This window comes from Delphinus delphis, chromosome 17, assembly GCF_949987515.2.
Source record: "Delphinus delphis chromosome 17, mDelDel1.2, whole genome shotgun sequence".
Taxonomy (NCBI): domain Eukaryota; kingdom Metazoa; phylum Chordata; class Mammalia; order Artiodactyla; family Delphinidae; genus Delphinus; species Delphinus delphis.
The window spans coordinates 47,165,994-47,238,082 of record NC_082699.1 but is presented as its reverse complement, the minus strand read 5'-3'; the positions used below and the strand labels follow the sequence as shown (position 1 = coordinate 47,238,082).

Here is a 72,089-nt window from a genome sequence, read left to right as displayed (position 1 = left end):
TCATGGAAAATTATAGAACCGAAATCATTGATGAAAGATGAGTAAGAGTCCCTTGCCCACGATCGTGGCAAGTACATTCTACATGCATCCTGTTTTATTTGTGCATATATGTATACAGCTGGAAGCTGGCATCCTTTGTAGTGCTTGAGGGCAAGCCCTGGTCTGTGTTAGACCAGAAGAGTTACACTTCGAGTTACATTTCCTTTATTCTGAGTCACAGCATGCTACATGCTTTCTACTTGGGTAGTCTTGCATTTCCTGTCAAATCTTCTTCCTTTTTCTTAAGTTACCCAAAGCTGTGTACTTTCTTTCCCTCTTCATTATGCCCTGTGTACAGAGGTTTTGAAATCAGCATCCTCTGAACAGACTCTGCATTGTAAGAATTCCTTAGAAAATTCTTCACCGTGGACATCTGTGTTTGAAAATGGTCAAGATTAAAGACGTTTCTGGACAGTTCAGATGAGTCTTTGCAGCCTGTGTCTCTTTCCAGGCACAAAACACTGTCTGTTTTATGACAAAAGAAAGCCAAAGTAAGCAGGATATTTGGAATTACATCTTAAAACATTTAGGTTTACAAGATACATCCAGGTCTCCTGTCTCCATCCACAGATATCCAACCCCATCAGCTAAAACGTGGATTCTGGTTACTTTTTTCTCCAGCTCCCCTGATATGATTGCTTTGTTGATATAAAGTCAGACCATTGCAATGGAAATTGAAATAAGCCAGTAATATTAATCTCCTCCCTCACCTATCAGAGTTTTTATCAAATGACAAAGCAAGCTGAATGCAGTTTTACAACTCTCAAATCTGTCCAATAGAGGATGCTAAACAGTGACAAAATGGGAATTGACTGGTGACAGGTGAGAGAAAGAGATCAAGAGGTTTGGATACAAAACACGAAATGGGTAAATGTCCAAAGAAAAAACAAAAGTTAATGGAATAGGGTACTTCCGTGGTGGTGCAATGGTTAAGAATCCGCCTGCCAATGCAGGGGACACGGGTTCAAACCCTGGTCCGGGAAGATCCTACATGCCGCAGAGCAACTAATCTCGTGCGCCACAACTACTGAGCCTGCGCTCTAGAGCCAGTGCTCTGCAACAAGAGAAGCCACCACAATGAGAAGCCCGCGCACCACAACACAGAGTAGCCCCCGTTCGCCGCAACTACAGAAAGCCGGTGTGCAGCAACAGACCCAACGCAGCCAAAAATTAATTAATTAATTAATTTTTTAAAAAGTTAATGAATAATTCATTGTCAATTATGGCATAAAAGTTAGTGGTCATAGGACTTGCTACCCACTGTGTAGAATTTAAGTCTAGGCAAACTCCCTTCCCATGTTCCTTACCATGATTTGAAAATAACCCTTTGGCAACATTAATAATACTTTGGCAGTATTATCAGAATCATCAGAATTACAGAATTATCAATGTTATCAGAAACATCCTCTTACCACTTTCCCTTCTAACTCTTGGCTAGATTAATGATTCCTATTTTTATGGACACTGCCCCCCCCCATTTATTTATGGATTCTGTGGAAAGCATGTTTGAAATTTATAGGTGACCCAAAGCTGGAAGAGATAGCTCAAGTTGTCTGCACTAAAGCCAGATGGGAAAGATCAGCTTTGCAGCAGTTTCTGAGAAAAAGATCAGGGAGGATAGATCTGGGGGTGAGGGGAGCAGGGCGGAATTAGCCACTGGCTAAGTGAAAACCCAAAGAATTGTTATACAGAGGAAAGTCATCTGACACTGAATAATGAGAGAGAATAAAAAGTCTCCCTTATTCATTAAACAGATATAAAAGTCTACTCACCCCATCCATATACAAATTTCCTTTGGATCTTAAATTCACAGATTAGATGCTGCCACTAGTTGTGTGTGACTCCCATGCCAGGGGTGATAAGAAATACCCTGGAGCTTGACCTCCTCAGGGTTTCATTGTGAAATCTCTTCATTAGGTAACTGGAGTCTTTGGCACAGACCTTAATTTTTAAGTGATCGCTCCCTCGAGCATCACAGGAAATTTGTACTCGTGTCCTAGTCCTTGCTACCACTTCCGTTTAGGTAGAATTCTTCTGAGAGCAGGGTCACATCCTCAGCATCTGCTTGGTATGTCTCCAGGAGCTTCAGCTTCTTGGTAATCCTTTATTAAGTGTCTGATGACATGTCAAGGTTGTGTTTGGAATGTCAGATTCTTGGGCTACCTCCCAGTCCCCTTGCCTCCCCAGCCCATATTCATGCACGTAGACAAAGGCAAAGTCCTGAATTTCTGCTCTGATTATAATTTTATGGCTCCATATTTCACAATTATCAAGGCCAGGATGATGTAGCTACTATAAACAAAGGTAATCTCAGTGGCATTATAACCACTATAAGAAACAAATCCATTGACAGACATACACTGTCTTGCATGGCGAAGAACTTGCTGGAGTACTGTATTCTCTTCTAGGCAACATGTTTAAGAGGAACATGGGCAAATACAGCACAGGAATGTTTCTAAGTAGAATGAGTATGAGTGTAAGGGGGTTTAGAAACCATCTCAAAGAAGCAACAGTTGAAAAAATCTGAGCATGGTGGCTTAAGAGGAGACAAGATGAAAAAATCTGAAGGGCTGTCACAAAAGGGAGAGAAGAGCCTTGGTCTATTGCACTAATAGGGTGGTGTAAACTTCTCTGAGAGTCATTGCTACGTTCCAGGAAGTGCGAAGAGTGGAAGTGATCATTGAGGATGTTGCTTGCGTTGCAACAGACATCCCCGTGTCCTGGCTGTGGGTAGGCAGGAACAGAGGTGCTGTCAGAACGTGCAGTGGGGGAATTCCCTGGTGGTCCAGTGGATGGAACTCCCAGCTTTCACTGGTGAGGGCCCGGGTTCAATCGCTGGTCAGGAACTAAGATCCCACAAGCCTCGTAGTGGTAAAAAAAAAAAAAAAAAAAAAAAAGTACGTGCAGTGGTACCTCTGTGAGGCCTCCTCTTTGGGGATGGTTCACATAGGGCAACTTCAGTTGATTCTGGAAGACCAAGACTACATTCCGGAAATAGGCATGTGGACAAAGCATCCCCCTACCCCCCAACCTCTCCACCAAATTAGGCTTTCAGAACTGTCTAGCTAGAGAGCCAGCCCTTACTTCTTCTGGTCTGCTATTTGCTTTACCTTTCCACTCTATTTTTAAAGTATAGGACTTTATTAGACTGCGGTTTTGAAACTCACCTACATTTTAAAAGCTATTCCTTTCCAGTTCAAGGACAGATAGACTTTGGATTTCAGGACACATGCTGGGCAATACAGATTTATTAATTGAATAACTAAATATAGACTAGCATTCTTCCAGAGGCAGAAACATGAAATGACCCTGTTGTGTGTTCCCTTTCAAGGGTAAGAGCATTCTTTCCTGAGTCCTCCCTGTAGACTTCCTTCCAGTCTCACTGGCCGGGATTGTCTCACATGCTTGTTGCCTAAAACAAATCTCTTTGGCAAGAGAAATTAGCTCTGTGGGGCTAAAAAGAGACTGTGCCTCCCCTGCAGAGCATGGCTTCTTGGAGGACAATGAACAACATTTGGGTTCTATTAGCAAAAGAAAGAAGGGTGAGTGGCAGGCATAGCCGGTTGACTATTGGGTAGGCACCTGAGTGTATCTGCCACAAGATAAGATAAACTGAAACCCTCAAAGTGACAATCTTGCCATTTCCCCCTTCCTGTCAACCTCAGGAAAGTCCTTGATTTATTTATCCAACCAACCATCAGTCATTTCAGTTCTGGATATCTTTTGGAAATGGGAGATTCCTGGGTGACAGGCTTAGGGCAAAGCACCAGAGGAAGTAAACCCTTAAGTTCAGAGGATGTATCACCAAGTTCCATTCATCGATATTAACCCATGATACCTACTCTCTTCTTGTACTGGTACTTTCCTAGTATACAAAGGCCAATCAGAGAACGAGCTCTAATTTTAGGGGAATAGCACCATCTCAGTGTGGTTGCAATGGAATGTTCCTGAGAAGATCCATTTTTATGAGTGTCTTATGCTAAGTCCAAGAAGCTTGCACACATTTTTCTGCTTACTCAGTGTCTTGTCTGTAATGTTTGCTTCCCCCCTCCACAGTAATTCTAATCGCAAAGGAATGTGCCTTTTCCTTCTGGGGTGATCATCTGGGGGGCCCCACTTTCCAAAGAGCCTGTGTAAGCCTGGGAAATGCCACTGACAAGCGAAGGTTTTCTGGTCAGTCATTCTTCCATGGGCATTTTACTGTCTCTTGATAATGTCTCAGGTGAAACTTAGGTTCTCCCCTGATGCTCATGTTCTTTCCTAGGCTCATTACAGTCTCCACGTTCCTGAAGGATCGGTCCATTGGTAGAAACTCAGTTATTAGACACTGGTTTCCAAATTACTATTAATGATTGCTATCATGCCTCTATTATAATAATCACTATTGTACTTTAGCTCACTAGTTGGTTGTTTCCACACCAGTCTTTTTTTCCACTGATGCGGTCGTTATTTCCACGCCAAAGAAGAAAGTATGAGTCCTTGTGATGTTTTCTCCATTTACAGAGTTCTCCACCAATTTATCTATTTGAAAGAGGTATAAGATGATTGCTCCATTCCTTCTTCTGCTCTGCTTGCTGTAGTTCAGTGCATCAGTAAAAATGATATGTATATGCAGTTTATAAGTTTATAAGTTAATAGTTCTCAGTAAAACACCTGCCTAATTGATCATCACCTTTCATAAAATATCTTTTAAATGTATGTAGATAGAAACTTTGAGTTTTAATTAGATCAAAAACTTTCATGGTAAGTACTTAGAGAGGATAACACACATATGGCAATTAACCTTTTATGTCCTTCAGTGCTGTCTAATTTTTTTATAGCCATATTTTTGGTTCCCCCAAAGATTTCCAAAATGGCAAGGATTGTATCTGACATGTCTTTGTATCTTTGACAATACTTAAAGCAATGTGTGGGGACACATAATAGATGTTAAATAATGTGCATTATATTGAACTGAAATTCTAGCCTTGCCTTCCTATGATTCCAGAGTAGCCAAAACAGATGGGATGAGGATCAATCTCTTCTGAAATCTGTCAACAAAATAAAGTTAAAAATTCGGCTCAACAATGAGAAAACAAATACCCCTATCAAAAAATGGGCAAAAGACCTGAGCAGATACCTCAGCAAAGAAGATTTATAGATAACAAATGAGTGTATGAAGAGATATTCACATCATACGTCATCAGAGAATTGCAAATTAAAACAACAGTAAGGTACCACTACATACCTATTAGAATGGTCAAAATCCAGAACACTGACAACACCGAACGTGGAGCAACAGGAACTCTCATTCATTGCTGATGGGAATGCAAAACAGTACAGTCACTTTGGAAGACAATGTGGTTGTTTCTTACAAAACTAAACATATTCTTACCACATGAGCCAGCAATTATGCTCTTTTGTGTTTACATGAGTTTAAATGAGTTGAAAACTTACGTCCACACAAAAACCTGCACATAGGTATTTATAGCAGCTTTATTCATAATTTCCAAACCTTAGAAGCAGCCAAAATGCTCTTCAGTACGTGACTCCAAGTAAATGACATTCTAGAAAAGGCAAAACTATGGAAACAGTAAAAAGATCAGTGGTTTCCAGGAGTGGCAGGGTCAGAGGAGGAGGGAAGGATGAATAGGCAGGGCACAGAGGATCTGGTGGGCAGTGAAATTATTCTGTATGATAGTATAATGATGGACACACGACATTATTTATTTGTCAAAACCCATAGAATATACAACACCAGGAGTGAACCCTAATATGAGGTGTGGATTTTGGGCGACAATGGTGTGCCCATGTAGGTTCTTCTATTGTAACAGATGTACCAATCTGGTGAGTGATGGTGATAATGGGAAAGCCTATGCCTGCGTTGGGCAGGCGGTATATGGGAAACCTCTATACCTTCTGTTCAACTTTGCCGTGAACTTAAAACTGCTCTAAAAAAAGTCTGTTGTTTTTTTTTTTTTTTAATTGGGTATGATTGTGTAGAGTAGTATTGTGTTGAATAAGGTCTCCATGAATTTATGGCTCTGGGTCATTTTTTGAACAAAGTCTTCCTAGAATTGCCATTTCCCCCTTTGCAGAAATCACTTTGAATGTGCAAAGCAGATCTGTATGGAGTGGCATTTCTCTAAGTATGTACAAAACAGTACAGGAACTCAGGGCATAGCCAAAAGCTTTAAACCTGTCATCTAAAGGTTCTGTATCTGTTTCATTTTTTCTCACCAGGCCTCAGATTGGGAAAAGCTTTCAGCTTACCAGTTATTATTCTGTTCTACCATCATTCCCCCATGTTTATAGCAGAATCTTCAAGCATTTCACACTGAAGGTTGAAGTCCCTGAAGGCATAAACCACATTTCCTCAGCCAGCTGGTTACTGCTGTCTTCCCTGCTGACTCCTGACCATCAGTGATCCCCAGATGTGCCCACTCTGCACAAACCCTACCATGTCCTCTTACTTTGCAACTCATTTTGCAGTATAAACAAGCTCAAATTCAGTCGTATTGGGTGGAATGATGTAACTCTAGTTGAGATCATCAGAGGTCTGATATATACATTCTTATAATATTTCAATAAACATTCATTGAGCATCATTTTTGTGATAGACACTTTGTGTTGGGGGTTCTGTATCACCCCCAAGGAGCTGATTCTTATATCAGTTAAGATGCTTTCAGCAGCAGGTAACAGAGAATTGTGTGGCGTAAACAATAAGGAAATTTCTTTTCTCTATTAACATGAAGTTCAGAGGGAAGGCTGTTCCATGTGACAACACATGATCAAGGATTCGGATTTTTTCCATTTTTCTGTTCTGCCACTCTTAGGGTTTTGGCTTTGTCCTCATGTCATCACCCACCCCGGGGGGAGAGTCAGTCCACGTGTCCCTGCTGCATGCAACAATGTTGAGAGGAAGAAAAGGACCATCTCTCATGATGTCTCCTTTTTAGGAGGAAGAGAAACTTTCCCAGCAGCCCCCAACCCTTTTACATCTCATTGGCCAGAAGGGGGTCACAAACTCAACCCTAAAATAATCCTTAACTAGGGAAAGGTGATAACCACAATAGACTTCAGCAAATCAAGAAGACTCCCCACGTAGACTAGAATTGCTACGTGAGTCAACTGGGGTAGTTGGTAATGAAAACAGATGGGGGAATGAATGTTGAGTTGGTAACCAACAGCTCTGGTTGAGGACACAGGTATGTATAACAGGATGCTAAAGATGACTGTTCCCTTTTCCTCAGAACTTTGGATGAAGCCCGAGTAGAGGACATATCCCCGCACATTCTACGGGGAGATGCTAGAAATGCCTGTAGTACAACACTTGACCCCTCAGCAGGCCTAGCCTCATACTCACCCCCTTCAGACTATGTACCCTTTGTGTACTCATGGCTCTGGTTGCCTTTGCTCAAAATAATATTTTTGAGATCCATCTATTATTACAAAATCAGTAGTTTGTTTCTTCTTATCACTGAGCAAAATTCCATGGTTTGTTTATCCATTTATCAGAGATTATACCCCATCAGCATTTACAGTTTAGGATGAGTGAGTGAGTGCATCAGCTCCTTTCCAGAGAGCAGGATTTGGCCCCAGGGGCTAGAGCTCTGGGGTGTTCCCACTACAGAGGGATGACCCCCAAGGCCAGGAATGTGCTGAGAGCAGACGACACTGTGCCAGCGAGCTGCTTCCACCAGTGGAGGGGGACCAGATGCAAGCCCCAGGGAACTCCTGAGGATTCCCTAAGAAGGTGAGAAAGTACAGATTTCCCTCTCCTTATAACTTGTCACCAGGGCTCATTTTGTTCTGAGATTTTTGGGCAAGAATCCAAGTTATACCATGGGCTGCTGCAATGGAATTTTTCCCCTCCTGCCTGACAAAGTCCTGGAAAACAGAAGGCAGAGGGAGACAGGGAGGTTCCCCTACCGTCTCAACCCAGCAAGACACATTATTAGCAAACTCTTGGCCTTGAAGTTAGGAGTCAAGTCCAGTATATCTATTTCAATTCCAATTTTCTGTTGGTGTTACAGTAATCCTAGACCTCAGCACGTCCAGAGCTATGAGCTAAACATTTAATTCCTTCGTATATTTAACTCATGTGGTTATGAGTCACTGTTAATACATTCAACAGATATGCCGGTCTCCAAGCTGAATATACAAAGTCAGGGTTTTAACTGTTTTTCTTAGTGATTTACTCATGTCTGCATACCAGCCATCCAGCTTGGCTGATCAAAGCCATCTTGAAATATTTAACTTAGAATTCAGTATAGGACTAAAACATGTCAACTATTTCTAAGATCTCTATCCAGAGACACAGATCACGCATCAAAGTCAAGTTCCAAACCAAGTTACAGTAGGAAGTAAAATCAACTATGTATTTTATACATTAATATTAAACATGGAATAAATGAAAATTTACATCATGTAGGAAATTTTCATGCATATAGAAGTAAGTATATTGTGTCTTTTACAAAATTGAAAAAAAAAAGGAATATTTATCTGGTGAGCAATAATTTTCTTTCTTTCTTTCTTTCGGCCACACCACGCAGCTTGTGGGATATCTTAGTTCCCTGACCAGGGATCGAACCTGGGCCCCCGGCAGTGGAAGCTCGGAGTCCTAACCACCGGTCTGCCGGAGAATTCCGGGACTGAAGCCTTAACCTGTTTCTGTCTCCAGACAGCCGGTGTCAGAATTGAATTAACTGCTTGGTGGTGTGGAAAATACACCCACGTTGGAACAGATTTTCTATAACCTGCTTTTATTTTTCACCAGTGCTACTTCCTGGACTTCTTTTCCTATGAATATTTAGAGTTACTCCTTGTTCTTTTTTTTTTTTTTTAAGGGATTTTTTTTTTTTTTTTTTTTTTGCGGTACGCCGGCCTCTTACTGCTGTGGCCTCTCCCGTTGCGGAGCACAGGCTCCAGACGCGCAGGCTCAGCAGCCGTGGCTCACAAGCCTAGCCACTCCGCGGCATATGGGATCCTCCCGGACCGGGGCACGAACCCGCGTCCCCTGCATTGGCAGGCAGACTCTCAACCACTGTGCCACCAGGGAAGCCCCCTCCTTGTTCTTTATAATATTTTCACAGTATTCCATTCAATGGAATGAATTATATAACTAGTTGCATATTTGTAGACACTTGTTTCTGTTATAAATGATGCATCAATCAATATCATTGAATAATATTCTAGTATAAAGCTTATCCCTATCTGAATTTACCTTGATGGTTTATTCAGTTACTTGCTTATAGTCTGACACCCCCTGGGATATGAGCCCCATGAAAGCAGGGGCTTGTCTCTTGTTCCTCATTATATTGCTAGCACCCAGGAGAGTTAATATTATTTGTTGTTATTACTGGGAGCACTTGGACATTTCTAGATCCCTTCCACGAGGCATGAAAGCCGAGGGGAACGTGGTGACAGGTAGCTACTTCTGCTCTCTCCCTGCCTAGTTCTCTCACTTAGCCACTTAGAACTCTTTTCTGCCTAAGCAGTGCCCTTTTGGAGATTTGCTTCTCTGAAACCTTCTAAGTTTCCAGTCTGAAAATTAGGAACCAGTTCAGGTCTCTGGAATTCCACCCCCCACCCAGCTTCTTTCCTTTTTACAACTTATCTGGCTGCATGGGGTAGGTGGGGAGCCAGGACACGTTCAGTCACTCACATCCCTAGACCCCTTTGCTCCTGATGGAATCCAATGGATTATTTCCCATCTGTGTATCTTCTTTGGTGATGTGTCTATTAAGGTCTTTTGCCCATTTTGTAAATTGGGTTGTTTGTTCTTTTGAGTTTTAAGGGTTCTTTATATATTTTGGATGACAGTCTTTTATCAGATGTATCTTTTGCAAATATTTTCTCTTAGTCTGTGGCTTGTCTTCTAATCCTCTTGACTGTCTTTCATGGGGCAGAAATTTTTAATTTTAATGAAATCCAGCTTATTAGTTATTTCTTTCATGGATCATGCCTTTAGTGTTATATCTAAGTCATCTCCAAACTCAAGGTCATCTAGGTTTTCTCCTATGTTATCTTCTAGGACTTTTTTGTGTTTTACATTTAGGTCTATGATCCATTTTCATTTCTGTGAAGGGCGTAAGTTCTATGTCTAGGTTCCTTTTTTTTTTTTTTTTGCATGTGGCTATCCAGCTGTTCCAGCACCATTTGTTGAAGTATGTGAATTTTTTCAATCTTTACTTTGACCTAGCCAACCCTGATTAGCAACACAGGGTTTCAAGAAAGCAAAACCTGTCTTTTTCCATTTGATTTACCGAAATCTCTATGGCTCGTCTGAGCGGTTCCTCGTTTAGTTTTACCGCCTTCATTTTCAAGACTGCATGCTAAATTTTTGTCTTTGGAGGTCTCTAATAAATGATACCTCCGTCTGAAAGCAACTGAGAGACTGATACAGAAGTCAGACAGATGTAGATAAAAATCCTACTTTTGTTAACATTAAACACCTACCGGAGAATGTGGCTTATTGTGAGAGCCACGTGGGCTCGCGTGTGCTCCTTGCCTCCTGACCCTCCAAAGTTTAGACCTCAGAATGGGTCACCCAAAGGAAAACTGGAGCTTCCAGAACAGACTCATTTGCCTGAGTGTGCATGATGGAGGCTTGATGTGGGGTTTTCTTAGAGGTTCCCAAGCTTACACCCACTCCTATCACCCCCCAAACACCCCCCCACATTTAATAGTTATCCATTTTAAACTGGAATGCCAAGAGCATCCTTTGCTTTCCTTCATGAATAGGCTTTTACAACCAGGAAATGATGCTGTTTCCAAATCCAAAGTGATATGGAATAAGTGTCTTAGCAAAATATTTTAAAAAACAAAGTTGTATTGTTGTCATGGACCCCTGTTCTTTGTATGAGACACATAATGTTAACTGCTTGGTGTATCTGGAGTCCTGTTCCAGGAGGAGTTTGCCTGCAGCCTGGGGTCCGGACAATGGCTGCCTTTGGGACCTCACCTCCACCGCCCGGAAATGCTAAGGAGGGACGGTAGCACCTGACTCTTGGGAGGAACACAATCCAACTTGGACACCAGCCTCTAGTTTTGCAGAAACCATAAAACTGAACCAAAACATACAAACAAAATAGCTACTGGGAGTTCCTGAGTTCAGGTTTACACTGTGTATGTAATCTTGCCAAAATATAACTTACCTTTTCTTCTTGGCTTGTTTCTCGAGCTGAACGGCAGACCCAGCAGTGGCAGGCTCTCATGGCCCACAGCTGGGCCTTGTCTTTGGCTGATATATATAGTACTCCTATTGGCACATTTAGTGAATCTTTGGTTTAAGCGTCAGGTGGTTAAGCAGGTTATTTTTGCTCCTGGCAAACATGTTAAGAGGAGAAGTTGACTCACCTGGTCTGGAGGGAAAAGACCATGTCAATTGCTAAAATCAAGACCTAATCCCTTAGCAGTTTAGGCAGCAGGAAGGTACAGACAAGAAACTTATTCCCTTCACAGTCCAGCCTGAATCTGGAACTACTAAGCCAGCTGGGAACGGTTGAGCAAAACTAGGTGGTCCCAAGAGGACCTAGCCAGGCTGCTAGGACAGAGCCAGCCATAAATAGCCAACTTCTTTCTCAGATCCGTGGGCCCCAATCGCTCAGCCCAGGACTCAGGAGCCTGGGCCAACTGCATGGCTCTAAGGGGTGGGTGACTACACGGGGGGAGTCGCTAGAGAAAAGCAGGGGTCTGCCTTCTTCAGAAAGCCACAAACGCCTTAGACTCTCCCTGACTTTCAGATCCCAGACTCTAGCATTCACTTTTGACCAGCTTCTCAACCTGAAATTCATGAACACAGAAACAAGTTGTATGTTGAATTACCTACTGCTGGAGCACTTGAGGTGGTGGTGGTCTGTGTGTAGCGGGGTGGGAGGGTGGAGGGGTGGTGGATAGAAAGGATTTGACATTGTGGTTGTTCAGCTGAATTCAGCCTACTGCAGCCTCTCTTCCTTTCCTCGTGTCCCCCCGTATCACACTCTGTGGGGCTGGTCCTCTGGTCCTCTGTCTCCCAGTGCTGGATCAAGTCAGCAGGCCTAAGCTTTATTTGTGGGGATGGGAGTAGAGTCTGGGGAAGGGACATTCTCAAAGCCCATATGCTGATTGCCACCTAAAGGTTGTTTCAGGGGCAGAGAGAAGCACAGGAGGGAGGAAGCAAAGGGAGTTTGAACTGGATGAGCTGGTGGCCTTTCCAGATCTCACTGGTGTGGGCTGCTGCCCCTCCCTGGCCTGTAGGTGTGCACATCAGTGATGCAAGGACCCTTGAAGCCGGATGTGGGTGGACCCACTGTGTCGCCATTAGCTAGACATGTGCTTAGTAGATCTTCTCTTAAAAAATTAATTCTTAATTATACCATGTGATATATTAATAGATCTTCCTTATAAACATTTAAACATTACAGATCAGGCTAAAGTCTGCTTTGATCATCACCTGTGATGCTGGTCCCCTCCACAGAGATAACCCACATTACCACATTTTCCAGAGTCCCTGCTTATGTAACTAGAGAAAACATACAACATTATTCTGCAGCCTGGGGGTTGTTCACATACGTGCTGTTACCCTGTAAGTATAGTTTTGCCACTTGCTTTTTTGTGCTGAGCAATATTTTGGAAGGCTTCCATGTCAGTGCCTTTAGATTTCATGCTAATTCTTTAGATGTTCTTACCTCTTGCATGTGTGAAGTCAGCCCCTTCCGTCACGCTCTATGCTTGCTGAATGGAAGGGACATCATCTTATACTGTCTTTGGTCTCTTCAGGGCGTCCAGGGTATCCAGACTCTGCCCTGCCTCCAAAGTCCCCAAGGCACCCTGTCCCTGAGACAGGCTAAGACCTGGGACCCTTTGCTGAAGTGCTTGCACTTGGAGAAATGTCTCTTTGAGCCACGGAATACAAAGAAACTAGAAGGCAGGGGTCCCCAACAATTTTGGCACCAGGGACCAGTTTTGCGAAAGACAATTTTTCCACGGGGGCAGTGGTGGGGGATGGTTCAGGTGGTAATGAGAGCGATGGGGAGCGATGGGGAGCCCCGGATGAAGCTTCTGCTCACTCACCGCTCACCTCCTGCTGTGTGGCCTGGTTCCTAACAGGCTGCAGACCGGTACCGGTCCACGGCCCGGGGGTTGGGGAGCCCTGCTCTAAGGGACTGAAAATAATTGCATGCCTGCACAGTTGGGGCAAATTATGAACAGTAAGGTACAAAACGACCAAAACCCAGCTTCCACTCACGAGGTGCCAGGAGCAAAGCAGGGGCTGCGCAGGATCCCTGCACACGGCACCACCCAGGGGCGGGCAGACCACCTAAGCCGCCCCTCTGGCCTGACCCGCCAGTCCTCCCCCACCCCCCCAATTAAGGGACCAGCCCACCCCGCCTCGGCGGGCAAGCAAGGGCACCTGTTACTGGTTTTCCCTCGCTCATACTGCAGCGTGAATCTCAGTAAAGCCTTGCCTGAATTTCTCATCTGGCCTCTTAGCAATTTCTATTGATTAAGGACACTGAGAACCCTGGTCGGTAACACCCCAGTTTTGGATGTGCTGCACGCCCCTCTCTTGGTTTTTGCTTTCATAAAGAAAACCTTTGGATCTCTCAGTGTCTGCAGGGCCAGCCTGGAAAGCCCTACCTGGAGTCTCAGAACAGTGACAAAGAGGCAGTGATGACTCAGTTGGGGAAACACAGTCCTCCTGTTTTGTTTTACTGTACTTTTTATTTGCACACAGCCTGCCAACTAGGTCAGCTCTAGAAACACAGTGTGTTATTCTTTTTCACTTGGACTCTGAACTAACAGAGGTGGCAGCTAAGAGGCTGAAAATGCCAGCAAGGGGTTTTGCCAGTGGTCAGCTTGGTTTACAGGCTCTGGAGGTTCCTGTTTTATGAAAGTTTTCATGCGGGCACTGGACTGGCCATTCAGAAGGACTGAAACCACTAGGGAGCTTGTACTCTGCTGGTGACTTTTCCCAGATAAAGTCTGGAGTCTATATATTCAGATTCATATATTTCCTGACAGTGAAACTAATTAGCTCCTAGAATAGGCCCCCAAGGAAATAAACTCACAACTAGACAGTTTTGCTTTGGTTCACACTGTGGAAGATAAAATGGAGAAGATATTAAGATATTTTATTTCCTTTTGAGTTTAGGAAAAAGTTTTTCTTAATCTCTGTTGATTTCATACCTCTTTTCTCAACATATCCTAAATGTAATAGTATGCAATAGTGTATTTATAAACATAGGTATTAAATGTAGGGTTTAATAAACACTTTGCACTTAGGTATGTTAAAATCCAGTATAGGGACTTCCCTGGTGGTGCGGTGGTTAAGAATCCACCTGCCAACACAGGGGACACGGGTTCAATCCCTGATCCGGGAGGATCCCACATGCCGTAGAGCAACTAAGCCTGTATGCCACAACTACTGAGCCTGCGCTCTAGAGCCCACGAGCCACAACTACAGAGCCCGTGTGCCACAACTACTGAAGCCTGCGCACCTAGAGCCCGTGCTCCACAAGAGAAGCCACCACAATGAGAAGCACATGCACCGCAACAAAGAGTAGCCCCACTCGCCACTAGAGAAAGCCCGCACACAGCAACAAAGACCCAATGCAGCCAAAAATAAATAAAATTAATTAATTAATTTTTAAAAACCCCAGTATAAGTGAAACCAAATAAGTAGGAATTATTTAAAATAGGACCGCTGTAAATGAAAATTAACTATGGTATGCATTTGGAAGATAGTTTATCTGAAAAAATTTCTCCAAGATGTTTCTATGAAAACTTAAGTAGGTTAACCCACCCTCACCCCCTCCTTTTGTGGTGGAGAATTAGAAAACCTACTTAGAACATTTTCCTGGTTTTCCCTTTTTTTCTTCTCGGGATGGAAAATAAAAACCTCCAATTTGCCTGCTAAAATGTATTCAACTAGCAATCATTTTTTCATTTGTTTTCATTTCTAACTAGTGTTTACAACTTCCAGTTCCGCCTTCTTTTTCTTTTATCACCCTTCTTTCATACTGCTTTCTTTGGTTTCCACTCCTCCCGTTATGTTCACAACAAACTTTACTATGCCACTTTCATTACTGTTTAGCTCTGCGTCCCAATGTCTTTTGATACTTTTGGATTAGCCTTTTAATCCTTTCTTCTCTTTTCTCTTTGTTGATTCATTGCTATTGTGAGTTAATGAAAGTGTGACTCTTCTGCACATGATAAATCCCAGTGGCCACTGTAAAAAGCTTTAGCATCTGGAATTTTAAGTCTTTGACCTGTGGTGTGAGCAGTGAGGTATTAAAGATTATGCTTTCCATGCAGCAAAGTAACAGCAGGGCTCCTGTGGTTATTAAAAAATTATATCTTTCATTTCCTGAGAGTACCAGTGTTTAACTGCCTTGGCAGCGTTAAAACTTTCCAGCAGTATTAACTGGAAACTCTCACCAGTGGTATAGTTCCGAGAAGTAAGGAAACACTAAAACTGTGATTTTGATGATGGGTGGCAATCACAAGCTGTTTTCCATCCAGTTTTTCAAGGAGAGTGTAGGGCAAGCTTCCTTCTGTACCATGAATAGCCCAGCAGTGATGGATCCCAATGAGGTACTGAGTTTTTTTGAAAGATGGCATTCCATAAAGTTCTGTTGAGGATTTGTGGCTGTCATAAAAAGCAGCGAAATGCTGCTTTATCACATCTTTACTGCTGTTGAGTTCAGCTGCACATTGCTCATGCCAAACTTGTCATTGTAAATGTAAACATATTACATAATTTAGGTTAAAACGTTCTTGGTTAAAAAATGCTACGTAAATTCTTATAAAAATTAATATCACCAGCTCTGAAATAGCAGGCTCTTTTTGCATCAAAGACTCTCGTTCCACGAAAAAGAGAAACTGCCCTTTTCTTTTGAATTAGATGATGGTTTTGAAGTTTGTAATTAAAAATGAATACTTAAAAAAATTCAAGCTTACTGATTACAAATATTATGCCATGGTTGAGACATCATTTGGAATATAGGTGGATATAGATGAAAATTTTTATCCTAAACAAGTCACTAACAAATCAAATCCAGCAGTATATTAAATGATAAACCATGATCAATTACAGTTATTCAAGGCATGAAAGGATGACATTATACATACTAGGAAAAGCACTGACTATGTCACATTTGTAGATTGAAATATTGCTGTCCAGTTGCTCATTAAGCCTGTTTCTTCGCCCTCCCAGGCACACACCTAGACCACATTTCTTAGCCTCCCTTGCACTTAGGTATGGATCCTTGCCTGAGTTCTGTCAAATGGAATGTTAGCTGAAAATGATGTGAGCCAGTTACGCTCCACCCATATTTTTGTGTGTGCAGTCGGTTACTCTTTGTCTCTCTTCCTCCCCCTGCTGGCTGGGTGCAGAGAATCTGAAGCCCTAACGGATGGCAGCGTCACAAGATGGAAGAGATGGGTCCTTGAATAATCACTTGGAAGGCTACCTCAAGAACATCTGCATCTGTCGTGTGAGTGGTAACAGTTTCTTAAGCTACTAAAATTTTGAGGTTTGCTAGAGCAGTTAGCCCCCTTGACTAATACTGATAACAAAAAGGCATTTGATAAAATCCAACACCTACTGCTAATTAAAAAAAATTGTCAAATGGAACAGGATTCTTTATTAACTTGTTAAAAATATCTACCTTATATCAAATGCAAACATCGTTCTTAATGATGGAGTACTATAGGCATTTTCACTAAAATAAACAAGAATGCCTGCTGCTACCACTATTAATGATTACTGGCTTCAACAGGTGAGAAATGAAATTATCATTATTTGAGATGAAAAGATCATCCACCTAGAAAATCCAGGAAAAATCAACTACAAAATTATTAGGGACTAAGGGACTTTAATAAAGTCATCTGTTACAAAATAAAAATTAAACATTCATATATTTTCTATGACCTTTAAAAAGTAAATTATATATCTTCCAGTATATATAAAAGAGTCATAAAAACAGGAAGATACTACTTAAAAAGAGATAAAATGCTCTGTGAAATTAAAAAATGATAGCCAAAATAAAAATTCAATAGAAATTTAGAAAAGTTTGAGATATTTTCTTAGAAAGAGAACAAAAATTCAGAGATGAACAAAAGGAGAGGGAAGATAAGAAAACTGGAGCATCCATCCAGCTGATGAAAGGGAATTCCAGAGACAAAGAGCAAGCAGAAGGAGGAACTTATCACATACGTAATGCAAGAATATTCCACTGAATTGAATGACAAAACTAAAGCCCATGCTTTACTCAGATTTTGTTAGCTTTTATCTAATGTACTTTTTCTTTTCTAGGATACGTTACATTTACATCATGTCTCCTTAGGCTCTTCTTGGCTGTCACCGTTTCTCAGACTTTGTTGATCTTGATAGTTTTGAGGAGTACTGGTTTTGAGAAGTATTTTGTAAAATGTCCATCTGCCTAGATTTATGTGACTGGACAAGTCATGACTAGAATGAAGTTATAGATTTTGGGGAGGAAGATCACAGAGGTCAAGTGCCATTTTCAGCACACAGTGTCAAGGGTACATACTCTCAACATGACTTACTACTGTTGATATCGACCTTCACCTGGTGGAGGTAGTGTTTGTCAAGTTTCTCTGCTGTAACAAATACTCTTCCCCCACCCTCTTCCCATACTGTATTCTTTGGGATGAAGTCACTGTCCAGACTGTCCAGACTGAAGGAGTTGAGGGTCTTATACTGCACCTCAAGGGTGGCATATCTTTATAACTCAGTTGGATAAACACCTAGGAGTGTGATTGCCGGATCATATGGTAAGACCTTATTTAGTTGTGTGAGAAAACGCCCAACTGTTTTTAAAGTGACTATACCATTTTGCATTTCCATCAGCAACGAATGAGCGTTCCTGTTGCTCTGTAACCTCAGCAGAAATTGATGTCAGTTTCTTGGATTTTAACCATTCTAATAGGTGTGTAGCGGTATCTCATTATTGTTTTCTTTGCTATCTTTTTAAGTTATAGGAGTTTAATGAACCTATGCCTGGTAATTTAGGAGTATCTCTGGATCTTTTTCTCTTGTCTGATGCTTGTGCCAATTCTTGTTCATGTATTGTCTTTTTGCATACCTATGTTTGATTATATGATGGACATTACATTTGAAAAAGTATTCACAGTGTATGTAAAATGACATTTTCTTCCTCCAGAGAAGATTTTCATCTGTTTCTGCCTGGTGCCTGAGGGTACTAGTCATCCAGAACTACAGTATTCTAATTCCAGGGTTAGAGATTTTTCTAGTCCACCCAGATAACAAAGTAGGGTTGCTTTCCATATAGTTCATCTTACTCCTAGATGTATCCCTTGGAGGTCAAAATTCTGACTCCCTTCTCCTTGTCCTCCAGACTTTGAGGCTGTTAATAGCACTGTTAATGTCTCAGCCAGCTTTTCCAAATCATCAAATGCTCCCTAGGCAAAAGAAGCACCAAATGTTGGGCTTGGCAGTATGAATTTCTCTTCTCCCAGATCTTAACCTGGCAATTTCACATGATCTTATTAGATTTTTCTAATGTTTTCAGGATGATCTTGTTTTATTTCCCACTGTCAGGAGTGAAAGCAGGGTCCTGGGTTCCCTTCGCTTTACCCCATATCCCAGGTCTAAAACTGGCTTAAAAAAGTTATGACAAATATAGCTCTATAATTATATTTTGGGAAGAAACTGTGACAAAGAGAAAATAACACAAGTCCTGACTGTCTTCTCCTTCTCTAGTTAAAAAGAAGCTACTGGTAGGGCTTCCCTGGTGGCGCAGTGGTTGAGAGTCCGCCTGCTGATGCAGGGGACACGGGTTCGTGCCCCGGTCCGGGAAGATCCCACATGCCCCAGAGCGGCTGGGCCCGTGAGCCATGGCCGCTGAGCCTGCGCGTCCGGAGCCTGTGCTTCACAACGGGAGAGGCCACAACAGTGAGAGGCCTGCATGCCGCAAAAAAAAAAAAAAAAAAAAAAGAAGAAGAAGCTACTGATCTGAACAATTATACCACTTCCTGGGCCAGAACCACTGTGCATAACCACAGAATACTCCACAATCTCATATACAGAGAAAATTTTATTACTGAAAAGGTCACACAAAGTTTTTGTATACAAAGTTAAAAAATGTGGAAAAGTTAATATTTACAACCTTTTTCATACAGTACATGATAATTTTCTTTTTAAGCTTTAACAGACTGTTAAATAGAGAAAAAAAACAAAAGTATAAGGAAACCTTGTTCAAGGAATAATAGTCATTGGAAACAAAATTAAGAAAATTCTTTAACATTTCAAAGTATGTTATATGAAATACATTTTATTCTGTTTATCAGGACTACATTTTTTCCATTTGTTTGGCACTAACACTGCTAGCACATTTCTGATGTTCAGCAAAATCCTATTTAGCTGCAGAGATGAATTCTACATGATGTCTGAGAAAGATACTGCACAAATACAAAGGGTATGTAGTATTCTAACTGTTAAAAAACAAAAGTTAAAACAAAAGTATAAGCAACTGTAAATGGTCATACAAACATAATCTTGGGTGGTCATGATATATTAAAAAAAGGAAATCAATTGCACTTGGCTTAATTTAAAAGGAGTAACATTTCATCTACTAATCCTTCAGGACATTTTATTTTAAAAAATCAGAAGGATCAGCCAGCAGCATAATATTATCAACAGTGGACACTCAGTAAGCACCTTATTTCAGCTGCATAATAGATCTGTGAAATTCCTAAACCAACTAGACGTTATAAAATTCACACATTGAAGATGATAAGGTAGAGTAAATGGATTTTTTTAGTTGAATTCCCATTATAATATCTTTTGGTGTATCAACTATTTTTTATATTATAAAAGAACACTATTTTTCAATTTTCTTAGAAATTCAGTGTAAAAGCTACCAAAGCAGTGCTAAAATAAGGTACTGGAATAACGTAATAAAAATATTTGAAAAGACTTTCTAGGATTTCTAAAAAAAGCTCAAAACATATAAACTTGTTTTCAAATATATAAGAAAAAGATACAAAGGTAAGTTTTAAATACTTCAGCAAAGAAAAATCTTGATTTTATACCATAAAAGTGAAATAGCATAGTACAACTTAAAATACTTTCAACAAGAGTAGAATCTTCATAAATAGAAAAGGAAGGTTCCTCTAATACTCCCTCCTCCCACACAACTTAAAAAATATCATTAACCTGCACATTTCCGTTTTGGGGGTATACTGTTGTCAATTAACCTCTATGTGAAATGAATCATATTCTCAGAATCTATTGTTTCCAGTGTAACAGGAGGCAATGTAGCTTTAAGTGCAGAAGAAGAATATAACAGTGATTCTTATAAGACAGCGTACTGTCACCTCCAGTGTAACAGGATTCACTTCTTAGTAACGCGATGATCTGGTTTTCAAGTATCTGAGTGACCACCAGTGCCCTGCTCTTTTCCAACTCCTGACGCTGAGTGAACAAGCAGTGATGTGCAGCCTTTGAGGCTGCTTGGCTCTGAAGACCTGGGAACATGCAAGCTGTTGCTCTGCACTGGGCCAGTTTCAGTGACATCACTCTTTGGAGTTACCCTAGGTAAAAGAACAAAAGCTGATGTACATACACACCAAAGCACAAATGTGATGCCAGTTGTCCTCATAATTGCTGTTTCTCTTTCCATGAGTTTTACTCCCAAGCAGTATCCACTTTTATCAGAAATAATTAACTCTTTATGTATACTCTTAACTTCTCAAAGTACAAATAATTTATTTTCAAATACAATTTTTGCTAACTTCAGAAACTTCATCAAGCACCACCCAGGTATGGGCTGAGCATGGTGTCTCATGGGGAATAAGACAGCTTGATTCCTGCCTTCAGTTTAGCAAATTTTTTATTGATTTCCTACCATGGATTGGACACCGTATAAGAGGTTGGGAGCACAAAGATGAGTCCGACCTCAGCTCTGCCTTCGAGGAGTTTACAAATCTAGTGAAAGATAAAGGCATGTATCTAATCATACATAATCCAGTATGCAAAAGCTGTTGGAGGTACATTTGGCCTATTTGGGAGGAGATGAGGTAAGACAACCTTGAGACCTTAAAGTAGTCAGCTGTCAATATTTTGGCTAATTTGATATTTACCTGTGTTTGGATCACCTATGACCATTTGGAAAAATTAATTAAAGATAATGTCAATATCCTTTCATGTTCAGAAAATAAAAACATTTTATAATCATCTTCATATAAAATTACAAATACCTTTTATTTTTTTTTCTGCATCTATTGAGGTGATCATATGGTATTTATTCTTCAGTTTGTTAATATGGTGTATCACATTGATTGATTTGCGTATGTTGAAGAATCCTTGCATCCCTGGGATAAACCATGCTTCATCATGGTGTATGATCCTTTTAATGTGTTGCTGGATTCTGTTTGCTAGTATTTTGTTGAGGATTTTTGCATCTATATTCATCAGTGATATTGGTCTGTAATTTTCTTTTTTTGTAGTATCTTTGTCTGGTTTTGGTATCAGGGTGATGGTGGCCTCATAGAATGAGTTTGGGAGCGTTCCTTCCTCTGCAATTGTTTGGAAGAGTTTGAGAAGGATGGGTGTTAGTTCTTCTCTAAATGTTTGAAAGAATTCACCTGTGAAGCCAGCTGGTCCTGGACTTTTGTTTGTTGGAAGATTTTTAATCACAGTTTCAATTTCATTCCTTGTGATTGGTCTGTTCATATTTTCTATTTCTTCCTGGTTCAGTCTTGGAAAGTTACACCTTTCTAAGAATTTGTCCATTTCTTCCAGGTTGTCCGTTTTACTGGCATAGAGTTGCTTGTAGTAGTCTCTTAGGATGCTTTGTATTTCTGCGGTGTCTGTTGTAACTTCTCCTTTTTCATTTCTAATTTTATTGATTTGAGTCCTCTCCCTCTTTTTCTTGATGAGTCTGGCTAATGGTTTGTCAACTTGGTTATCTTCTCAAGGACCAACTTTTAGTTTTATTGATCTTTGCTATTGTTTCCTTTGTTTCTATTTCATTTATTTCTGCTCTGATCTTTATGATTTCTTTCCTTCTGCTAACTTTGGATTTTGTTTGTTCTTTCTCTAGTTCCTTCAGGTGTACGGTTAGATTGTTTGAGATTTTTCTTGTTTCTTGAGGTAGGCTTGTATAGCTATAAACTTCCCTCTTAGAACTGCTTACGCTGCATCCCACAGGTTTCGAATCGTTGTGTTTTCATTATCATTTGTCTCTAGGTGTTTTTGATTTCCTCTTTGATTTCTTCAGTGATCTCTTGGTTATTTAGTAATGTATTGTTTAGCCTCCATGTGTTTTGTGTTTTTTACGTTTTTTTCCCTGTAATTCATTTCTAATCTCATAGCTTTGTGGTCAGAAAAGATACTTGATATGATTTCAATTTTCTTAAATTTACTGAGACTTGACTTGTGACCCAAGAGGTGATCTATCCTGGAAAATGTTCTGTGCGCACTTGAGAAGAAAGTGTAATCTGCTGTTTTTGGATGGAATGTCCTATAAATATCAATTATATCTATCTGGTCTATTATGTCATTTAAAGCTTCTGTTTCCTTATTTATTTTCATTTTGGATGATCTGTCCATTGGTGTAAGTGAGGTGTTAAAGTCCCCCAGTATTATTGTGTTACTGTCGATTTCCTCTTTTATAGCTGTTAGCAGTTGCCTTATGTATTGAGGTGCTCCTATGTTGGGTGCATATATATTTATAATTGTTACATCTTCTTCTTGGATTGATCCCTTGATCATTATGTAGTGTCCTTCCTTGTGTCTTGTAACATTCTTTATTTTAAAGTCTATTTTATCTGATATGAGTATTGCTACTCCAGGTTTCTTTTGATTTCCATGTGCATGGAATATCTTTTTCCATCCCCTCACTTTCAGTCTGTATGTGTCCCTAGGTCTGAAGTGGGTCTCTTGTAGACAGCATACAGATGGGTCTTGGTAATGTATCCATTCAGCAAGCCTGTGTCTTTTGGTTGGAGCATTTAATCCATTCACATTTAAGGTGATTATCGATGTGTATGTCCCTATAACCATTTTCTTAATTGTTTTGGGTTTGTTTTTGTAGGTCCTTTTCTTTTCTTGTGTTTCCTGCTTAGAGAAGTTCCTTTAGCATTTGTTGTAGAGCTGGTTTGGTGGTGCTGAATTCTCTTGGCTTTTGCTTGTCTGTAAAACTTTTGATTTCTCCATCGAATCTGAATGAGATCCTTGCCAGGTAGAGTAATCTTGGTTGTAGGCTCTTCCCTTTCATCACTTTAAGTATATCATGCCACTCCCTTCTGGCTTGTAGAGTTTCTGCTGAGAAATCAGCTGTTAACCTTATGGGAGTTCCCTTCTATGTTATTTGTCATTTTTCCCTTGCTGCTTTCAAGAATTTTTCTTTGTCTTTAATTTTTGCCAATTTGATTACTACGTGTCTCGGTGTGTTTCTCCTTGGATTTATCCTGTATGGGACTTGCTGCGCTTCCTGGACTTGGGTGGCTATTTCCTTTCCCATGTTAGGGAAATTTTCAACTATTATCTCTTCAAATATTTTCTCTGGTCCTTTCTCTCTCTCTTCTCCTTCTGGGACCCCTATAATGGGAATGTTGTTGTGTTTAATGTTGTCCCAGAGGTCTCAGGCTGTCTTCATTTCTTTTGATTCTTTTTTCTTTATTCTGTTCCACAGCAGTGAATTCCACCATTCTGTCTTCTAGGTCACTTATCCTTTCTTCTGCCTCAGTTATTCTGCTATTGATTCCTTCTAGTGTAGTTTTCATTTCAGTTATTGTATTGTTCATCTCTGTTTGTTTGTTCTTTAATTCTTCTGGGTCTTTTTTAAACATTTCTTGCATCTTCTTGATCTTTGCCTCCATTCTTTTTCCGAGGTCCTGGATCATCTTCACTATCATTATTCCGAATTCTCTTTCTGGAAGGTTGCCTATCTCCACTTCATTTAGTTGTTTTTCTGGGGTTTTATCTTGTTCCTTCATCTGGTACATAGCCCTCTGCCTTTTCATCTTGTCTATCTTTCTGTGAATGTGGGTTTTGTTCCACAGGCTGCAGGACTGTAGTTCTTCTTGCTTCTCTTTATTTTATATATATATATATATATATATATATATATATATATATATATATATATATTTTAATGTATTTATCATTTACTTTTGGCTGTGTTGGGTCTTCATTGCTGTGCGCAGGCTTTCTCTAGTTGTGGCAAGTGGGGCCTACTCTTCGTTATGGTGCACGGGCTTCTCATTGCAGTGGCTTCTCTTGTTGCAAAGCACGGGCTCGAGGCACGCGAGCTCAGTAGTTGTGGCTCGCGGGCTCTAGAGTGCCGGCTCAGTAGTTGTTGCGCACTGGCTTAGTTGCTCCGCGGCATGTGGGATCTTCCCAGACCAGGGCTCGAACCCGTGTCCCCTGTGTTGGCAGGCGGATTCTTTACCACTGCACCACTAGGGAAGTCTGACAAATACCTTTTAGACAGTACTATAATGTAGTACTAATTGAAACTTAATGGCCTGTATTTTATATGAATCTTAAACATTTCCCTAAATATACAAGCAGCTGTTAACAATTACCACAGAAATGAACATTACTTTTCTATCTGAACAATAAACATCAAAGGGTCTTCTCAATGCTAAGAATTAAACTACGAAATAGCATTTATAGGCAAAACCCAAACTTCCTTGGATTAAGGAAGTGGACATGACATGATCATGTCACGTCAAGAATGCTTTCTTTCCAGATATGTCATGCTTTAATGAAAAATGTGCAATGCAGTATTCAAAAGAGTCATGGTTTAAGATAGCGAAGTCCAAGCTCACCTTCCTTCACTCCGTGCACTTTCAGACACACTGCTCTTATCATTCACATTGGCTGCCCGGCCTTTCCCGTCGGTCTGCTCCCCGCAGAGTTTGGAGCTGGATGCTGCTGGGGAGGCAGGTTCCTCACAGTCCTGTTCTCGTAATTTGGAGGTGCTCGCTCCATCTGCTCTCACCTCTCTCACTGGTGATGTTTCTGGTGAGGTTTGTATTTCTGTCAAAGTTTCCTGTCCTAAGTAATCATGGTTAGTGATTGCTACTGCAGAAGTGCCATGATTTGCTGTAGCTCCTGTGCTGGTTCCCATGGATTTGGAAATGACCTTCAGCTTATGTGAACTTGGTTTGTAGTGCTTCTTTTTGTGTTTAACTTTAGAATTGTGCTTTAAGAAAAACTCACACGACTCCTGTAGTACTCTTCGACTTTCACTGATTGGACTGTAAGAAAATCCAAGGAGAGAGTTTACTTGATAAATGTTAAGTGTTATAACAGAAATCATAAAGCATATCACATATCTTGTGCCAAAAATCGTAATTCATTAAAGTTACGATCTATATGATTTACATTATTTATAAAATCTGGGATTATAAATACTATGAGATATAAGTAGATTGCCATGAAATGAAATCTTTTTGTGCACACACTGTTAGTTGCTTTTGTCAGCATAAAGAGTAGAAAGAAATTAAATGGACAAAATCAGAAGATGAGGGCAAGAAAACTCAAACCAGCATAAAGTAGGGGATTATCTGTATGTGTATCATATATAAATATATTAAATATGAAAGTAAACCAGAGAGAAAGAACACAGAATATAATTAATGGTCTTTGTTTAAATGCAATTGTTTTCTTTCTAACATTCAAGTTTTAGCAAATTATTCTGAAGTTAGTGTGGGTATATAAATACAGGATAGAGATATAATAATAGTTCAAAAAAATTAAAGTCCAGTTAAATGCAATTCTTCAGACTTCAAAAACTTATTTGTGAAAAGGTTCTGAAATTTTTACCACAAAAAGAGTTCATTAATCAAACCAATTGGGAACAGTTTAAAAAACTCTATACTACATTGTTGACTGTACACAATGTATAACATATATAAATAACAAAATTAACTATTTACTCATAAATGTAAATCTACTATATTGTTACAGAATATTCCATAAGCTCAAATTTTTACCATCTTAAGCAAGGCAAATAAGTGACATGTTAAGTCAGTATTATGTGTAATAAAATTTAAAGGTAATGATTGTACATCACATTTGAATCGTACTCTATAGACTGCCTTACATATATTTGACCCATTTCATCTTTCATCATTGAAAAAAAGGATAAAATTATTTAAAATTCTGAACCCAAAACAATGAACTTAATGATAGCAGTAATAATACTAGATATATTATAAGCCATGGAAAGAAAATGCACTTTTTACAAACTTTTCATTCATATTTCAATAGAATAGTACATGTCAAAGACCATCGTAACAAATGCTAAAATAAAGCATATCTCTCCATGAAAAAGATTTCAACTTGAAACAACAGTTGACATAATGAAACTCCAGTACAATGATTTGGTATTTGATCTATTTATTTTAAAACAATGTCAGATAATTCAATAGATTCTTACTCTTTCTTGCGACTTCGTTTAAAAAACCCAGCCCATTCTGTGCATGTCTTTTTGCTTCCAACCCAGAAGACAGCAGAGATGCCAACAATTAATGTCATCAGATATTTTATCATAAATAAAGCTAACTCTGGTCGAGTTTCTGTTTTGGCCTACAAAAAAGTAATGAATAAGAATTTTCGTGATACATTTAAAGTGGAGAAAAGTCTATATAGTCAATGCAAAACTTGAACAAAAAGTATAAATCATTTTGTCTTATTATGAAATGTTTGATATAACATAATATGAAAAGTGCTTTAAGTGTAGTATAGAAGTTCTGAACAAAGAACTTTTATCAAAATATATGGCTAGAAAGGGAAAAATACTTATTAAATATATTTAGGAAGGACCTCTTACATCTTGGCTTGATATCTGGCATTTTTTCCCCCTATATGTACAGCAGCTTCTTATAATTGCCAAAATATCTGCCTCTCAATATTTATCTTTTCCTTCACTATAATCTATAAAAAAAATACATTTAAACTCATTATAACAACATACTATTTTAGAGTCTTTATGCATTGTTGATGTTTTATTACAAAAACTTAGAGCAAAATAAGTATCAGTAAAATGTAAAAATGTGGAAATTTTGTAAAAATTAAATCATACTTTTCTTTCAAGCATAAACTTTCAAATATTATTTTTTAAATGTTACAAGTGTCAAAATACTATATATTATTCATTATATCTTGATTTTTGCACTTAGTAATATTTCTTGGAGACCATTCTAGAGCACTTCATTCTTTTTAAAGGCTGTTCCATTGTGTGGATGAACTATAATTTATTCAGGTATCCCTACTAATAGATATTCAGGTTACTTCCAACCTATTGCCATTGCAAATAATGTTGTAGTGACTATCTTTGTATGTATATAATTTCTCACATTTGTGAACAGAGCTGCTGATAAATTCCCAGAAGGACAGGATCAAAGAGTATGAGCATTTTAAATGCCAGATATTATCAAAATGCTTTCCATAGAAGGTTGAACTAATTGAACAGCAAAGTCTAGAACGTGCATTTTGCCAGTTTCATCAATACAGTGGTTATAAAACCTGTCATAAGCAGAAATATAATTTTATTATAACTTTAATTTGCATCTGTCATAACATTTTTCATATGTTTAAGAACAGCTTTTTTATTTTCCTTTTTTGTGACCCCTCTATACATTCTTTTCTCATTTTTATATCAGGTTGTTGGTTTTTTTCTTATTGATCTATAGGAACTCTTTTTAAATAAGGAAATTAGCCCTTCAATTGTGATGTGATGAGTGAATAAATTTTCCCAGTTGGTCTCCTGACTTTGATTATGGTGGGGTTTTTTGCCATGCAGAATCTGGAAAAAGTTTTTTCCTTAGTCAAATTTAGCAATCTTTTCTTTTATAGCTCCTGCATTTTATATCATAAAGTCCTTCCCCACTATAAGATTAGAATTTTCTCACTTTATCTTCTAATATCGTTTCTTTCTTTACATGAAATGTAATCTTAAAAAATCATGTATCTTGGGCTTCCCTGGTGGTGCAGTGGTTGAGAATCGGCCTGCCAGTGCAGGGGACACGGGTTCGAGCCCTGGTCTGGGAAGATCCCACATGCCGTGGAGCAACTAGGCCCGTGAGCCACAACTACTGAGCCTGCGCTCCGCAACAAGAGAGGCCCGCGCACCGCGATGAAGAGTGGCCCCCGCTTGCCACAACTAGAGAAAGCCCTCGCACAGAAACGAAGACCCAACACAGCCAAAAATAAAAATAAAAAAATTTTTAAAAATAATAAAAAATAAAAAATCATATATCTTAAACTTTTTAGTAGTATGTAACAGTTGCCTTCCCCCCCTAGTTTGCCAAAAATACTGAGGAATCTAGGAGACATTTAATACAGCAGTATCACTTTAAGAGAGCTCGCTTATTAATCATATAGTGAAAACAGACAATGGATAACACACTATGGACAGGATGTAAGGCAAATAAAACCATTATCCCCACATATCAGTATGTAAAATAGATTTCACTGTGTTACAGTGCAGTAATTTTCTATAATATAAATTATGTAAAGTAATTCAGCCCACACATTGCTTGATCTGATACACTGTGGTGACATGACAGCACTCACACTCAATATAATTAGTTAATACCATATATAAATATTCAAGAAAATATATAAAATCTATTAAAAACAAAGTTTCTATTTAAAAAAACTCAACTAAAATGCTTTAAGAGATTTTCTATTTTCAGATATTTATTTTTTTTAATCTTAAAATCACCACTTTAATCCAACCAGAAGCATCAGAAACATATGAAACATATTTTAATTGTGCGTTTTGTCATAAGAAATGACAGGGTGGTTTCGGCATAAATTCTGTTTTTATAAGCATATACAAGCAAAGTATAAGATGATATATACCATTTTATTATAAACCCAAATAAGGTTTTCCCCAACTAACTGAAGAATTAAAAACAACTACTTCTCTCTCTCTCTCTCTTTTGTTTGGCTGCTCTGTTCAGCTTGCAGAATTTTAGTTCCCCAGTCTGGGATTGAACCCTGGCCCCCTGCAGTGGAAGCACCAAGTCCTAACCACTGTACCGCCAGGGAAATCCTGCAAGTTACTTCTCTTTTTCTCCCTATGACAAGACCTGTTCCTCTGATTCTGTTCTGCAGTACTATTCATTTGCCTTTGCAATCCAATTTAATTTTTAAAAGAATAGCTAAAGGAGACACTTTACTATTGTAACTGAAGCTAAAACTTCAGGAAAGAACTTTTGGGACACTTACCCTAGTTTCAACTGAGGCGTAGGGAACAACTCCCTCTGTCTATTGGATTTTCTCACCTGAAATCTAATTTTATGGTCATGACTAATTCAAAGATATTTCCAGGGAACATTTGCCATGTTAAAATTAAATAGTGAAATAACACAAATGATAGGTTTTACCTGGTAAGGACATGGGATGTGGTACTGACGACAATGGTCAGAGACCCAAGTTATCTCCCAGGTTATCCTGTTCACTTGCTCATAGACGTAACATCCAAGAAGTGTCACTAATGGCACAAGATACAGGCCACTGAAGACTCCAATTCGAATCATAAATTTCTTTAGTTTCTCTTGGTTCCGGCCATCATGTTGTATAACTTGTCGAACATGATTTAAGGAAATAATGCCAGCTAAAAGAAGAGAGAGCCCGACAAACACACAAAGGCACAGTGGCAAGAGTACAAAGTAGCGAGAGGCATCCAGGTCATAAAGGCCGACAAAGCAAACTCCACTAATATTGTCTCCTTCAACTTTGTTCATAGCAAGAAGCATAACGGTCAGAAAACCTGGTATTCCCCATGCAACAGCATGAAACCACACTGCTTTCTGTTCAATGGCTTCACAACTCCATTTTCTCCCAGCAGCTAAGAACCAAGTAATGGTAAGAATCACCCACCACACAGTGCCAGCCATTGTGAAAAAATACAAAAACATAAACAAAACGGTGCAAGCCTTATTTTGAGAGCCTAGAACAACTGTGTCACCAAGTTCTAGTTTCTCATCTGCCTTATTGCAGGCTGTGCTATTGCCTAGCAAGAATCCAATGAAGTACATAAGAGATACAATGCTGTAACAGACAGAGTAATATATAATTGGTCTCTCAGGGTATCTGAACCTCCTAACATCAATTAAAAAAGTAAGGAATGTAAACAGAGTTGCACAAAGACAAAATATTGAAACTATTCCAATAAAACTTTTTGCAAATTCTAGCTCATCACTTTTAAAATACATGTTGGGGCATGGAGGTGCACATTGGTCAATTCCCAGAAACTTATAGCCTTGTCCCCCAGAAGTCTTAAGATGCCTTGGACACCAAAATCCAATGTCTCTTTGGACTTGTTCTGTTTTCTTGTGAGGACTGAGAAACTCTGTGTGTTGATCAAAAGTTACAGGAACAGACTCGTCACAGTATTGTAATCTGTAAAGATTTAAAAAAATAATACATGAAGTTGACATTTTTGAGTCACTATTTTAATACTCTGCTTTCCAACTATAAGATATTTCCTTATGCATTCGTAACTGATGGGAAGACAAATGAGCTTAAACAGATTACAGCTTTAGAGCTGGGGAGAAAGTTTTGAAGTTGACTAAAAACTTGTAGGTGTTAATGAGGCCCCAACACACTAACAAATATATTAAGTATCAGGCAAATGAACATGAAAATTCCCTTACTCAGAAAACAATCAATTAATAATTGTTAAATAATTTCTGGTTTCAAGACTAAGTACTTAAGAAAGAATTTATCTTGATTGGTATTCTTTAGACAAAAAAATGCTGGCTTGTCTGTTTAAGCATTTGAAATATGTCTTGGGGAAATAAGTTTTTATTTTCTAGCATCCATGAGCAAAGTAGATCAGCCACATAGTAAGGTGATGACAACTAAAATGACTGAAATGAGATCATTTCCCGGATGGAGAGGACAGAGTTCAAGTGATATCTAAGTTCATAAAGAAGGGCAAGAAGAGGAAGGCCGAGGACCAGCTTAACTCACATCACCATTTTGTTGCAGTGTGGCTGTTTGCCTCCCTTGTTTATGGGCAGACCGGAGAGATAGAAAGGGATATTGCTGTTTTGTGCAGAACTTTATCACTGAGTTGTCTCCACACTCCAGAATTATTTTGGAGGATTTACATAGTTTAGAAATTAGTGGAGGTTTTTAAGGAGAAAGCGTTTGAAATATGCTTTAGATAAAAATAGAAAATAATAAAACATATGCCCATAAAAACAACACAGATGTATCTACAAGCTTTTTCAAAAGGTGGTATGTCAGTTTTGTTTTATATCTTTTTAAATAAAGCAATATAACATTACAGATACAGTTTGGACCCTTTTCTGGTCCTATTCTCTTTTCTCTCTCTTCCAAAATATTCATTACTACAAGTTCAGTTTTTATTTCTCCTCATGCATTTTAAAATATTTTACTATGTTATTTTCCAACTACAATGTTATATAGTATTATTTTACAGGTTTTGAACTTTATATAAATGACATTGTGCTATATACATCATACTTTTTTTTACTTATGCTATAATTTTTAGATTTATCCATATTGACAGATGTGGGTCAACTGCATTCATCTTAAAACTGTATAGTAGTATTCTAGTGTGTAAGGACATCACAATTTACTTATCATTCTTACAGTGGACTTTCAGACTTTTTCTCATTTAAAAAAATTACGAATAATGTTACAATAAGTATTCTTGCATACGATTCCTTGTTTGTGAAAAAGTTTCTATAGAAGGGGATCTCCTAAGATGTATGCCATGAGCATCTTCACCTTTACTATGTACTAAGTTGTTCTGGAAAGTGATTAGGTATCTACCAGAAATGTATGAGTTCCACAAGGGTCTGTAGTTTCTTCAGTCTACAGAAAAAGAACAAAAAGGGAGCCACCTTCCTTCCCAGATTTATTATATGAGATGTCTTTATGTTAGTAGAATATTTCAAATTACAAGCTCCCAACATCTAGAGAATAGGAGATAAAAGTAATCAATCAAGACAGATGCAAAAAGGTCCATGAATTGATAATAAGGCCCATTTCTCCCCAGTTTAGGGCAAAGGCACCATCACACATTCTCATAGAACTATGCACCCTCATTTGTTGTATTAACACAGTTGTAATTTTGCATTTATTTTTATGATTATTGGATTACTCTCTGTTCCTCCCACCCCACTGTGAGTTCCCTGAAAACAAGAACCAAGTCTGGTTTTGCTCACCACTGTTTACAGTGTTGATATATAGTAAGTGCCTAACATATATTAAGTGTGCAGTAAACAGCTGCTGACTTAAATAATGAAAGCCTGTCACTAATATTCTGGAAAATTCATACCAATATTGAAATATCATCAGTAGCTTTCAGCTGAAAACATAATTTACCTGTCACATTCAAGTTCCTCAGGCCATCGGATCCCAAAAGTGTCCATTAATTTTTTGCAGTCAGAATACACTTTCTCACAAAATTTACGACAGGGTGGAACCACATCAATTTGCTCTGTGCAGGTTGGTACAAAAGCTTTGCAAAGGAAAGTTTCAACATTTGGTGAACATTCCAGATTTGCAAGAGGAAGAAAAAGCTATTAAGAAAAACAGTGAGATAAGGTTAGAAAACATTTTAATATAACAAATGAATTTTTTGGTATATACTTTTTCACTTAGTCTCCAAAAGAATCTTTAAATCCCGCTCTCAATATAATCAAATTTGAGGAGATAATTTTGTTTAGTTAGACATAAGAACCCTTAATACACAGTGAAATATTACTTTATTCAACTATGCATTTTTCAAGAAGACATGCTAAATCAAAACAAATCAAAAGTATGAATTGATTGCTAGATGAAATAGATCATACAAATATTTAATATGTAAGTATATGCTGAAATACCTTAACACTTTACTGTGCATTCTAGAGAATAAAGGAATGTTTCGGGTGGAGGGAACAGCATGAAAAAGGCATGAGGATCACAAGAACATGGAGTATTCAGGGCAAGAAGTCCAATATGACTACAAGATAAGGTCAAAGAGGTGAAGTCAAGGACAGAGTAGAGAGAGATGAGACTGGAGAGGTTCTCTGGACCTGATCATAGACAGCACGGATGACACGCTAAATTGCTTGGATTTAAAAATAATGAGTGGGGGGCTTCCCTGGTGGCGCAGTGGTTGAGAGTCCGCCTGCCGATGCAGGGGATGCGGGTTCGTGCCCCGGTCCAGGAAGATCCCACATGCCGCAGAGCGGCTGGGCCCGTGAGCCATGGCCGCTGAGCCTGTGCGTCCGGAGCCTGTGCTCCGCAACGGGAGAGGCCACAACAGTGAGAGGCCCGCGTACCGCAAAAAAAAAAACAAAACAAGAAAAACGAGTGGGATACTATGGGACGGTTGTAAGCAGGAGGTGTCTCTACAGTCTGACAGCTAAGTTTGAATGCTAGCTCCACATTTACTAGTTTTATAACTTTGGCAAGTTACTTAAATTCTCTGTGCCTTAGTTTCTTCATCTGTAAACTGGCAATAATAACAGTACCTGTCTCATAAGATCATTGTGAATACTAAGTTAATAAATGTAAAGCATTTATAACAGTGTCTGGCATACAGGTAAGTACTCAATAATTATTAGTTATTGTGATTACCCTTTAGAGAGTGTGGATAGGTTCTGGAAAAACATGATGGATTGAGCACATATGTTTATCTCCTTTCCCTCCTCCTTGCTTCCTTAGTAACATGACAATAAAGAAAACAAAAGGTACTAATCTATTAGTAAGTGAACAAGAGAAACTACATTAGCATATCTGAGTTTTCCAAAAAACAAAAATGAAACAAAACAACAAAAAAGAAAGCCCTAAACTTTGAGCGACAGAAAGCTATTAGAGGAGTGATAAGTCACTTAACGGGACAAAGCTGGAGTGGAGGGATTCACATGAGAATGAGCTGATTTGCCCTAAAGAATCTGAGAGTCTCAGTTCTTTAAAGCACCAAGTAGCATAAAAGGCTAAAATTGGAGGAATGTTTACAAAATTACTTCCTCACTATGTCACCCCCCATCCCCACCCAGGCAGCCAGATGACCACCGCATTCTACCAGAGTTGTTTCCAGAAGAGACGGCACTAGAGACGTTCTGCACTTGGGTATCAGGCACAGAGCAGGGCAGAAGTACAATCCACAGTGACGAAAGGGGGACTGAGTAAGAGTCTACCTACAGAAACAGGAAGTCCTCATCTTTTCCTGCTCTATTCCCAAAAGGTTGGCAAACAGGCATATACCTACCATCCCCAATCTTTGAAAAAACCCAACAGTCTTGGAGAAAAGACCTCTCTCTACACATTGACAATGAAAAAGCTAGTCAACCTCAAGCTCACCTTACCATGAAGCCCACCGGTGACCAGTCCCATTCATGCACACAGAGCTTTTCAGGGCCCCACAAACATGAATGGGCAGCCAAGGATCATCAGGCATTTGAAGAAAGCATCATGAAAGACAGAGACCAAAACAAGCAAGCAGATAAAAGGAAATTTGGAGGAAATAGAGACTATGCAGGGAACAGAAGAAAACAAATCACAAAACAAACAAAACCCTGAAGAGCTTAAGTGAGAAGCTATCGCTTCCATTACAGAAGAATAAGATGCTATGGAAAATTTAAAAATAGTAAGATAGCTGAAATTAAAAACTCTATAGAAGGATTAGAAGATAAAGCTGAAGGAAGAGATGGACAACAGGAGGATCACTCCAAGTGCCCAACTCCTGACTAAAGGACTTCCAGAAAGAAACAAGGAAAATGCGAATTGGGGTTATAATCAAAGAAGAAATTAAGAACATTTCTCAGAACAGAAGGATACCAGCTTCCACACTTAAAAGGTTGGCAGCACACTGCAATCCTGCTACTAAAACATTTCTGGGTAAAATGTCAGTCAATGAACTCTCTTTTACAGAGATCTCTCTCACATTCTCCTCTTTTTCCAAACCTCCAGTTCCACACACCATCCTCTCAGTTGATGATTCTGTTCCTAGTTCACTGAGAAATCAGAAATAACCAGAAGACAACTTCCTTATTCTCTCACAAAAGGTACCAAACCTAACTGCAGCTTATCCACATTCTCTGCCTTCACTATTTAAACAGCTGAACAGCTTGAACTCCTAACCAACCAAGTCTTCCATTTGTACACTGGATCTCTTCCCACTTGTCTAGTCAAGGACTTTGCTCTGGTAACTGTCCTGTCTCCTATTCTTGCAGTAATTTCCCCCTCTGTGTTACAGTGATTCCCCCATCATACAAACTTACTTATTATCTCTCACCATAAAAAAAAAATCTTTCCTTGGGCTTCCCTGGTGGTGCAGTGGTTAAGAATCCGCCTGCCAAGGCAGGGGACATGGGTTCGATCCCTGGTCCGGGAAGATCCCACATGCCGCGGAGCAGCTAAGCCTGTGCACCACAACTACTGAACCTGCGCTCTAGAGCCTGTGAGCCACAACTATTGAGCCTGCGTGCCACAACCACCAAAGCCCGTGAGCCTAGAGCCCGTGCTCCACAACAAGAGAAGCCACCGCAATGAGAAGCCCTCGCATCACAATGAACAGTAGCCCCCGCTCACCGCAACTAGAGAAAGCCCACGTGCAGCAACAAAGACCCAACACAGCCAAAAATTAAAAAAAAAAAAAATCTTTCCTTGACTCCACATTCCCACCCCCACCCAGCTATTACTTCATTTTTCTCTTCCTCTTTATAGAAGAAACCCTGAAAACAGTTGTCTTTACCCACTTTCTCCAATTCTGATCTTCCATTTCCTTTTGAGCCCACTCTCCAATCAGGTTTTGTCCCCATACTTCAATGAAACAGCTTGTCAGAGTTACCAATAAACTTCAGATTGTCAAATCCAATGGTCAATTGAGTCCTCATCCTACTCAACTCTTTAACATTTGACACAGTGGGATCCTGTCCTCCTCCTGAGACACTTTTTTCAATTGGCTTCTAGAATACGAATTTTCCTGAATTTCTACGGATCTCACTGTCTGTTCCTTTTCTGATTTCTTCCATTTCTCAAGTCTCAATATTGAGGAGCTCCAGGGCTCAATCCTCAGACCTCTACCCTATGTATACCCACTCCCCAGGAGAAACTAATCCAGAATCATGGTATTAAATACCAACTATACATGAAGGATTCACAAATTTATTTCTGGCCTCCATCTCTCCTGTGAACCCTAGACTTGAATGACCATCTGCCTTCTGGACAACTCCACTTGGCTGTCAACACATTATCTCAAACCCACCATGTCCAAAACACAACTCAAACCCACTACACCCTATCCCCCAAACACTCCCTTAGTCTCCCCATCTCAGTAATGTGGTACCACCATTCATCAAGTTACTCAGGCCAAGAATCTAAACATTCATCCTCTACTCCTCTCTTTCTCTCACCCCATATCCAATCCATCAGCAAATCCTATTGGCTCTCCTTCCAAAATATATTTCAAATTTGACCATTTCTCACTGTTATTAAGTTACCACATCTTAGCCAGTATATATTTCACCTAGACTATTGAAATAGCCTGCTAACAGGTCTCACTACTTACCACTCTTGCTAATCTTACAATTTCTGTACCAATCCATACTCCTACTGATGTGATTCTTTAAAATGCAAGATTGTCCTTGTTCAAAAGACCCCAATAGAAAAAATTTCAAAGTCCTTACCAAGTCCTACAAGGCCCTAAATTTCCTGGCCCTTAGCTATGTCTCCAGTTTCATTTTGTAACTCCTTTTCTTACTCCGTTGCCACCAAACTGGTCTTTTGCCTCTCAACATTCCATGTATATGTCTGCTTCAGGATTTGCATTTGCTGTTCCCTTCATCTAGAACACTCTTCCACCAGGTAGTCACATGGCTTGTGTCTCTGCTCAACTGGGTCTCTGTTCAACAGTTACCTCAGAGAGGCATTCCCTGCCCACCCTACATAAAAAAGTATACTGTCATTCTCAGTTCCATTATTATATTTTGTATTTCTTTATAGTCCTTATCAGTATGTGACATTTCATTATGTTACTAGTTTATATGTTCACTAGTTTATTTCTTAATTTCTGCCTTCACCACTAGAATGTAAATTCCAGGAACGGAAGGGATTTTATCTATTTTTTTTTTTTTACTGCTGTATCCACAGTGCCTAGAACTGTGTGTGTGTAGAGTGATTTCTCTATAAATACTTACTGAATAAACAATAACTATCTAGATCAATGAATGAACAATGACAAGGCATGTCCAAAAATTTCAGAGTATCAAGATAAAGAAAAGATCATAAATATTTCCAGATGAAAAAAACAGGTCACATGCAAAGGAATTAAATTCTGACTATTTGGTAATATCAAATGCTAGAAGGCAATGCAGAAATAATTTCTAAAATTCTGAAGGAATATTACTTTCAACCTAGAATGCTATACCCAACCAAACATTTAGGTGACAGTAAAATAATGACCTTTGTGGCCCTGTAAGGAAGCGAAATTTTTAACTTTCAGATATGCTTTTTTAGGAAGCAATTAGAGGATGTAGTATTCCTAAAACCAACTGAAGGAGTACATGAATAAACTAGGAAGGAAAATGACCTGGGACTCGGGAACTAGTTGCTCCAACACTAAGCATGGCAGGGGGAGCCAAAGCACGACAGCTACGCATTTAGACCAGAAAGAAGTCAGAGCACATTGACAGGAGGACAGACAGCTGAAGGAGGAAGATCTCCAAGGGGATGGGAGTGGGGGATTGGAACTGACAGATTATAGGATATTCTGAGCATCTGAGATAATTACTGCTATATGTCTAACAGGTCTGCTGGGATATCTAAAAAAAAATTAACCATAGGCACACAGAAGACAAAGCAAATGGGGAAAAATGCAGTTGCTGTATTAACTACGTGGGTGGGGGGAGGTTTTATGGAAATAAATGCAATCAAAGTATACTACTTGATTCAGCAGTGAAAAAAAAATTGTATTAAGAGGCTGAGAGGAGAAGTAAAAGTGGTAAAGTAAGAGAAATATATTATCAACTACCATAATGAAGGAAAGACTAAAAGTCTACTGCCTGAAGTTCTAAATTGATGAATCCAAATAACACACTAAGCATATTAGGTAGAATATGGCCTATGTAGCAGAGGAACACCTAAAAGAGTTCAAAGTGGCTGCCACTGGGGAGGAGGACTGGGTGGGGATAGAGAACAGTGGACAGGGATTATTGTTTCTCTGTTAAAAGTCATTAATAATGAGGGTTTTTTCCCAGCTTTATTCAGGTACAATCGATGTACGATAAACTGAACATGTATAAAGTCCACACATTGATGGGTTTTGAAACCATTACCATAATCAAGGTAACAAATTCATCCATCACTACCAGAAGTTTCCTCTTGCCTCTTGGTAATCCCTCCTCTTATCTCCCCTCTCATCAACACCCTCTTCCCCCACCTGTAACCTTCCCTGGCAACCACTGATCTGTTTTCTGTCACTAAAGAGTGGTATTTTCTAGAATTTTTCACAAATTTATACAGTATATTTTCTTTTTTGTCTGGCTTCTTTCACTCAGCATCATTTTGAGATTCATCCTGTTGTTCTGTGTATCAATACTTCATTCTTTTTAATTGCTGAGTGGTACTCTATTGTATGGCTACACCATAATTTGTTTATCCATTCACCTGTTGACGGACAGTATGAAGTACCTGTGGGACATTTGAGTGTGGATGTCTACTAACAGGAAGTTAAACAAATAGAGCTCTGCAGGCGACAGACTTTAGGTTAAGGATATAGATGTGGAAGTCATCATTATACAAACAGTAACTGAAATAATTGAATGTAATTATCCAAAGAGAACATGTAGAGTTAGACGAAAAATTGGATTCAAAAATCTGATTCAGGGGCTTCCCTGGTGGCGCAGTGGTTGAGAGTCCGCCCACTGATGCAGGGGGACACGGGTTCGTGCCCCGATCCGGGAAGATCCCACGTGCAGCGGAGCGGCTGGGCCCGTGAGCCATGGCCGCTGAGCCTGCGCATCCGGAGCCTGTGCTCCGCAACGGGAGAGGCCACAGCAGTGAGAGGCCCGCGTACCGCAAAAAAAAAAAAAAGAAAAAAAGAAAATCTATAGCTGTACAAAAAAGCAGGGGAAGGGTCTCATCAGTGAGCTATGAACACTGAGACATCTCTGAAAAATAAATAGGAGAATGAGGACTTCTATTTTCAGCATTGTGACCAATTAAATATCTCTGGCCACAACACATTCAGATTCTACATAAACTGCAACAGATATACATTAAAATGCATTGCTGAGTACTGCATACACCTAATAAAATAGCATAAAATATGTAAAATGAAAAGCAACAAATCTACAAGAAGTGGACAATTCCATGATCACAATCAGAAATTTCAATTCATATTTCTTAGTAAATGAAAGGCCAAGCAGACAAAAAAAGATTAATAAGTAAATATGAGATGTGATTACAATACTACAATTAACAAGTCTCATTTAAAGGGCACATACAGAACCCACACCCAACAATTAGAGGACAAGAGCTGTGGAGGACTTTGGACCAGTGGAGAATTCACCCTGCCCTGATGGGGCAGTGACTGAGCAAAGACAGGGCTGCCACAGTTGTACACTGTATCTCCCTTATCTGAATGGTGCTGAGGCCTAAACCTTTGCCACCTAACAAGAGCTTGTTGGAGAGCAAACAGTAGGGTACTTTTCTCAGTTTTCTCTGTCTGGAGGGGGAGAATGCCCAGCTTGTGTGAGTATCCTCCTCTCGGACTGAGGTGGAATAAAGGGAGGCATGGGCAACTGGCAGCATTTACCTCTTTGTTTCCTGTTCCAAGTAAGCCTAGTTCCTACAAATTTTGAGCGTCTGGTAATCAACTCTTATGATGGAAATAATTAAAACACACTATTTAATTCTTCTAACTCAGAGCCATTCTACAATAGCTATAAATAAATTGATGGTCAGCACTTAAGAACTATTATTGTCCAGGGCAGACGAAATGAAAGTAACACATGTACTTTTTGCTATATTAGAACAATTTTCTTATGGGGCAAACATGCAAGTCACATCCTCTGTTTAATTCTTCTAGAGTGCCAACACTGGTTAATCCAATAACGTTGCTGCTCATGCAATCTGCAGGAATAAATCAGATGCTGAAAACTCAAATACCTTCAGTGGCCAGGCAGATAAATTCAGAAGAGTATAAGACAGCAGGAGTAGTTGGGGAGCAGCTGCTACTCAGTTCTAGTGGACTGTTATTGGAGAGTGGGAGCACAGAGCTGTTAGGTATTTCAATTTTTCATAAGAAAACAGAACCTAGATTTGTACGTGAAATCTCCAAATTTAAAAAAATTTTAATGTGAACATTTAAAATAATGTACAGGACAAACAAAACATGTCTTCAGATCAGATCTAATGTGGGTCACTAATGTTCAAGCTCTGTTGCAAACTAACAGACATAAAGAAATTTTTTTAGATTTGGAAGGAACCTGAGTAGACTTTTAAGACTGTTGTTTTTAAAATGTGTGTGTGCATTCTGCCAAGGATTAGTTTCTTTAACTAAGAGGTTACAAAGAAGCTTAATATATTAAATAAATAAAAGCACAGCTGCTCCCGCTGAACAGGAAGCCCTCCCTCTGAGACACCTCTCACCACTTCCCTTCCCCACCAGTGACCTCAAAGCACCTCCAGAGATCATAGTTTGAAAACTACTGAGCTAATCCATTTTCTCAGACTGAGATGGAAAGACTACTAACCTGACTCACTGTGACATTTCTTGTGTCCTTAATCTTTTTTTTTTTTTGCGGTACGCGGGCCTCTCACTGCTGTGGCCTCTCCCGTTGCGGAGCACAGGCTCTGGACGCGCAGGCTCAGCGGCCATGGCTCACGGGCCCAGCCGCTGTGCGGCATGTGGGATCTTCCCGGACCGGGGCACGAACCGTGTCCCCTGCATCGGCAGGCGGACTCTCAACCACTGCGGCACCAGGGAAGCCCCTCTTTTTCTTTCTTTTCTTTCTCTTTTTTTTTTTTTTTTTGTGGTACGCGGGCCTCTCACTGTTGTGGTCTCTTCCGTTGCGGAGCACAGGCTCCAGACGCGCAGGCTCCGGACGTGCAGGCTCAGCGGCCATGGCTCAAGAGACCAGCCGCTCCGCGGCATGTGGGATCCTCCCGGACTCGGGCACGAACATCACTTCGGCAGGCGGACTCTCAACCATTGCGCCACCAGGGAAGCCCTTGTGTCCTTAATCGTATACTCAGAATATCATATTATTAAACTAGTATTTAGCATGGTAAGTGCTATGTAAACCCATGAACTGAGCAACTTTCTAGGCTCTTCAGTCCGTTCCCTCTCTCCTCCCTGAACGACACACCTTCTTCAACTCTCTCAGTAACCCAGAGCCTTCATGGTCTCACACAAGAATTTCTCCTTTTCAAATTTTATTCTCAAAGAAGGCTCAGAAACTCACCCAATAACTAACCACAGCATAAAAAAAATCAATGCTGCTTTTGAAATTCTAGCATTAATAATTAAAATAGTCCTGTTGATTATACTTTTAACACTCAGAGAAATAAACGGTAGGAAACTTTAAGAAAATGGTCAGTTCCTGGTAGAAATCCTGTGGTAGTTACTATCAGTACTAGCAAGAACAAGGAAGAAGAGGGCAATTAAGAAGGCAAACTATACCTCCATTCTGAAAAAGAGCAGAGCCAAACTATGATATATAGACAATGAGAACCAAAATACATGGGGTATTTTATATAATCCTTTGCTGGAAATAATGCCAGCATTGTAATTCTGGTTCCAGCTCTGTCATTAACTGCTGGTGTCACCTCTGGCAGATAATTTTCTGTCTTTGAGTCTCAGAGCATTCATCAGTAAAATGAACACGATGAACTACTGGATGGTCTCTAAGGACACTTTATGGCTCAGAAAGTTTATGAAGAGGGTAACAAAGACTTGAATAGCAGAGCTGGACATAAATTTCAAAGCAACTGTAGGTACCACAATGAAATTTTCTCCTTGTTAGTTAACTAACTCTGTCTTGCACTGAGCTTTACAATGAACATTTCCATATCCATCTGCCCAGCAGTCCTATTTTGGGGAATCCCAAAGTAGGTGGGATGCTACAGAAGCTTAAGGACAGATGCAGGGGTGCAACCTGACAACAAAAACATAGGGACATAATCTAAGCTTGGCCACGTGGATGCTCCAGGTATTGAGATTCTTGTATAAAAGAACAGTCAGATTATTTGAGGCAGTTGCAGTGGGATCAATAATACCCACAGTGCCAAAATAAGTGTTCAGGGACAATGGTTCAGGAAGTGTCCACTGGCATTGGCACTGGTGACAGACTGATCTCATGGTATGATCTTAGCTGTGTTCTGGTTCCCTGCGCTTCTCCCTGGTTCTCCAGCCTCTCCATTGATCCAACAAGCTACCCAACATCCACCCATTTTCTGCTTCAGTTAGTCAAAGTTGGTTTCTATTGTTTGCAACCAAGAAGATAACTGGCATAAAAATTATATAAAGAACAAGTTGTAAGTGACCTTGGTGAAATGGGAAGAATTCTAGAACTGGTTTTCTAGACTAACTGGGGCCAAAAGCGAGCAAACATTCTGTCAGTATTTAAAGATGGAAATCTGGCAGCCCATGGTATATACCAGAAAAACAACTAATTGCATTACCCTCATAATCACTTAGATTCAAAGAACTTCTTAGAATTATGTGCCCAGTGAAGACAAGGCTGAGTGGCTGCTGCCAGACAAGCAGAGAAAGGTATAAAGACCATCACATATTCAAGGACTATGGGCTGAAGTGAGTGCTTCTAGGGGCGCTGTTCGGCTTAGGAAGAGAGCGACATACTGGCATCCCTGAATTCTTGGCTCAAGGTGTGGAGTGAAACAGAAAGATTAAAAAGATGCAGACCACTCCAGATTGGTAGGTGGCAGATTTAATAAGCAAGAAAACTTAAATACGAGGCTTGTCTTGGGATGAGCAGATCTCCGTACCCGCCAGCCAGAATCTTAAAAGTTTATATAGAGGCCTTCACTGGGCTCAGTCACACATACTGTCCAGGTGATCTCAGCACCACTTTACTATCTCAAGGCTGAAGTTGAAAACCAAAGGCACAGTTTGATCCTGCAGGTTGCCAAATTATATCAGTTAAATTTGCTTCCCTTTCACATTGGAGATCCAGTGATATTGTGATAAGAAGGCAGTGGGACGTCAAGATCTGAAGCAGGGATACATGACAAGGTTCAGAGTCCCCACACAGGACTCTGAACCCCCAGCCCTCAAAGCAGACCCTCATCCCTGGTCTGTTGAGGCACTCATCTGAAAGATTTACTTTGTAAGAAGCAAATAAATAGCCTCATACCCCATCCCCACCACGCTTCAATGTCTCAATCTATAAGAAGAGTTCTACCCCATCATGCCCTGGGAGGGTCAAGTCAAAATTAAATCTGAAAAAAAGGATTATACATTATTTGTAAGACACTATACATTTATATTGGTTTGAGGGTGCTGGATTATGGAGGAAAGAACAAAATTTTAGATGGTGCTAATACTGATAGGAGTGTATTGATTCTAGATTCAACGTGCTAGCTTCAGAGACTGGGCTTTTTACAGGGGCTTGGTGGGACCCTGTTGGAGGAGATAATCGAGAGGACATGACCCATGAGCTGGACCCTGGCAAACGGAAGTCCCTCATCCCCTCTCCTATCCTTTGAAGGAATGTTCCACTGGCCTTCCCCGCACTACAAGCTGCCCAAGGCCTCAGTCTTGAGAGTAAAGTGGTGCTGAGATCACCTGGACGGTATGTGTGACTGAGCCCAGTGAAGGCCTCTATATAAACTTTTAAGATTCTGGCGGGTGGGTGCGGAGATGTACTCTTCTTGTGGCCACCCAAGACAAGCCTCATATGTAAGTTTTCTTGCTTATTAAATCTGCCACCTACCAATCTGGAGTGGTCTGCCTCTTCTTCAGTCTCTCCCTGCCCTCTGTGTATGGGGGCCAATTTCAGATTACACAGGGGCAACTCCGGAGGAGGATGCGAACTAACAGATCCCAAACCCAACCCAGTGTAATTTCCCAAGCCCAGGTGTGTCTACTTCAAATAGCTGTATTTCACAATAGCACAATCACCATACTGGCTTCCTGGATAAACATTTTTATGGTCGAGGTGGCAAAACAAAAAACATTAGAGGTCTCCCTCTACCATGATAGAAAATCAAAAGCAATACTGTAGACAGGGCTTTCAGAGATGAGTGACACCATCAAAAACAGATTCAGGGGTAGTAATCGGTGGCACCTGTCCATTTTAACTGGATATGTTATTAATACATTGTCTTAAGCAACCTTAATCAAATGGCTAAAGTACTTTTCCAGATGTGATCTCTCTACTATAGCAAATCAGTACAGCCTCGGCAACACATATGCAGCTCTTATCTGGCCAATGCTTTTTCCTCCAAAAGGAATTTACTTTCACCTAACAAGGACAGCAACACATCTTCCCCAACTTGCCTTAGAGCAGTCATTCTCAAAGAGTGGTCCCTGAAGCAGCAACAGCACGTCCCACTGGAAACTTGTTAGAAGTAACTTCTCCATCCCACCCCAGATCTACTGATTCGGGAATTCTGGAGGTGGTGTCAGTGATCTGTGTTTTAACAAGCCCTTCAAACGATTCTGATGCACACCAGAGTGTGAGAAGCACCACCTTAGAGTAATATCAGCTCTTCAGCTCTGTGCCTCAATTTCATTTGACCAGAGACTCTGACCATATCACTATTTCACAGGACATCACGCTGGCCCATCATATTGAGGACATAAAGCTGGTGAGGCCATAGGTATGTACCAATGAGGAGATTAACCCTACATAAATAAAAGGAACCTTCCACTTTGATTCTGCTAATGGTTCCTGGTAGACATTGGACACAATTATGGGACATCTAGAGATCATCAGCCCAAGACCTCTCATGAACTGGGTGTTTTCTAGTCACCTATTTATGACATCAGGTGTAGCCAATATGATTCCCTCTTCAAGTGGCCGGAGTAGATTTTAAAGACACAGGAAAGCAGCATGAGCGTACTACTCACACTCTCAGAATGCCTACTTCTGTCATACTGCACCTTGTCCTTAAAACACACCAGCTAGCTCCCCATGATCTAATGACATGATAATGGAAGGGGCCATAGTATAGACCCGGGGTTGCTGGTGCTATAAGGTCCTGAAGAGAAACTCTGGGTTAAAAGGCTAATAGAGAGGGATCAAAAGAAGAAAAATATTTATTATTTTTTTTTTTGTGGTACGCGGGCCTCTCACTGTTGTGGCCTCTCCCATTGCGGAGCACAGGCTCCGGACGCGCAGGCTCAGCGGCCACGGCTCACGGGCCCAGCCGCTCCGCGGCATGTGGGATCTTCCCAGACCAGGGCACGAACCCGCGTCTCCTGCATCGGCAGGTGGACTCTCAACCACTGCGCCACCAGGGAAGCCCAAGAAAAATATTTTGATTTTAAGAAATACATAAAGCTAAGCCTAAGCAGAGTGGGCTTGTGGCAGTATCTTGCCTGCACCTTGCCTCCCTTAGCAATAAAGATGCAGGTTATATAGACATTTGTCACTTTCCTGAAGCATGAATCAGAATCCCCCTGGTACATGGAAGAAGCCACTTTACTAGTGACCAAGGCCAAGTGACCGTAAAGCATCTGATTCTCATCTCAGGATTTGTGCTTTCTACTCATGGTGTCACACAGTAACTCTCAAGAAGTGGTAAGAGCTTTATTTCTTACTTTAAAATGTCACCAAAATGAAAGCCAACCTCTAGTGATAGTAATGAAAATTGAGAAAAAGTGAAGAAGTTTAAAAAAATGATTGAAAAAAAAAGTGGTGCGCCTTAGGTCGGCAACAGACTCACTAAAGATCTAAAGGGGTCCTTAAATGTTTACACTTCACAGAGTAAATACTGTCAAAGTGGTTATAAGAGTTGAGTAAATTCTTTGAGAATGTTAATGGACTACTGTATAATCAAGTGGTACAAACTGCCACTTATTATCATGAATGTGACCAATCTCAGGCAAGTCAACTTCTTTTTAAAAAATGCAAACCAGGGCCTGGAATACAAGACAAGAATAAAAAACAGAAATTTGCATTATTTCCACAACAGAAAACTTGTTATTTTTAAAGTATTTCTTAGCGAGCACTACAAATTTTAAACTATTTCTCCAAAAGACCTTTCCTTTAGAAATTAAACAAAGATATATAGTAAGTGGTTGGTACTTCAGAATAATCTGTCCACTGAAGACTCAATTATTTAATTTAAAACTTGTAACTTAGAGAATGTGGCCAAGATGGTGGAATAGGAAGACTCTAAGCTCACCTCCTCCCACGGGCACACCAAAATTACAGCTTTACAGAGTGACTATTGATGAACACAACCTGAACACAACCTGAAGACTAGCAGAAAAGATTTTCCACCACTAAGAATATAAAGAAGGAACCACAATGAGACAGGTGGGAGAGGTAGCAATACAGTACAGTCAAGACCCACTCCCCAGGGTAGGCAACCCATAAATGTAAGGATAATCACAATTGCAGAGGTTTTCCCCAAGGAGCCAGGGGTCTGAGCCCTACATCAGGCTCCCTAGCCTGGGGGTCCCACGCTGGGAAGATGAGCCCCTAGAATGTCTAGCTTTGAAGGCCGGCAGGGCTTGCATACAGAAGAGCTGGAGAGATGCAGGAAACAGACACTCCACTCTTAAAGGGCACATGCAAAACTTCACACACTCCAACTCCCAATGCAGAGGCAGTAATCTGACTGGGTCAGACCCTCTTACTGATCTTAGAAAGGCTCCCAGAGAGGCAGAAGGCAGGGACTCCCCCTGGGGAAACAGACACTGGCAGCATCCATTTTGGGGAGCTCATTCTACCACGAGGACACTGGTCCTGGCAAGCACCATTTTGGAGTCTTCCCTCTAGCCTATTAGTGGTAAGTGGGTACCACTACCTCTGGCAGCCACCACACAAGGCAGGGACTTGCAGCCAGCAGGGCTGGGGACCAACCCCACCTACCAGGGTGCTCACAGTTGTTAGCCCTGTCACAACAGAGGGGCCCACACAGCCCACATAGTGGGCACCCCTAGAGCATACAGCTCTGGTGGCCAGAGGGGAGTGTTCTACTGGGCCCCACAGGACGTCTCTTACATAAGACCAATTCGCCAAGATTGGGAAACATAACTTACCTACCCAATACATAGAAATAAGCACAAGGAATTTGGCAAAATGAGGAGACAGAGGAATATGTTCCAAACGAAGGAACAAAACAGAACCTCAAAAGAAGAACTAAGTAAAGTGGAAATCAGCAATCTACCAGATAAAGAGTTCAAGACAATGATCACAAGATGTTCAACAAACTCAGGAGAAGAATGGATGAACACAGTGAGAAATTTAATAAAGAGTTCAAAATTATAAAGAAGAACTAAAAAGAACTAAAGAATACAATAACTGAAATAAAAAATACACTAGAAGAAATCAACAGTAGATTAGATAATACAGAGAATCAGATCAGTGAACTGGAATACAGAGTAGTGAAAATCACCCAAGCTGAACAGAAAAAAGAAAAAAGAATTTTTAAAAAATGAGGACGGTTTAATTTAAGAGACCTCTGGGACAACATCAAGCATACTAACAATTTGCATTATCAGGGTCCCAGAAGGAGGAGAAAGAAAGAGGCAGCTAATTTACTTGAAGAAAACTTGTAACTTGAAAAACTATAATTCACATCCAGGTACACATTCAACAAACATTAATGAATGAATACATACATATATACAAACTAGAGTAATACAACTTCATTATCTACATGCCACATTCTCAAGGAAAGGAAAAAATCACAACACAACAGTCTTCCCATAGTCTAAAAGAACCATGTCTCTTTACGGACAGGCTCTCCTGAAGACATAACTAATAATATCCCAGACTGTGGAATAACAAGGAATGACCCTAGGGATTTTGTGCCTATCAGCAGAGACTCCCAGGAGAAATACTGTCCTCTGTTCACATACAGGTCTAACCCTGATTCTGTAGACTCAGAATTAGTCAAGGTACTTTCCCTACTACTGCAGTACAATGTCAGAAAGGAAGGTAAGTTTATAGTTTCTACATTAAAAATCCAACAGTAGCCACTATACACACAACTGATCTGGAATACTTTTCTATATTTATTTCATTTTAAATGACTCAACAGCTTACTTTCAGAATAATTACACCTATTTTCAGAAAGTCTTCCCTGAAAAATAAAGAGGTTAGTCACACTAAACATTTTCTTTCCTTTTGTATGGGGTAGAAGAGTGGAGAATAAGGAGGAAAGGAAGGGGTCCACTAGACTCATCTAAAAGCAGATGAATATGTTTAAAAACCAATAGAAACAGATTTTTTCTTTAAAGTTTGTTTATAAAGTTTGTTTTTTCTCCATCCCTTTATTTTTAATTGATTAGAGATATTTTACTAGTGCATACTAACAGGTGGAAAGGAAAGGAGTTTTTTTTTTTTTTTGGCTCACTTCCCTTTAGACTGTTCAAAAGTAGAACAACCACATGCTGTTCCAAACACAATACATGACTTCGCTTTGCCTAGGCCTTAATGAAGGCAATTCAAAAAGAAAAATACAAAATTCTGGTCTCCATTTTCCCTAGATCAGTCTCAGCTCTTTCTGGATGAAATCAGTCTCTCAAGGGACATCAACCTCACAATTTGAGAAACAATGCTCTAGATATGAAACAAAAAGCAACACAATGGAAAACCAGCAACCATTTGTTTTTCCACTTGGGAGAGTTAGACTGTACAACATCCTTTTCATTACAAAGCCAAGTTACTATTCAGAATTGTAAATTAACTCTTTGTAGTAATACAAATGACTTCAGTCTCAGATAATAAAGTAAGGAAAAAATCAAAGTCCCTTATTTCAAGCAATCTCTGAAACAAAACTAAAGGACCAGGATATCTCAGTCAGATCCTTTGGTTTGTGATAAATTTGACTTAAAATTATCTGGAAAGAAAATAACACATAACACATATGGTAACATATTAATAAGAATGCACAATAATGATTTTTATTACATGCTTTATGTGTGTAATCCTTAAGAACATTTTCAAGTACTTTAAACCAGAGTTCAGCAAACTACAGCCTGTGGGCCAAAAGTGATGCACTATCTGTTTTTACAAGTAAAGTTTTATTGAAACATCCACACTCATTTGTATTGGCTACAATTGAAGAGTTGAATAGCTGTGACAGAGAGTGAATGTCTTGCAAAGCCAAAAATATTTATTATTTACCCCTTTACAGAAAATGTCTGCATTCCCTGCTCTAAACCACTGGGTCTCAAATTTTAACACTCATAAGAAACACCTGGACAGCTTGTTAAATCAGTTTCCTGAGCTCTACTTTCACAGATCATGATTCAGTAGGTTGGAATGGGGTCCATGAACTTGCATTTCTAACATGCTCACAACCTGCTGGTCTATGAACTAAAGTTTGACAATCACTGCCCTAAACCATCTCATATAATCACAGATCAGCAATGACCACAAATGTTATAAATTCTATAAACCAGGATAACCATCACACATAATGAAAACTAAGGCATAAAAGAGGAGGGAAATAGATCTCTTGACTTACATGACATTCTTGGTAGCTAAGAAGGCACAACTGGTTGCCATAATCAACAGATAATTCTTCAGCCCCTCATCCTAACGTTAATTCATAGTAAACACTGGAAATTCAACCGGGACCAGCAGGAGCCAAAGGCAGTTGGGTTGGAAGTGTAAAACACAATCAGTTCTTTAGAGAAACTATAAAACACTTTTTAAAAGTAAAAGCTGAGGTATATTCAGTTATAATTTAGCATTTGACTGGACTATAGATTAAGTACTAAAGTACAATGTTTGAAAAGAAATCTGACACATATAGTTTATAATACAATGGTCCAATCAAAAGATAATTCTTTCACTCCATATAAATAAATATAAATGGTTAAAAAATCTAATCTTTTGAATAAATTCAAAATAAACATGTGTCACGCTAATAATGGCAAAGAACATAGAGGATATCAACTGATGTATTTTATTAGAACTAGGCTCAGGCAGATCAAAGGTGAATGATATGTAAACCACATAAAAATATTAGGGGCTTTCAAAAACAGAAATATAGATCAATGGAACAGGATAGAAAGCCCAGAGATAAACCCACGCACATATGGTCACCTTATCTTTGATAAAGGAGGCAAGAATATACAGTGGAGAAAAGACAGCCTCTTCAATAAGTGGTGCTGGGAAAACTGGACAGGTACATGTAAGAGTATGAAATTAGAACACTCCCTAACACCACACACAAAAATAAACTCAAAATGGATTAAAGACCTAAATGTAAGGCCAGACACTCTCAAACTCTTAGAGGAAAACATAGGCAAAACACTCTATGACATAAATCACAGTAAGATCCTTTTTGACCCACCTCCTAGAGAAATGGAAATAAAAACAAAAATAAACAAATGGGACCTAATGAAACTTCAAAGCTTTTGCACAGCAAAGGAAACCATAAACAAGACGAAAAGACAACCCTCAGAATGGGAGAAAATATTTGCAAATGAAGCAACTGACAAAGGATTAATCTCCAAAATTTACAAGCAGCTCATGCAGCTCAATGTTAAACAAACAACCCAATCCAAAAATGGGCAGAAGACCTAAACAGACATTTCTCCAAAGAAGATATACAGATTGCCAACAAACACATGAAAGAATGCTCAACATCATTAATCATTAGAGAAATGCAAATCAAAACTACAATGAGACATCATCTCACATCAGTCAGAATCGCCATCATCAAAAAATCTACAAACAATAAATGCTGGAGAGGGTGTGGAGAAAAGGGAACCCTCTTTCACTGTTGGTGGGAATGTAAATTGATACAGCCACTACGGAGAACAGCATGGAGGTTCCTAAAAAAACTACAAATAAAACTACCATACAACCCAGCAATCCCACTACTGGGCATATACCCTGAGAAAACCATAATTCAAAAAGAGTCATGTACCAAAATCTTCATTGCAGCTCTATTTACAATAGCCAGGACATGGAAGCAACCTAAGTGTCCATCAACAGATGAATGGATAAAGAAGATGTGGCACATATATACAATGGAATATTACTCAGCCATAAAAAGAAACGAAATTGAGTTATTTGTAGTGAGGTGGATGGACCTAGAGTCTGTCATACAGAGTGAAGTAAGTCAGAAAGACAAATACTGTATGCTACCACATATATATGGAATCTAAGAAAAAAAAATGTCATGAAGTACCTAGGGGTAAGACGGAATAAAGACACAGACCTACTAGAGAATGGACTTGAGGATATGAGGAGGGGGAAGGGAAAACTGTGACAAAGTGAGAGAGTGGCATGGACATATATACACTACCAAACGTAAAATAGATAGCTAGTGGGAAGCAGTCGCATAGCACAGGGAGATCAGCTTGGTGCTTTGTGACCACCTAGAGAGGTGGGATAGGGAGGGTGGGAGGGAGGGAGACGCAAGAGGGAAGAGATATGGGAACATATGTATAACTGATTCACTTTGTTATAAAGCAGAAACTAACACACCATTGTAAAGCAATTATACTCCAATAAAGATGTTAAAAATTAAAAAAAAAAATATTAGTGCCTTTCACGTGGACTCTGCAGAAGATAAAGGTGGAAGGTAAAGATTTGGAGGGAAAATTCTCATTGATGATTTATTAGAATAAGAAACATCTCCTTTTCCTTTATTTAGCCTTCATTGAACATCTACCATGCTCAGAGGCACTGTACACTGTACTAGGCATTAGACATAGAAATGAATAAACATCCCTACTCTCAACAACCTCAAAAGCTAGGGAGAGAGCCATGTAAATAAGTGCAATACAGCACGGTAAGTATAAGAACAGTTGTATATATTATGTACTATCAGAGTGTAGAGTGTGAGCTGATTAAATATGCTTGGGAGAAAGGTGCAAGGAATACTTCGCTAAACACAGAGTTATTGCTTTAACTGAGATGTAAAGAAATTGAGCAGATGAAGAAGGGTAGGTAAGGAACCCAGGAGGCAGTGGATACAATATGTGCAACTGTACGGAAGTGAGAGGGAGTAATATGGATCTGAATTCTACATCTACAAACAGGTCAGCTTGGCCGAAGCAGAGTGTGTAACATGGGAAGCAACGAGATGGGAAGCCGGACAGGAAGGCAGGGTCTCATATAAAGAACCTTAGGTGCTGCACTAGTCAGGTCTTTATTTTTCCAGCTTTAGGGAAATGGTGAAGAATTTTAACCCCAGAGTGGACTGCATGGATTTGCATTTTACTGAAATCACTTTGGCACCACCAGAGGGGACAGGCTGAAGCCAAAGGATTTTATTTTTGATCTAAAAATTTTGACAAGACTTTGTATTCAAGGCATGGATGAGAAACAGAAAGGTAAAGCTGATAAGAGGTTAAAAAAAAATCTCCCAGCTTAATTTTTATCAAAATGAAGTTTAGGAAGAAGCAGCAAAGATTGAAATTAACACAGGACAATCTAATCCTAGGAAGTATTTTCTTTTTTATCTAATACGGTCAAGGATAAAAAAAACACTCCACAAAAACCGTTAAAGATGACATTATGGTCCATGTTGACAGAGAAGATTGCATCAGATTATAGCGCTCAGATCTTGGACAAATCATAACCTTTCTGGGCTTCAGTTTCTTCACCTATATAATGACAGGTTCAAAGCTTCCTAACCTGGGCTATAAATAGATGTACATTTCAATATAATTGGTTTCCTCTGTAATCCTACTCATGTTATTTAAATTTTAAAATTCTGAGAATGGGTCAATGGCACAAAAGAGGATAAGAAGCTCTGCATGATATTTAAGTCACAACTCTCGAATTATAGAATTTTGGACGTTCAATACAGGAACTAAAAGAGAATGCCACTGGCTAAGGAAAAATAAGAACGGGGCAATAGGAAAAGCGTAATACACTGGACCAAAAAGATAATTTATAGGGATTTAAAGTCTGATTTAGGTTGATATTATTTTGCCTTTCCATTTCCCTTTCTTCTTTTGTAAACATAGGTTAATGCTGGTATTAAATGACTGCTTGATTGCTTTCTTTTATATCCTTAAACCAACTGAAATGTGATTTATGGAATAAAACTTAATAGTAAAGGCTAAGAGAAAGTGTAGATTATATAATGAAGAGATTAGTAATGTCAGCAATCAAATAAAGGAGGGAAGAACAAAAATGCCTTCTTGATATCAAGTCCAGACACAAAACTACCTGGGAAAAAAGCTAGGTAAATGAAAAATAACCTTTTTTGGGTCAGAAACAATTGGTTTTAAAAAGACATGTCTAGAACAAAAACTAGTTCTTATCATCTTATAATTACAGTACTTAATAGCAGGGATGCATCTCTCCCTATCTTCATAATGGTACTCTATGATAAGGAATTCTAAATTATCTGAATTTATAAGGTCAATGTCAGCATTCAAAATGCATGTAGCTACTATACAAAAAGGAGACCAGATTTTAAAAAATTTTTAAGAACTCTATAAGATATGAGTTATAAAACACTTATCAGAAAAAATGTGAATGAAGGTTATAATTATTCCTTGAAGTTACTCATACTACATACTTTATTTAATCAGATTAAACAATCAAAATGGTTCTGATTAACCAATGGAAGTCTCACCACATCATCTGTTCAGTGTTCAAAAAGATACCTTGCACTGGTTTGAAAAACCATTGAAAGATCATAGTAATATAATTTGCAATATCTTTTAAAAGTACTTCTACTTAGTATTCAAAAGCCTTCCTATTTTAGACATGAGTCTACAATGAGGTAACTGGACAACTATTCAACTAAACAACAATGGAAGACTTCAGAAGCTGCGAAAGCAAGTCTGGTCAGTTTTTAAAGCTGTGTCTATATTAAAACTGCCGGGGTTTCAACTTTAAGAAACAATCTGAAGGGAAAAAGCCTTTACTATCCTCAGTTTTTCTGGAAAAAAACTACAGAAACATTTGTCTTCTTTCCTTCATGAAAGTTATCCACCTAACAGATCTGTAGGAGAGGACAGGTTTCTACAGGTAACTCTTTCTTCCCACACCTCCCTAGCAATCTGCGTATCTCTAAACCAGAGGCAGGTAACTGAGGCACCTGAGGCAATCTTTAGTGTCACTCTGCTCCTCTCCTGACGTGTGTGTTGTTTTTTGTTTTTTTTTTAAACAGTATCTTACAAAGAATACTTGAAGCACTATGCTTAAAGAAAAAAATCACTTTTTAGCAAAACACTATCTACAGCCCCAAAATCTTCTAGTCATTGATTTGCTTCAGAAAAACAGGGCCAAGTGAACATAACAACTACTTATGAAAATATATGTAATCCAAGCACTTTTAGTCCAGGCAATATAGATTACACGTTCAATCAATTAGGAAAATTCAGAATTCACATTTCTAGAGGAACTACCAAAATTTACTCAGGAGAGCAAAATATTTGACAGGTGCAAGACATTGCAAAATCATTCATAACTATACTTCGTATAAAATGAACCCGATCTTAAGCAAATCCACTAAGCAGGGCCACAGATGTACACGAGCGCAAGTTAGTAGGGAGATTTAATTCTCAGAGGGATTTATTCAAAGTAGGACTTATATACAACTTGAAGAAATCCCCTACTGTGTCTGTGTTTTTTTTTTTTTAAAAAAAGGTCCTATTTATAGTTTATTCCAGAAAAGAGCATAAACTATTTTTCCATAAAGATACGAAGAACTACTCACCTCCATTTCCACAGCCGCAATACTCTGGTCATAATGACCCATCAGATTAGGGAAAAATGTCATGTTGTAGGCCATTTTCATACATCTGGGAACAGTAATTGGTTCACAGGTGAAAAGACTGTGCCCTCGTACGAGGGGTAGAAAAATACATGTCCACAAAAATGTAAACGTTTCCATTCTCTTCAAATTCCTAATTTTACCACATGGCTTGGATTAATCGCTCTTTTCATTCTCAGATTTCCATCCAAAGATAAAATGCTCAAATTCCTCGTTTAATTATTTTACCATTTTGAAGGAAGCCCTTTTTCCTGAAAATGAGTTCTGGGTCAATTACTGTAAAAACAACCAAAAGGGTGTATCAGCAACGTTTGTCATAGACTCAAATGCGTACGTCAAAGTGCAGAGTTAAGATTTTCACCCTAGGTAACTAACACCGGAAAAACGACGGAAAATTTCGTCCCATCGAGATCCTCTTCCACCTGCCTTGGCACAGAATCTATCGCCTGCTGAGGAAGTCTCATCTCTAGGGAACGGATGATAGGAGGCTTGCGCTGTACGGAACACAGGGTAAAAGGGGGGCACTGGATGAGTGAGATGGAGAAAATGGTGGGGATAGGAATAAGTTAAGAAGGGCTGATAGAATTGTAAAACCTAAAAGCCCCTGTTCGCTATCTTATTACGCACAAGAAAACCGAGTCCCGGGGAAATTCCTTAAGATCTCATGAGTTCTTCAATTCTTTAAAGACTCTAAAGGGCGAGTTTTTGTGGCACTCTTCTGGAGACATACTTTTACGTTTTTAAAAATGCCAAGTAAAGGGAGACTTCCAGGATTCCTACTGCGGAGGAGCGAAACTAGTATTCAAGGGCTGGGGGGAGTAGCGATCTCACGGAAAAGGGAAATGAGCAAAGCTGTCCCGCGGCGGCGACGGAGTTTCGGTGGGAGGGAGGCTGTGGGCCCGGAGCCACGAAAAATCGCACGCCCTCATCCCATCCCCCAACACACACCGATGCCCCGACTTCCAGCGCCAGGCAGGGCAACTCTCCCCACCCCCGGGCACCTGCCCCGGGCCCAGCGCCGGGCACCTGCCCCTGGCCCCGCGGGGACCGGCATCGCCTTTCCCCAACTTCCGGGAAAACTTTGGCCGGTGCGGACCGTCCCACCGCCGCCGCCTTCCCCACACCTGCGGCAACAAGCGCGCGCCCCCCGCCCGCCCCGCACCCCTCGAGGCCCGCCCCCGCTCACCCCGGCACCCGCCCGGCCGCGGCCGCCCGCCCAGTCGGGGCTCAAGAACCCTCACCTCGGGCGGCGGTCGAAGGCACCTTCCTCCCCGTTCCCGTCCAGCCCACCGTACCCCCGCGACCAGAGACGACTCCCGGGAGTGTCCGGGACTCTAGCCACCTCAGGAGCGGCACCGGGAGCGAGAGCTGAGGAATCCCGCGAGACTGCGCCGCCAGGTCTGGCGGGCAGGTCACGGCTCGCGGCGGCAGCGGCGGGTCTGGCTCTCCGCCCGGGCCCCGCCCGCGCTGCGCCGGCCGGGCCTGGTTCTGGGCCGGCCCCACCGGGCCGGGTTGAGCGGTGACGCGGTGTCGGGGTTCAGCTGTTGGGCCGGGGAGCCCCCTTCACTTTGCCGTCTTATGTGCCGTCCAGAGGGGTTCAGCCTAGAATCCCAAATAAAGCTTCTTTTAGAAGAACCCGATTTATTCCGAATTTCAGGAGCCAAGAATTCTTAAACGGGGCCAATTTGCTCTGGAAAGTCAGTTGCCCAAGTGACCTTAGTTGGAGAGTGGGTAACTTGCTGGGTATCTGTCTTAAAAAAACAAAACAAAAAACCCTTTTATTAATTCAGGGAGTCTGGTCACCAACTGAAGGCACAGGTGGCAATGGGATTTCAGCCCTGGCAGGTCCTATGTTTTACTGACGCAGAACCGGAATAGAAAGTTCAACTGCTTTAGGAGTCAACCCAGTTTTTAGTACCAGCTGTGCCACGCGTCATCTCACAGTGCTTACCTATTCATCCCTTCCCTCTAACGTTTGAAAATCACCAGATCTTCATACTGTCACCAAGTTTGGTCTTTTCCAGAATGTCATACATTCTATTTTCCAGTGGAATCTTACGGTATGTAGCCTTTTCAGACTGGCCACTGTCACTCAGTACTATTCCTTCATGTCTTCTCATGGCTTGATAGCTCATTTCTTTTTAGTGATAAATAATATTGCACGGTCTGGATGGACCACAGGTTATTTATCCATCATTCACCTACTGAAGGACATCTTGGTTGATTCCAAGTTTTGGCTCTTATGAATAAAGCTGTTATAAAAAACATCTGTGTGCAGGTTTTTGTGTGGAAGTAAGTTTTCAGTTCCTTTGGGTAAGTAGCAAGGAACCAGATTGCTGGATCATGTGGTAAAAGTATATTCAGTTTTATAAAAGAAAAAAAAAGTGCTAAACTGTCTTCCAAAGTGACTATACCATTTTGCATTCACACCAGCAATGCTTGAGAGTTCCTGGTGTTTAACCCCTTGCCAAGGTTTGATGTTGTTACTGTTCTGGATTTTGGCTATTCTTATAGGTGTTTAGTGATATCTCTATTTTAATTTGCATTTCCCTGATGAAATAAGATATGGGCATTTTTTCATGTGCTTATTTGTCATTTGTATATCTTCTTTGATGAGGTGTCTGTTAAGATCTTTGGCCTCACACCATTGTAAAGCAATTATACTGCAATAAAGATGTTTAAAAAAAAAAAAAAAGATCTTTGGCCTGTCTTTTAATTGGGTTGTTGGTTTTCTTATGTTGAGTTTTAAGAGTCCTGTGTATATTTTGGATAATAATCCTTTATCAGGTATATCTTTTGCAAATATTTTCTGCCAGTCTGTGGTTTAATGCCTAATTCTCTAGACCTCATCTTTCACAGAGCAGAAGTAATTAATTTTAATGAAGTCCAGTTTGTTAATTTTTTCTTTCATGGATCGTGCCTTTGGTGTTGTACCTAAAAAGTCATCACAAATCCAAGGACTTCTAGATTTTCTCCTATGTTATCTTCTAGGAGTTTTATAGTTTTGTGTTTAAATTTAGGTCTGTGATTCATTTTGAGTTAATCTTTGTGAAAGGTGTAAGATTTGTGACCAGATTTATTTCTTTTTTTGCATATGCAGTTATTACAGCACTGTTTGTTGAGAAGATGATCTTTGCTCCATTGTATTGCCTCTGCTACTTTGTCAAAGATAAGTTGACTGTATTTATATGGGTCTATTTCTGGGCTCTCTATGCTGTTCCATTGATCCATTTGTCTGTTCTTTCACCAATACCACACTGCCTTGATTACTGTAGTTTTGTAGCGAGTCTTGAAGTCAGTAGTGTCAGTCTCCAACTTTGTTCTTCCTCAATTCCTCAGTATTGAGTTGGCTATTCTGGGTCTTTTTCTTCTCCGTATAAATTTTAGAGTCATTTTATCAATATCCACAAAATAACTTGCTGGGATTTCATTAAATCTATAGATCAATAGATTTGGGAAGCACTAGTTGGGAAGCACTAGCATCTTGGCAATATTGATTCTTTTTATCCCTGGGCATCAACTATCTCTATTTATTTATTTCTTCATTGATTTCTTCCATCAGAGTTTTGTGGTTTTCCTCATATTGATCTTATATATATTTTGTTAGTTTAATGCTCACGTATTTCATTTTTCAGGATGTTAATGTAAACGGTATTGGGGTTGTTTATTTGTTTGTTTTTAATTGGTATTGTATTTTTTATTTCAAATTCACTTGTTCATTGCTGGTATATAGGAAAGCGATGAGATTTATGTTAACCTTGTATCCTGCAAGCGTACTAGAATCACTTATTAGTTACAGGAGTTTTTTAGTAGATCTTTCCAGATTTTCTACATAGACAATCGTGTCATCTATAAACAAAAACAATTTTATTTCTTCCCTCCCAATCTGTATACTTTTTCTTTCTTTCTTTCTTTCTTTTTTTGGTCTTATTGCATTAGCTAGGACTTCCAGTACAATGTAGAAAAGGAATACTGTAGTGAGAAGGAACATTCTTGCCTATTCCTAATCTCAGCAGGAAAGCTTCTAGCTTTTTAGGATGATGTTAGCTGTAGGTTTTTTGTAGATGTTCTTTAGCAGGTTGAGGAACTTCCCCTCTATTCCTAGTTTGCTGAGAGTTTTTATCTTGAATGCGTGTTGGATTTCATCAAGTGTTTTTTTCTGCATATCTTGATATGATTATGTGATTTTTCTTCCTTAGCTTGTGATGTGATGGATTACATGAATTTTCAAATGTTGAATCAGCCTTGTATACCTATGATAAATCTGAAGTCTGCTCTTCTGAAATTAATATAGCTACTCCAGCTTTCTTTTGATTAGTGTTAGTGTGGCATATCTTTCTCCATTCCTTTACTTTTAATCTATATGTGTCTTTATTTTTAAAATGGGTTTCTTGTGGACATCGTTGGGACTTGTGTTTTCATCCACTCTGATGACCTCTGCCTTTTAATTAGTGGATTTTTACCATTGATGTTTAAAGTGATTATTGATATAGTTGGATTATGATACTATTTTCTATTCATTGCCCTTGGTCTTGTTGCTATTTTTTCCTTCCACTCTTTTTCTGCTTTTTGTGGTTTTAATTGAGCATTTTGTATAATTCCATTTTCTCTCCTTTCTTAGCATATCAATTATACTTTTTTTACTTTTTTAAAAAAATTAGTTGCCCTATTGTTTGCAATATATGTTTACAACTCATCCAAGTCCACTTTCAAATAACACTATACTGCTTCAGAAGTTGTGCAAGTGCCTTATAATTACAAAGCATTCTTAATTCCTCCCTCCCACCCTTTATATCATTGCTGTCATTTATTTCACTTATACATAAGCTATAATCATTGAATATGTAGTTGCTATTACTGTTTTGAAAGAACTGTTATCTCTTAAATCAATTAAGAATAAGAAAAATAAAAGTTTTGGTTTGCCTTTACTTATTCTTTCTCTAATGCTTTTCCTTCCTTTATTAGATCATGTTTCTGACCTATATAATTTTCGTTTTCTCTGAAGAGCTTATTTTAACATTTCTTGCAAGGCAACAAATTCCCTCAATGTTCGACTGAGAAAGTCTTTATTTTTCCTTAACTTTTGAAGGATGATTTTGCAGGATACAGAATTCTAGGTTGGTGCGGTTTTTTCTCTTAACACTAAATATTTCAGTCCAGTCTATTCTCGCTTGCATGATTTCTGAGGAGTAGTTGGATATAATTCTTGTTTTTCCTCCTCCATAAGTAAGATTTTCCCCCCCACTCTGGCTTCAAGATTTTTTCTTTACTTTTAATTTTCTGCAGTATGCATTTGATATGCCTAGGTGTAATGTTTGTTTTCTGCATTTATCCCGCTAGGTGTTCTCTGAGCTTCCTATATCTGTGGTTCGGTGCCTGACATTAATTTGGGGTAGATTCTCAGTCATTATTTCTTCAAATATTTCTTCTGTTTCTTTCTCTCTTTCTTCTCCTCTGGTATTCCCATTACACATATGTTACACTTTTGTAGTTGCCCCAGAGTTCCTGGACATTCTATTCGATTTTTTTTTCAATCTTTTGCCTCTTTTTGCTTTTCAGTTTCGGAAGTTTGTATTGACATATCCTCAAGCTCAGAGGTTCTTTCCTCAACTGTGTCCAGTCTACTAAAGAGCCCATTAAAAGCAGTCTTCATTTCCACTACACTGTTTTTGATCTCTAGCATTTCTTTGTGATTCTTTCTTAGAATTTCCATTTATCTGCTTACATTATCCATTTGCTCTTGCATGTTGTCTACTTTTTCTCTTACAGCTCTTAGCATATTAATCATAGTTATTTTAAATTTCTGATCTGATAATTTCAACATTACTGCCATATCTGAGTCTGGTTCTGATGCTTGCTCTGTTTCTCCAAATTGGGTTTTTTGCTTTATAGTATGCCATGTAACTTTTTGTTGAAAGTCAGACATGATGTACTGGGTAAAAGGAACTTGGGTAAACAAGGCTTCAGTGCTGTAGTGTTAAGGTGGGGGTGGTGTGGGAAGCATTCTATAGACCTATGATTAGGTCTCAGTCTTTTAGTGAGCCTGTGGCCTTGGGCTATGAACTTCACAAGTGCTTCTCAGTTTATACCCCCATTAGGTGGGATAGTATGGCTAGAGTGGGCTGGGATTGGGTATTTCTCTTCCCCCTGGTCCGTTAGGCTCTGATAAAACCCCTATAGATCAGCCTCTGGTAAGACAGTTTCTCTGAAGAGCAGGTCTGGTTAAGAACAGAATGCTCTGACATATTTCAAATTTTTTCCTTTTTTTTCCTCCCTGCCAGAAATGTAAGGGGCTTTTTCTCCAATATTCACTGTGAGAATCTGGTAGAGCTTCAGAAAATAAAACTCACAAAAGTGTGGGTATCCCCCAAAGACTGGGTCCCTATGGAGTTTTTAACTCTAGCAATCTTCTGCACTGAGTCTCCAGGAGTTCATCTATTACAGTTCAGGTTTTTATACCGCCTACTGGTCCCCCTGGAGGTTTCTGCCCAGTAAGTTGTTATTCTCTGTTCTGCCTGTTTGTCTCTCCAATTTTGGGAGCAGCAGTTTGCTTTGTGATCTCAATTCTCTAACAGATCTAAGAAGAGTTGTTGATTTTCAGTTTGTTCAGCTTTTTACTTGTTAGGATGGAGTGATGGCCTCTATACTCTTTACATGCCAGACGAGAAACCCCAATCCTTCATTTTCTAAAATAAGTATTGTTTTAAGAATTTGATTGACAATTCCAACTGCTACTGCCTTAGCAGAACAAAGTTTCTCCAAGAAATTAAATTTTAAAATTCCAAAGCTACAATATTATGTAATTTGGCATTATTATTAATAGAACACTGGTTATATCAATATGAAAATCATGATTAAAACAGCATCATTAATTGATTTTGCTGAAATGAAGGGGAAAAAATAAATTTCATAGAGTAAGTTGTGTGAATTTTTATTTTATTACTTATCCAAACATCTACAGCCTATCACCAGACTATGCAGACACACACGATATTAATTAAATTTTTTCATCGCTGATAGCTTGTCCATACTCATTAAACTACAGCTTTATACATTACAAAATTTTTATCTTAGGATAAATGTAGGAAGACTGAACATATTTTATTTAACAGTTTGTTAGCTTGATTCATGACTTTTAACTATGTAAACATAGAGGCGCAGCTACTATGGAAAACAGTATGGAGGTTCCAAAAAAACTAAAAACAGAGTTGCTGTATGATCCAGCAATCCCACTCCTGGGCGTATATCTAGACAAAATTATAATTTGAAAAGATACATTCACCTCAATGTTTATAGCAGCACTATTTACAATAGGCAAGACATGGAAACAACCTAAATGTCTATTGACAGATGAATGGATAAAGAAGATGAAGTATATATACACAATAGAATACTACTACTCAGCCATAAAAAAGAATGAAATAATGCCATTTGCAGCAACATGGATGGACCTAGGGATTATCATACTAAGTGAAGTAAGTCAGAAAGAGGACAAATACCATATGATATCCCATACATGTGGAATCTGAAATATGACACAAGTGAACTTATTTACAAAACAGAAACAGACTCACAGACATAGAGAACAAATTTATGGCTACCAAAGGGGAAAGGGGGTGGGGGAGGGATAAATTAGGAGTCTGGGATTGGCAGATACAAACTACTATATATAAAATAGATAAAAACAAAGTCCTACTGTATAGCATTGGAAACTATATTCAGTATCCTGAATGGAAAAACCATAATGGAAAAGAGTATGAAAAAGAATATATATACACATATAACTGAATCACTTTGTTGTACACCAGAAATTAACACAACATTGTAAATCAACTATACTTCCATAAAAGAAATAAATAAATAGAGCATGGTGCCCTCCTTTGTACTCTTGCCTGGGGCCTACAAACATGTGGGTAGGCCTGCTTGTGACCACTCACCTGATGCCCAGGCGTTTGGGGGCTGGGGAGTAAACAGCAGTAGGGGGACCTCCACTGGAGGAGTCTGAACTGAGCAGAGGCATAGAAAAGAACAGAGGGAAAGAGAGGAACTTGGGCTGCATGGGCTACTTCCCTCCTGAAGTTTCCTCCCAAACTCTTCTTGGTCTAACCCTTGAAAGCTCTCCCCATGGCTCCAGTCCCTCCAGATGACACGTGTGAATTTGATGGCTTATTGACTTAATTTAGGGGAGTCTACGGGCACAACATCGAGGATAACCTTTATTTAAAAGCTTTTACTTGATGTTGCCTGTTGAGCCCTGCTTTAAAAGCTAATTACTGCCCTGCAACTAGGTTCACGGGTACCATATGACCTAGAGGGGTGGGATAGGGAGGGTGGGAGGGAGGCTCAAGAGGGAGGGGATATGCGGACATATGTATGCATATGGCTGATTCACTTTGGTGTACAATGGAAACTAACACAGTATTGTGAAGCAATTATACTCCAATGAAGATCTATTCAAAAAAAGAAAAAGCTAATTACTGCAGTGTTTGTGGCATAACAATTAACCTTTTGCTGTGGTTGTATCCATTATGGTTGGCCAGAAATAATACACCTTCTAATTACTACCTCCAGTATTACTGGAAAATAAAAATTTTGGTAGTAACATGACACTGCAGGAAAGAGCCACATATTTTCATGACAGTTTGATGTATAAGATTGCCTTGTTGGAGCTCTGGTATTGTCATTTGCAGGTAAAGAGTTTCATAATGCGAACGAAAAACAGCTTCAGCTCTCCTAATGCTTGGAGTTGCATTTTGTGCCTGTGATTTTTACCCTACTTGGTTTTGTTTCTAGTGGCTTCATTACCTTCCATCTGGTCATCTTTAATATTTTGTCCCTTTTTCTAGCCAATCAGCTATATTAAGTCAAATACTAGAAATTGTATTTCCCTAAATCTTTCTGCACCTAGAAAAGGGCTTCTGCCTCAAATGTAATGATACAGATAATAACTAATGTCCTTTGATATGCAAAGCCAACTTTATACCTAATTGTGCATCATGGGCTGCTCAGGACTATATGTCATTTTCTAAAATGGACTTAAAACAAATGGGGTAAGTATGTGTTGTAGGGTGATAAGTGGAGGAAAATATGGAATTAAATTTTAGAGAAACTGGAATTAAAGAAATATCACTGTTTCTGCTGTTCAGTAGAAAAGACTTTATAGAGGAGGTGGGCTTTCGGAAGCAATGGAATGTAAAATTTTTGAGAGATTTGGTGTTCCAGACATGGTATGTGGATTGGGAAACAGGATAGTTTAAAACAATAGGCCTTGTGTGTTTTCACTGGAAGGCAGAGGCAGATTTACCATGAAGCTAATGCCGCTCAAGCCTCAGAGTTCCATTTAATTTTACATTTGAAATCTGACCTTCCCTTAAAAAGAGTCCCTAGGGCTTCCCTGGTGGCGCAGTGGTTGAGAGTCCGCCTGCCGATACAGGGGACACGGGTTCGTGCCCCGGTCTGGGAAGATCCCACATGCCGCGGAGCGGCTGGGCCTGTGAGCCATGGCCGCTGAGCCTGCGCGTCCGGAGGCTGTGCTCCGCAACGGGAGAGGCCACAACAGTGAGAGGCCCGCGTACAGCAAAAAAAAAGAGTCCCTAAAATTTGTAAGAAACTTACAATCAGAATTCATTCCTCTTGAAAGGAAGAAAACAAGATAGTGGAGGCCGGAGAAATGGAGTAATTCAGGTGGACTTTGAGGCAGTTCATAACAATTAAAAGAGTCTAACTGATTTCCTCTAGGTAAGGGGAAATAACGGGAGGTGAGGTTACTGACCTATGTTCTTATTAATAATAAACCTTGTAGAACTAGTTAACTTTTGTTTGTATAACTTTGGCAAAGCTTAAAACTTTAATTAATTAATTTATTTGAGGGGAAATGGAGTGCTGAGCAGGACATGTACATGCCCGTTCTTGTTGCAGAAATCTTCAAGCCAGGGAAAGCTGCGCCAGTCTTTGGCCCTCCACCCCTTCCTCCAATCTAGAGGCCCTTGCTGCCAAAGGGAGAGTTCATGGGAAAAGGAAGTCCTTCTCCCACATTGCTTGGCCTGGCCCTTCACCTTCTCCATTCATGATGAGGCATTTCTTCCCATTGGGGTGGAGGTGGAGGGTGAGGATGGGGGATGGGGAAGTGGTCTTTATCACCCTCTTCCATTGGGTGGGTTTTCTTTCCCACACTGCCTTATCGGAAAGTAGAATCCACACTCAAGGTGGATTCAGCTTCCAAATAAACCTACTAATGAACAACTAAAACCACAATAAAAACTTGGGTCAATTTCAATCTCTTTTTATGGATAATTTCATATAATCACTTTCATTTTTAATTTGAACATGAACTTTTTACTTAAATAACTATACTTTTGCTCAAATTGAATGGATTATAATCTTAAGGATAATATTTTATTTAAAAAAGAGAGGTGATTTAAACAGGAATTTTATGAATAAAATATTTCTATTTTAGTAAAAACTCTGGATAAAATAAATACTGTATTTGAATTTGATGAATAAATCCACTGTAGCAAAAATGACAGTAAGAGAATTACATGGGTAGTTCAACAACCAGAGACACCAGAGACTGTAAAATCGTTTCTCTGGGCTTACTGTAATTATAAAACAAATATGAAAGTTACAGAAAGTTTTCCTAAATAAATTTAATTATTTAAAAACAAAAACACACTGACAGGTCTAGGCTTGAGTTGGGTGAGACCAGGACATGGTGGGAGGGATAGAGATGCAGAGGAGAGATAAAAAGATATACTTCTAAGGAGGTATAAGAAACTGTTGATGTTGGGTCCCTCGTGGCTGGTTAGAATATTAGAGTCTAAGGCAGAGGTTGATGTGCAAAGGGTACTTTTATAGAGCATATATTACTTTTATAAAAACATTTTGTAGGAAAATCTTACAATGTAGTATATATACAACAGAAAAGAAAAACACAGTACTAAAACCAACAATGAGATACCACTATACATCTATTAGAATGGCCAAAATCCAGAACACTGACAACACCAAATGCTGACAAGGATGTGGAACAACAGGAATTCTCATTCAATTGCCAGTGGGAATGAAAAATTGTACAGCTACTTTGGAAGACTGTGTGGCAGTTTCTTACAAAACTACACATACTCTTACTGAGATAGGATGGGACCTGGGACCTGGGACCCTTTGCTGCAGTGCTTGCACCTGGACAAAGATCTCCTCGAGCAACAGAATACAAAGAAACTACAAGGGACTAAAAATAACTGCGTGCATGTGCAGTTGGGGTAAATCATGAACAACAAGATACAAAAAGGCCAAATCCAACTGCCACTTCTGAGGTGCCAGGAGCAAAAGCAGGACACTGTGCACGATCCCTGCACACACGGCATCACGAGGAGGTGGGCGGACCACCTAAGCCGCCCCTCCAGCCTGACCCACCAATCCACTCCCACCCTCCCCCCATTTAAGGAACCAGCCCACCCCCTGCCACCCCTTGGGGAGCAAGCAAGGGCACCTCATACTTGTTTTCGCTCCCTCATGCTGCAGCATGAGTCCCAGTAAAGTCTTGCCTGAATTCCTTGTCTGACCTCTTATCAATTTCTATTGATTAAAGCATCCAGGGACCCTGGTCGGTAACTTTCCATACAACCATATGATCTAGCAATCAAACCCCCTTGTATTTACCGAAATAAGTTGAAAAATTATGCCCATGCAAAAACCTGCTCTCTGATGTTTGCAGCAATTTTATTTGTGATAGCCAAAGCTTGGAATCAACCAAAATGTCCTTCAGTAGTGTTAGGGACTGAATGTCTGTGTCCCCTCCCCACTCCCAAATTCATATGTTGAAGCCCTAACCTCTAATGTGATGTTATTAGGAGGTGGGGTCTTTGGGAGGTAAGTAGATTTAGATGAGGACATGAGGGTGGAGCCCCCGTGATGGGATTAGTGCCTTGCAAGAGGAAGAAGAGCACCAGAGCTTTCTTTTTCTACCATGTAAGGATACAGCCACAGGCAGCCATCTGTGAGCCAGGAAGCGCACCAAATCCACTGATGCCTTGATCTTGCACTTCCCAGGCTCCAGAACTGTGAGAAGTAAACGTTTGTTGTTTAAGCCTCCAAGTTTATGGTGTTTTGCCATAGCAGCCCAAGCTGACTGAGACAGTGGGTGGATGGATAAATAAACTGTGGTACATCCAGACAATGGAATAGTATTCAGTACTAAAAAGAAATGAGCTATCAAGCCATGAGAAGACATGGAGGAATCTTAAATACATATTACTGAGAGAAGACAATCTGAAAAAGCTACAGAACTATAGTATGATTCCAACTCTATGACATTCTGAAAAAGGCAAAACTATGGAAACAGTAAAAGATGGGTGGTTGCCAGGGGTTAGTGGGGAAGGAGGGATGAATAGGAAGAGCACAGAGGATTTTTAGGGCAGTGAAACTATTCTACATGATACTATACTGGTGGATACATAGCATTAGACATCTGTTAAAACTCACTGAAGGTACAACACCAAGAGTGATCCCTAGTGTAAAGTATGATCCCTGAGTGATGATGATGTCGATGTAGGTTCATCATTTGCAACAAATCGCACCACTCTGGCGGGGATGTTGATAGTGGGGCGGCTGTGTGTGTGAGGGCAGGGAGTGTATGGGAACTCTCTGTACTTACCCCTCTACTTTGCTGTGAGCCTAAAGCCAGTCTGAAATATAAAGTCTATTAAAAAGAAGAAAAGAAAAAGAGAAAGGAAGAGGAAAAGAAAAAGAAAGGGTTCCAGGAAAACTTCCCAGAAGATTGGAATCTTGCTTTTGAGAGCTTGATGGTTAGTCTAAAGGGGTAGGTGAAGTTAGGAGTCCCTATCGGGGCCTTAAAAAGCCACAGGCAAGAAGGAGTTGAGATTACAGAATAATATAATTAGTTAGACAAATGGGTAAAATAAAAGGAAGGTCTGCATGCAGACACACAGGCATTCGCACTACTCTGCTAGGGTCAAATCCCTAGCACTGGGATGGGAGTGGAAAGAGATAGAGGATACCCACTCTCCCACGAGAGGTCTCTAAACACACACAGAATGGGAGGGAAATGAGTGCTACCTCCTGCTCTAATGGAAAAATTAGATAAGGCAGAGGAAATTTCTAGAAAAGTGTGTATGTTTTGGTCATTTTTCATCCAGTTTGGCAATTGGAGTTCTCCCAAAGAGCTATACACTAGCAGACTGCAAAAAATGTTAGAATGGATATATTCCTTGGCTTTTTTCCTGTTGGACTGGTTTACATATGGTTGAAGTGTTGGCAGTCCATTTTATTCAACAAGAAAAACAGTGATTTGAGACATTTTGTAAATATATGAGCTGCAGGGAAACTGTATCATGGAGGAAAAAAACCCGATACATCTTGGACATTAAGCATGATTATTAGATCTGCTTTTGTCATTTTATTTAGCATTTGATTCCCTGGTTAAGCCTTTTTGCATAAGCCCATCTCATATATTTTTCTAAACCTAATTTATGCACATTTTCATTCCTGGGTAGGATGGAAACTCTTATACTGGAAAATTGATACTCTTTTGGAAAAGGAGGTTTTTGTGTTTTTTTTTTCTAATTGCTCCCATGCTTTGGGTAATGAGTCTTTTAAAACATTTCTCCTGATCATGGTTCTAAACTTTAAGTATAACAATGGAATTCCTTAGGAACGGGAAGTAAGAAAAACAACTTTGAGATGGGAGAGGCCTGGAAAATGAATGAGGTATTCTGTGACATCCCAGGCTCTGTAAAGAGAGCCTGGTGAAAGGCATTGGGGGAGTATTTACAACTACCAGGTTTTGTGAAGATATATATAGTTCCTGCAGGCAATCTTCTCCTTTATGTCAGATAGCAAGAGGCAGAGTAGTGTGGCTAACAGCTAGGGCTGTAGCTTTGGACTTCCTGAGTTCGAAACATAGGCTAGACGTTTACTAACTCTGTACCTTAGATAAGTGCCTTCAGTTCTCTGGCGTGGTTTCTATATCTGTCAAATCAGTTCAATAATAATACATTTCTCACTAGGTCTTTTGAGGCTTAAGAATTAATTTACATAAAGCATTAAAACTATGGCCTGGAGAGTAGTAAGATGCCCAATTAATGTTGACCACTAAGTCCATTGAAGAAAGTCCCTGGAGGCCTTCTGGAATACAGGTAGATGATGGTGGCATGACCTATTCTGACTGGGACATCGGGCATTCCCTATCTCTTCCTTTCATCTCAGGAGGTGCTTTTGAGAAACACACAACAACCACTACTGCCCATGAATTTAAAGGTTAAGCCCTCTCATGTATCTGTGATCAGCTACAGGTCAGCTAGGCGACTCTGCTTCCAGAGGTAGGATGGCTATTGGCTGTGATACTTCTCCATATGGCCCGGCATTCTCCAGCAGACTACTCTAGCTAGGGTTTGTTCATATGGGTCTCAGAAATTTCTAGAAGGAGAGTGAAACTCTGCAAGGCCTTTTGAGATCTAGACTCAGAACTGGCATAGTATTGCTTCTGTTGTGTTCTGTTTGGTAAAGCAGTCCACAAGGCCAGCCCAGATTCAAGGGGTGGGGAAATGCCATCTCTCAATGGGCAGAGCTCCAATGTCATCTTGCAAAGGGGAGTGGAAAAAGGGAAGAAAATAATTGCAGCCATTTTTTGCAAACAATCTTCTACAGTGCCCAATTTAATAATTTCTTCTACAGATTTTCCGGCAGGTGGTCATGTAGCTGGAACACCCTCAAAAATGGGCAGGTCACTGTTTTACCAGGCAGCTCTCATTGTTAAAATGCTTTTCTTTATTATGCCTCTGTAGAGACACTGACTCTCACAGAATCTTTGAATCACAGAATTAAAGGTCATCTAGGCAATGAACTTTTTGAAGCCAGATTCCTGTACAGGAAGCCACATGAAGTCTGCAATTTCCACTGATTTGTCCCAGTTCTAACTTTTGGAGCAAAACGGTACATTATGTATGCATTACTTATTTGTTTTCAAAAGATTCTAATTAAGGCCTACTTGGGCATTACATAACAGGTACATACTCTAGTTCCCATTCGTGCATTTTTTTTCATTCACTTGTTCATGCATTTAATATTTATGAAACAGATTCCATGGGCCAGGCACTCATCTTAGTACGAATAGCATGGTGTTTCAAAACACTCATATTTAATGCAAAGTTTCATTCTACCACTTGCCAACTAAGTGATTTGGAAAATTTATTTAATTTCTCTAATTCTCAGTTTCCTCATGTGAAAATTGGGTATATAATATCTCTACCTCACAAGGTGGTTGTGATAATTAAATGAAGTAACAAATATAACGTGCCTGGCCTTTAGTAGGCCCTCAGTTAATGGCAACTATCACTATTATTATTATCATCAAGGGATGATTGTAGCCCTGGATATGTTTCCTGGGATCTCACGGTCTCCTGGGGTCTCAAGTTACTCTCCACTTCTTGGCAATGCTTCTTTCTTTAGAATGAGTTATACTGTACACAGATAATATAGTATGGTGTAGCAGTTTGAATAAATGGCCTTTCCAGTCAGACATACCCGGGTATGAATCCTGGCTCAGCCATTTACTATTCTGTGACTTGAATTCTCAAAGCCTCAGTTTATAAATCTGCAGAATGAGAATACTAATAATTTATAGATTTGGTATGAGGAATATACGAGAGAATGTACATAAAACCCTTAGCATGGTGCCTGATGCCTAGTGAGTCCCTCCACTGCCCACTCTCTACTAGATGGACGCTGTGAATTTTACTTGATGCTTTTTCATGATGCGTAGCATGGCATCATGGAAAGAATCATAAGAAAACTCGGGTCAAGCCACTCTAGCTTTACCTTAATGTGTAAGGGAGGAGATGGATTCTGTGGTCCCCAGGATAGCTTGCAGCTCTAATAGCCCAAGATTCCCTTCCTCCAGGTTCTCTTACTCCTTTTATCAGAGGTAGAGTTATGTAGGAGTGTTGGGATGACCATAGAGAGTGCCAGAAAATGGGAATTCAAAGCCCTTCCAAGATTAAATAATCTCATATTGTGAGTCTCAGCTCCCCACGAACATGCCACGCCACACTCTTGTTGATAATCAAGAATCGTGGTCTAGAAAGCCAAAGTTAGAGAGAAATTACCCCCTTTGGTCCAGGCATCATTCCAGGAGTTCCACACAGTGCTAAAGGGCATCACAGCAGCTGTAACTCAGGGGACAGCAACTAGACAGAGTCTCTTCTGGAAAGCAGTAATAGCACTGTCAAACGTTACAGGTAAATGCGGAATAAGCTTTCTTATGTTTTCCTTTCTGTGTCCTCTACAGTGTAGGAAAACAACTGTTTGACTGCCTCTTCATCTCATCTGCATTTTCTCACGTGCATTTCTTCTGATTTTCTTCAAGTGACAGTCTCGTATGCATAACCTATGTGGAAATAACTTAAAATTGAAAGACAACACTAACTGATGACCTGAGGCTAATCTCCCGCTGTTGGCTTAAATGTTGTTCAGAGTTAGAAAGGAAGATTGTAGCAAATTACTGACTTCTATGTTCTAGTGCCTTAGACTGCTTTAAAAAAAAAAAAAAAAATGATCCTAGTCTTAGCAAACGCCGGCCTTAAGGATCACTCTCCCAGATGTGAGGACTAGATTTAACATGAGAGGGACAGGATGGCAGAACTGGGACCCTGTGATTTTTTTTTTTTCTTAATGTAAAGCTCTCCCACTAGTGCTAATAGCATATACACAGGAAAAATTCAGAGCATACACGACTTTGACTGGCTTAAGTGCCATGGACATGTCATCAGGGAATACTAATCACAGCCCACTGGCTGCTTGCAGCCTCACCTTGCTACTGTTGTGTTAGGTTCCATTTAAAGCTCAACATTCCTTTTATGTTTACCCTTTCCTCATGGGGCTCCCTCATAAGTTATCTAAGAAATGTACCATGTTTAACAATGTAGTTGAGCAAATATATATATATATATATATATATATATATTTTTTTTTTTTTACACTCATGAGAGAATTATTTCACTCCTGGGTGTGTCTCGTTAGCACTGTTTCTGACTTGAACCAAGACAAGATGCTCCTCCAACACCCTTGCAAGGATGGCTATGTCCTGTGAAATTCCTGTCATTTTCAACTGGAATATGTGTTCTCTAAGCAGCTGACAACATATAGGCCATATCAATGTTATTTGTGTAAAAAATAAGTATCCAGATGT

General features: G+C 39.7%; 1 protein-coding gene across 2 annotated transcripts; it reads right to left on the bottom strand.

The window, feature by feature from the left end:
* Positions 1 to 19,072: 19,072 nt before the first annotated feature.
* Positions 19,073 to 56,217, bottom strand: FZD6 (frizzled class receptor 6). 2 transcript variants are annotated; one of them, XM_059995022.1, is made up of 7 exons: positions 56,128 to 56,217; positions 54,830 to 55,162; positions 32,378 to 32,574; positions 29,401 to 30,418; positions 26,445 to 26,593; positions 24,829 to 25,260; positions 19,073 to 20,583 (listed from the first exon to the last, which is right to left on the bottom strand). In XM_059995022.1, exons 2-7 carry the CDS (start codon positions 55,004 to 55,006, stop codon positions 20,415 to 20,417), a joined length of 2,142 nt encoding a protein of 713 aa, XP_059851005.1. In that variant the 5' UTR covers positions 55,007 to 55,162; positions 56,128 to 56,217; the 3' UTR covers positions 19,073 to 20,414. The 2 variants fall into 2 exon arrangements, with proteins under 2 accessions (XP_059851005.1, XP_059851006.1); XM_059995023.1 differs by lacking the exons at positions 54,830 to 55,162; positions 56,128 to 56,217 and adding an exon at positions 40,741 to 40,774.
* Positions 56,218 to 72,089: the final 15,872 nt, after the last annotated feature.

Excerpts from the sequence above, each read along its gene's own strand:
- FZD6 (XM_059995022.1), bottom strand. The coding sequence starts at position 55,006 with ATGGAAACGTTTACATTTTTGTGGACATGTATTTTTCTACCCCTCGTA. Across the intron at positions 25,261-26,444 it reads AAACGAAGTCGCAAGAAAGA|TCCAATCAGTGAAAGTCGAA; the intron begins GTAAGAATCTAT and ends ATTTTCTTACAG. Across the intron at positions 20,584-24,828 it reads AGTGCACGGAGTGAAGGAAG|GGTAACTCCAAAGAGTGATG; the intron begins GTGAGCTTGGAC and ends TCTTTTACCTAG.